Here is a 72,089-nt window from a genome sequence, read left to right on the forward strand (position 1 = left end):
ACCAGGACTAGATTTGCTATCCACACATAGGAGTAGGTGGCTAGAGTGAACAAAAATGGGACCAATCCAGATATGTTTCTTGGATGTTTGTTTCTCGGGGAAACAAACTATGAATCACCACTTTATGCCCCTGTTTACGTACATGGTGCTGGACTGCTGGTGCACCCACTGTTCTTAATCTAATGTCCCTGGTAAAAATGAAGCCATGCCACTGTTATAAGCCATGACAAGTTTAGCCAAATGTTTTTGCCTGTAATTGTTTGAGACTCTGATTGTTTCCTCTGTGCCTTTTTGTGTAAATAGGGATATCCAATTCACCTGGTTGTTGTTGTGACCTTTTGGTGCACTGCACAAAACTCTTCTTAAAAGAAGTGACTTTTGTGCTGTTTAACTGGAATGTCAGAATGGAACAGTTGGTTCATTTGGGTGGAACTGCACAAAGGGAGATCTGTGTTCCAATCCTCATCATCCATATTTGCACCATAACCATCCTTTAGGTAAGAATGATATTTAATGCATGTGTTCATCTCTATTTTCCGACTGCCATGAGAAAATAATGTTGTTTTTTACTAGTACACTTGTACTCCCTCACTGACAAAACTAATTCTGAATTAGAAGGCCAATCATGTACTTGGTTTCACCAACTGGTGAGGAGAAAGAGAAACAGAGCATGAAGAGGAAGAAGAAGAAGAATAAACAGTGCCAAGGCGATCTTGCTGAAGCCAGAGGCCTCAGTCGAGGCCATTCAAGGGCTCCGGTAACGACTACCTTACATGTGAGATGATCCTCCAGGGAGCCCTTCCACTTCTGCTGTCTCACTTAATTAATTAGGAGTACTTAAGTACCACTAATTTATTACTGCCTAATTTTCCTGTTGGAGTTAAACAAATCTTTAGTAGGACCCTATGCTAAATCATGTGCGTGTGTATGTTTGTCTATGGAGGTGAATCATGTGGTGGAGCAGGCAGGGAATATTATTAGTGTCATGACATAATAGTGTTATTGTTTTGCATGTCAATTTATTGCCATTGGTTCAATGAGGCAATGTTTTGCGTATTGTCCATCATGAATTTGATGCTACTGTTTGAGTAATATGCTAATTTCTTCCTATCCTTTCTCACTAAGCTAATGAAGGTTTTACCTTGTTCCTACTTGTTCAAACAGGGATCATGTTGTGCCAATCATACATTTTAGTGGAACTACACAAGACAATACAATGAACTGTATCCCAGCCAGTGCTTTAACTCTGCTGGAAGTTCTTGATAATCTTTCGATATAATCTCAGCACTGGTAAACAAGAGTGATTTCAACCATACATTTGAAGTGCACAAAAATATATACTATTGTGTGATTCCAGTGAGTGCTTTATCATCTCTTATGGGACTACATGAATAAGCTTTTTTTCTCAGGTTGGTACGCGCCTAAGGCCTTCATCCACATTAGTTGCTGTCATCTCTATTTGTATCGTGCTACTGCCATGAGAAACTCCTTTATCTTTGCACGTTAAAGTTTTGCAACCTATGATAAATGGCAATGCTTTGAGTGTTGAGTTGAGCTAATTGGCACTGATTAAATAAACTAATACCTCTCTTTAAGAAAGACTACTATGTTGCTAACTTTACCCATTAAGATAATGAGGGTGCTTCTATTTGTTAGTGTATGTTTCATCAACTAGTCCCACTATTACAGTAATCTCACTCTCTCAATATATGTGCCAACAGGGATGCTCAATTTTGGTGGAAATGCACAAAAACTTTGGGTGCTTCATTGCCTCGACAGCTTCCGTCCTTTCCTGTCAGTCGCTAATCTCCGCTTGCTTTCTTCCTTTGCTGTCAGTCGCTTGGCTTATCTCGGCTTCCAGTCAAAGGAAATAGTAATTTATATGCTACCTCACACAGGTTGGTACTGGTCTTTATCCTGATTATTGTGCCTGTCATATGTATTTGTAATTTGGTATTGTGCTACTATTTGCCGATTTCATAAAGGAGTAATTTGGAGCCTGAACTCACAGGCAAATCATTACATCAGGTGATTTCAGTAGAACTGCACAAAATGATCAGATGGGGTATAAAATGCAGGTCTCTTATAAAAGTAGTGTTGTGTCCAATTTATGTTTTCCCTTCTAACCACATTATATATACTAGCAAAAGGCCGGTGCGTTGCAACGGGAAAAAAATATGGCACACACTTACGTTCTATTCTTCTTTACCGGGTCTGTCATTACATGTGCTCCGGTGTAATAACATCATAAATTACCAAACTGCCTTAGGAGTTTTTGTCTCAGGCACCATAGTGAGAATGATTGACAATATGAGCATCACTAGCCTGAAGAAAGTTGTTGTTGTTATGACCGGCATGGCCAAGAGGATATATGATGCGCACTGACATCCAACAACAACATTTCTCATGGTTTTGGTTTTTTTTATGAACCAGTGCTATATCTGATTATTTGGCACAAAAAAGTTGTAATTCTTTCACTCCAACTACGGCCAACATGGCTCGTTATTCTTCCAAAAGATGTCCCTTATGATATTTTTTCAGAAAAAAGGAGTGCATTATCTCCTTGCTGTTGTCTAACTGAAGGAAACTGAATGTGAAAATTTAAGTGTATATAGACTGACCCACTCGGAGTGCATACAAAAATATTTTTATCCAAGTCGTCAGTGCCAACACTGTACCTCCAATGTCCATCTGCATCTACATGGCTAGGTCTAATCTTAAGCAATAATGAAACTACCAAGCAAACTGAGATAACAGCATGTAGCCGACCCCGGGCAGCAGGTGGTCAGGGATCATCAGCAGAGAAACACGAAGTCGGCTGACGACCGCCGAGCATGGCCAGGCCCATCTCGCTCTCGTGGCTGTCGTGGTGGCTCCCGGGCCTCTCCGTGGCTCCTCCACTCCGAGTCCACAGCCCGACCTCGGCATTCCACCTCCATCCTCCTCCGCTCTCTGTCCCGCGTGCTCCTCCACACCTCCCTCTCCAAGCCGACGGATCCGACCTTCCCCTCGCTGGATCCGGTCCACCACGAGCCTCAAGCCACCCTGCCACTGCGCTCGTGTCCATGTCGTGCATGGTGTAGAAGTGGCCAGTGTGTGGAACAGGCTGCGTCGCAGGCATCTGCGCACTGCGCCTCTGCTTCCTCACCCCAGCGAGCGCCGGACTGAATAGCTTCGCGCCGGACTGCCGTTTTGTTGTACAATTTCCCTTCGTTCTCATTCTGTGTTTGTTGATTCAAGAAGCTCGTTGTTGATATGCAATTTTCCTAGGTATATAAACTGGCAGACTTTCATGTAAGCAATCGAGGTGGGATTACTCCGAGTACATGTGTGAAAATCAGGTAAGGTACAGATACAGAAGCGTGCATGCAGGCCGAAACATGCGTGCAGGCCCAATAAGAGAATGTGGACGTGGACCAATTGGATGGACAAAGTTTTTAATACCTCCTCGCAGCAATTGGACGGACTGTCGATCAAAACTAACGGAAAAAAACTGAAAGCGTAAATTCACGGAAAGAAGCGTATTGTGACGGTGAACCCAAAGAGTCAATCTGTGCTTTATTATTAGGGAAAGATTTATATTATTACTATTATCATATATTTTATAGAGACTTATATATACATTATAAAAACATCCCACGTGTTATTAACTTATAAAAGTAAATTTTTAACGGAAGTTGGCAAGGAAAATCCTGGTTGTTTTTTACTCACGGGCAAGGAAAATTCTGGTGATTGCGTACAAAAGCTTGCGAAGATTTTAAGGACCAATTTAATAATAACGTGCTTATTTTTATTTTGAGCAATAACTCGCTAATTTCTTAATTATATATATATAATGTGCCTCTCCGGTTTATTCTTTGATATTAATTGCTCCTTCTAACATAACATTATATATATATAACGAGCCCACCTAATACGTGTATTTCAAGGAAGTGCAAATGGGCTGGGATTTCTTAAAAAATATAAATGGGCCTGATTGACGCGAAATTATTTGTTCACCCAGCCCAGCAAATGAACTTTACATTCTAGAAAACATGGATTAAATATATGCCACATTTTTGCAGGCTGACATGTGGGCCAATAGGTCGAAGCCTACGCAGGGCGTTGTCAACTTGGTCAACAAATGATTGTGTCATCCATAGCCATTGGATTTATATCCAACGGCCGGCATGCACCTTCAATCTCTCGTCTTCTTCCTCCAGCGTCGCCCGGACCGCCTGGTCCGGCCTCCGGCGGCTAGCGGCTCTGCTTAGCACGCATCGCTGCGAAGCGCTACCCCACCGTCGGCCAGGCTATCCCTCCACCCTTCGACACCTCCTGTTATTCTCCACAGACTACAGCCCCACGCCGCAACGGAACCAGTTATAACCCTTCTCCTCCTCTCAATCTGCGACTCCACTGCCGTGTTTTCCCATCTCCGAGTCATTCCCGTCCGGGGCCTCGCCGTCATCCACCGCCTCGCTGCGTTCAGTGCGGCGTGGTCAACAAACGACAGTAATCGGAAGAGGACTGTACGTGGAGAGCCTGACGGCTGGGACCCATGAGGTCCATGGTCGCATGCAAGGAAAGTTCCTCCTTATTAAGCTGAAAAAATGTTTCCTCCACCTGACAGCTGGGACCCACCGGCTGTATCTTTGCACGGAAGGAAGTGCCTCCTTGTTTTGCGAAAAACATTATTCATCCCGTTGACAGCTGGGACCCGTCAGATTTGGTCACTGACTTGTGGGCCTACTAAGCGGACGTGTACGCACGGCTTTGTCAACTTAATCAACAAATGATTCTAGCAGCTGGACCGTTGGATGTTAATCCAACAGCCGTGCTCCTTCTTCAACCTCTGTTATTGCTCCTATCTCCCGTGGGCGGCACCGCGGCTGTGCTGCCGTGCACCCGAACCAATGAAGTTTCCCACTCCTCTCCATCTGCGACTCCACTGCCCCGTCTTCCCCATCTCCGGGCCGTTCCAGTCTGGGTGCGCTCGGCACGGTGTGGTCAACATGGTCAACAACCGAGAGTCATCGGAAGATGACTGTACGTGAGAGGCTGACAGTGGGGACGCACCACGCCCATGGACGCATGCATGCAACGGAATGCGGCGAGGTCAACGTGGTCAAGGAACGACTTCCATTGGAAGTATACTGTACATGGAGAGTCTCAGCTGGGTCCACGGTCGCAGCAAGTAAGTGCCTCCTTATTACGCGGAAAATAATGATTCCTCCAACTGACAGCAGGGACCCACTGGACGGGCCACCGTATTTTGTGAAAAAAATGTTTGGCCCCTGACTGCTGGGACCCACCTGACGGGCCACCGTATTTCGTGAAAAAAGCGTTCCCCTTGCTGTCAGTTCGGACCCACCGGAAGTGCCTCCTTATTACGCACAAAAAAATGAATACCCCCCCCCCCCCGCTAGCTGGGACCCACCTTGGTGGGAGGTTGACTTGTGGGCCTACTAAGTTGACGGGGACGAAGGGCTTTGTCAACTTAGTCAATATGAACGATTCTACCTCCAGTGACCGTACGATGTCCATCCAACGACCGTAGTGCTTCTTCAACCTCTAGTCTTCTTGCTCTAGCCGCCCAAAGCAGCGCCGGTCGTGCCGCATGCTCCTGCCTCCCGTGGCCGGTTGTGCTGCCGCGGAGGCCTCACCGCCCCCTACTATTCCCACCGCTGGCCAGGCCCTGTGGCGACGGCAGCCTCACACCGCAGCCGAACCAGTGAACCCTCATACTCCTCTCCGCGCGGGCTTCCACTACCGCGTCTTCCCCGGCTTCGCGTCGTCCCCTTCCTAGGCCTCGTCGTCGTCCACCGCCGTGGTGCTCTCCGCGCGGCGTGGTCAACGTGGTCAAGGAACGACTTCCATCGGAAGAGTACTATACGTGGAGAGGCTGACAGCTGGGTCCACGGCCACAGCCCAGTTTTTTTGTGATTTGCCAAGTAAGTCGCTTTGTCAGGACTACTGGGCTGCAAATCTTTCAAGACGAGGAGAGCTTTCATTCGGCTGGCCGAGAAAATGGCCCATCAGTAATGAGAAATGGGTTGTACATTTTTAAAACACATCAACCGGCAATTAGTTTCAAATATCTTTTTTTCATTTCGAGATTTTAAATTACATTAATTTTTATGCGTGGAGAATTTGTTGGATTTTATATTGATATACATTTATTTTTAAAATCAGTTTGAATGTGAGTCGAAATTTTGGGATTAAAAGCAGTTCGGACCGCACCGAAATATGCAAAATTTCGTATAATTTTTTAACCGTGGCCACAATATGGGCTGTAATGCTAACAAAAAGAATATGGGCTCCAAAAAAACCTTAAGAATTAGCAAATGGGCTATAAATTATTAGAAATAATGGCAGATGGGTTGTATGCTGTTTTCCACAGATTTGAGGCTTTCCTAAAAAAGGTTGACGCACAAGCAGTGACTGTTGGATGTCCATCGAACGGCCCTCGTGCTTCTTCAATCTCTGCTCTTCCTGCTCCAGCCACTCAAACAAGCGCCGGTGGGACTGCCTGCTCCCTCCTCCCTGCGGCCGCCTGTGCTGCCGCGCAGGCCTCACCGCCCAACCGTACTCCCATCGCTGGCCTAGCCATCCCTCTACTCACCCACCTGCTGTTATTCTCCGGCGACGGCAGACGAACAAGTAAACCCTCGTACAATCGTACTCCCCTCCGCGTGGGAAACAACTGCCGAGTCTTCCCTACCTCCCTGTCGTTCCCTTCCTAGGCCTCACCGTCGTCCACCGCCCTGGTGCTCTCGGCGCGGCCTAGTCAACGTGGTCAACGACCGTCACCCCCTGTTATTCTGTGGCGACAGCAGCCTCACACCGCAGCAAACCAGTGAACCCTCGTACTCCTCTACGCATGGGCATCCACTACCGCGTCTTCCCCGACTCCGCGTCGTCCCCTTCCTAGGCCTCATCATCGTCCACCGCCCTGGTGCTCTCGACGCGGCGTGGTCAACGTGGTCAAGGAACGGCTTCCATCAGACGTGGACTGTATGTGGAGAGGCTGACAGCTGGGTCCACGACCGCAGCAAGGAAGTGCCTGATAACCCACAAGTATAGGGGATCGCAACAGCTTTCGAGGGTAGAGTATTCAACCCAAATTTATTGATTCGACACAAGGGGAGCCAAAGAATATTCTCAAGTATTAGCAGCTGAGTAGTCAATTCAACCACACCTGGAAACTTAGTATCTGCAGCAAAGTGTTTAGTAGCAAAGTAATATGATACTGGTGGTAGCAGAAACAAAAGTAAAGACAACAAAAGTAATGTTTTTGGTATTTGTAGTGATTGTAACAGTAGCAGCGGGAAAGTAAATAAGCGAGAACCAGTATATGGAAAACTCGTAGGCACCGGATCAGTGATGGATAATTATGCCGGATGCGGTTCATCATGTAACAGTCATAACATAGGGTGACACAGAACTAGCTCCAATTCATCAATGTAATGTAGGCATGTATTCCGTATATAGTCATACGTGCTTATGGAAAAGAACTTGCATGACATCTTTTGTCCTACCCTCCCATGGCAGCGGGGTCCTATTGGAAACTAAGGGATATTAAGGCCTCCGTTTAATAGAGAACCGGAACAAAGCATTAGCACATAGTGAATACATGAACTCCTCAAACTAAGGTCATCACCGGGAGTGGTCCCGATTATTGTCACTTCGGGGTTGCCGGATCATAACACATAGTAGGTGACTATAGACCTGCAAGATAGGATCAAGAACTCACATATATTCATGAAAACATAATAGGTTCAGATCTGAAATCATGGCACTCGGGCCCTAGTGACAAGCATTAAGCATAGCAAAGTCATAGCAACATCAATCTCAGAACATAATGGATACTAGGGATCAAACCCTAACAAAACTAACTCGATTACATGATAAATCTCATCCAACCCATCACCATCCAGCAAGCCTATGATAGAATTACTCACGCACGACAGTGAGCATCATGAAATTGGTGATGGAGGATGGTTGATGACGACGACGGCGACGAATCCCCCTCTCCGGAGCCCCGAACGGACTCCAGATCGGCCCTCTCGAGAGGTTTTAGGTCTTGGCGGAGGCTCCGTATCGTAAAATGCGGTGATTTCTTCTCTCTTATTTTTTTCTCTCCGAAAGCAAATATATAGAGTTGGAGTTGGCGTCGGAGGGCATCCAGGGGGCCCACGAGGTAGGGGGCGCGCCCTAGAGGGGGGGCCCCACCCTCGTGGACAGGGTGTGAGCCCCCTGGTCTTCATCTTTGGCGAGGATTTTTTATTATTTTTTCTAAGATGTTCCGTGGAGTTTCATGTCATTCCAAGAATATTTGTTTTCTGCACATAAAACAACACCATGGCAATTCTGCTGAAAACAGCGTCAGTCCGGGTTAGTTCCATTCAAATCATACAAGTTAGAGTCCAAAACAAGGGCAAAAGTGTTTGGAAAAGTAGATACGACGGAGACATATCAACTCCCCCAAGCTTAAACCCTTGCTTGTCCTCAAGCAATTCAGTTGACAAACTGAAAGAAAGAAAGAAAAACTTTTACAAACTCTGTTTGCTCTTGTTGTTGTAACTATGTCAAGCCAGCATTCAAGTTTTCAGCATAGATCATAACTAACCACATTTGCAATAATTCTCAGGTCTCGTAATTACTCATATCAATAGCATAATCAACTAGCAAGTCATAATAATAAATCTCGGATGACAACACTTTCTCAAAACAATCATAATATGATATAACAAGATGGTATCTCGCTAGCCCTTTCTGAGACCGCAAAACATAAATACAGAGCACCTTTAAAGATCAAGGACTGACTAGACATTGTAATTCATGGTAAAAGATATCCAATCATAGTCACACCCAATATAAATTAATAGTGATGAATGCAAATGACAGATGTGCTCTCCAGCTAGTGCTTTTTAATAAGAGGGTGATGACTCAACATAAAAGTAAATGGATAGGCCCTTCGTAGAGGGAAGCAGGGATTTGTAGAGGTGCCAGAGCTCGGTTTTGAAATAGAGATAAATTGTATTTTTGAGCGATATACTTTCATTGTCAACGTAACAACTAAGAGATGGCGATATCTTCCATGCTAAGCACATTATAGGCGGTTCCCAACCAGAATGGTAAAGTTTATACTCCCCCTCCACCAACAAGCATCAATCCATGGCTTGCTCGAAACAACGAGTGCCTCCAACATACATCAGGTCCCAGGGGGAGTTTTGTTTGCAATTAATTTTGATTTAGTTTTCATAAAGCATGGGACTGGGCATCCCGGTGACCAGCCATTTTCTCGTGAGTGAGGAGCGGAGTCCACTCCTCTTGAGAATAACCCGCCTAACACGAAAGATAAGGACAGCCTTGGTTGATACATGAGCTATTCGAGCATACACAACAGAATGTTTATTTGAAGGTTTAGAGTTTGGCACATACAAATTTACTTGGAACGGCAGGTAGATACCGCATATAGGAAGGTATGGTGGACTCATCTGGAATAACTTTGGGGTTTAAGGGATTGGATGCACAAGCAGTATTCCCGCTTAGTACAGGTGAAGGCTAGCAAAAGACTGGGAAGCGACCAACTAGAGAGCGACAACAGCCATGTACATGCATTAAAATTAATAAACATTGGATGCAAGCATGAGTAGGATATAATCCATCATGAACATAAATATCGTGAAGGCTATGTTGATTTTGTTTCAACTACATGCGTGAACATGTGCCAAGTCAAGTCACTTAAATCATTCAAAGGAGGATACCACCCCATCATACCACATCATAATCATCACAATAGCATGTTGGCACACAAGGCAAATCATTATAACTCATAGCTAATCAAGCATGGCACAAGCAACTATGATCTCTAATTGTCATTGCAAACATGTTTATTCATAATAAGCTGAATCAAGAACGAGGGACTCATCATATTTACAAAAACAAAAGAGGTCGAGTTCATACCAGCTTTTCTCATCTCAGTCAGTCCATCATATATCATCATAATTGCCTTTCACTTGCACGACCGAACAGTGTGAATAATAATAAGAGTGTACGTGCATTGGACTAAGCTGGAATCTGCCAGCATTCAATAAACAGGAGAAGACAAGGCAATATGGGCTCTTGGTTAAATCAACAATAATGCTTATGAGAGCCACTTCAACAATTTAATTATGGTCTTCTCCTACTGACCCCCAAAGAAAAGAAAAGAAATAAAACTATTTACACGGGAAAGCTCCCAACAAGCAAAAGAAGAATGGGAAATATTTTTGGGTTTTCTTTTTAATTATTACTACTACAGCAGAAAAATAAACTACTACTAATTTTTTGGTTTTTCTTAAGGTTAACAAACACACAAGAAGAAAGCAGGAAAAAGAAAATAAACTAGCATGGATATTACAGTGAAAGAGTATGAGCACCGACATCTAGCAACGAGTGTGTGTGAACATAAATGTAATGTCGGTGAGAAATACGTACTCCCCCAAGCTTAGGCTTTTGGCCTAAGTTGGTCTATTGCCAGGGATAGTCTGGCGGATACCCATAGGTGTAGCTGGGGTCGTACTGCGACGAAGAATAGTTGGGATCATACTATGATGAAGAAGAAGACTCTGACTGCCACTGGCTGACAGTCATCTCTGGATCCCAAGAATAAACAGATTGTCGTGGAGGCTCATCTTGTGGTTCCTATTCTGGGGCTGGTGCAGGATTCTTGTAAGCTTGGACGGCAGCCCACGTAACGAGGTAGGTTCCTACAAAATTAAACAAAGAAGGAGCAGGCAACGTAATAGTTTCAGGATAATGTTTATCAAAGTATGACTTATATTTGAGCTCTCCATTCCTGTCCTTAACAAGAAAATCATGGGCTATCATGCTCTTATAGTCTAGATAGGCATTAGACAGCAATTTTTCTTCTTTCTCATAATGCCTAATAGCTATGTTAAAGTGTGCAGCAAGGCGAGAAGCATAAATGCCTCCAAAGATGGGGCCTTTAGTACGGTTCAGACTCAACCGCCTAGCGATAATTCCACCCATACTGACAGTGTTGTCACGGTATATACCATGGAACAGAATAATAATATCAGGAACACTAAAGTTCCCACAGTTCCCACGACCAATCAAGCATCGACTAGCAAATAAAGCAAAATAGCGTAACACAAGAAAATGTATGCTAGTGATTCTTGCATCAGAAACCTTCCTAGTTTCTCCCATAGAGATAAGGTTAATAAATGGTTCCAACTCTTTACGAGGTGGTTCCTCTAAGATACCATCAGGAGGTATGTTGTAGACTGCGCAAAATTCAGACAATGGCATTTTCTTCACAACGTCATATAAATGAAACTCTACTGAAGGAGGTGACTCTTTAGGGAAAAAGTAGAAGTTTTGCACAAAAGTATTGGTGAGTAACAGATACTATGGACGTTGGTCGCGGACGAAGTCGATGAGGCCAGCATTCTTAATCAATGAATAGAAATCCTCATAAATCCCGGCCTCTCTCAAGAAATTATCAGAAGGCCACTCACACGGCCGGATCTCCGCAGTACGAGGCAAATTATATTTGGGCCTCTGAGCTTCTTCATTTTGTTTATCCTTTGAGCTTCGGCTCGATGAACCCCTCAAAAATCTCCTCATTATTTTTCTGAAATAATCTGAAATTTTTAGTAACTTCAAACAAAAGTGAACCAACTTTAATAAAACTGATAGCAACTACTCCTACAAGTGCCCAGAGCCTAAATCAAGCATTAGAACTACTTGGAACCATACAAATTTGACATGCAAGCTCAAGAACATGGTCACCTATGCAGCACAAATTTGCAAAGAATAAAGCACTAGAACAAAAACTAATTGGACCAATGGAGGAGTCACATACCAAGGAACAATCTCCTCAAGCAGTTTTGCGAGAGGTGCTTTGAGCAAGGAGATCGAAAATCACAGCAAAAGTGGCTGGAACTCGTGCTTGAGTTGGTTTTTCGGGTTTGTGTGAGACAGAGGAAGAAGATGGGTGCTGGGATAAGTGGAGGAGGGCTACAGTGGGCCCACGAGGCAGGGGGGCGCGCCCACCACCCTCGTGGCCAGGTGGCAGCTCCTCCCACGGTAATTTTGCACAGTAAATCCTCACATATTCCCGAAAAAATCATATTAGATTGGCATGGCATTTTGAGGACTTTTATTTTCGGGATATTTTTATATTGCACGAATAAGTCAGGAAACAGACAGAAAAATACTATTTTTACTTTATTTCTACTAATTAACAGAAAATAAAGAGAAGGTACAGAAGGTGGTTCTTCTAGTTTCATCCATCTCATGCTCATCAAAAAGAATCCACTAACAAGGTTGATCAAGTCTTGTTAACAAACTCATTCCGATAATCATGAAACCGGAGAAATTTCGAATAACACTAAGTTACCTCAATGGGGATATGCACATCCCCTATAATAAGTATATCATATTTCTTTTTGAAAGTAGGAAGAGGAAATTCAAAACCTCCAATTATAATCAATGGAATTTTTCCAATGGAGTTGATACTATGAACTTGAGGTTGTTTCCTCGGAAAGTGTACCGTATGCTCATTACCATTAACATGAAAAGTGACATTGCATTTGTTGCAATCAATAACAGCCCCTGCAGTATTAAGAAAAGGTCTTCCAAGAATAATAGACATACTATCATCCTCGAGAATATCAAGAATAAGAAAGTCCGTTAAAATAGTAATGTTTGCGACCACAACAGGCACATCCTCACAGATACCGACAGGTATAGCAGTTGATTTATCAGCCATTTGCAAAGATATTTCAGTAGGTGTTAACTTATTCAAGTCAAGTCTACGATATAAAGAGAGAGGCTTAATACTAACACCGGCTCCAAGATCACATAAAGCAGTTAAATATAATTTCTTTTAATGGAGCAAGGTGTAGTAGGTACTCCGGGGTCTCCAAGTTTCTTTGGTATTCCACTCTTAAAAGTATAATTAGCAAGCATGGTGGAAATCTCAGCTTCCGGTATCTTTCTTTTATTAGTAATGATATCCTTCATATATTTAGCATAAGTATTTGTTTTGAGCACATCAGTTAATCGCATACGCAAAAAGATAGGCCTAATCATTTCAGCAAAGCGCTCAAAATCCTCATCATCCTTTTTCTTGGATGGTTTTGGAGGAAAAGGCATGGGTTTCTGAACCCAAGGTTCCCTTTCTTTACCATGTTTCCTAGCAACAAAGTCTCTTTTATCATAATGTTGATTCTTTGATTGTGGGTTATCAAGATCAACAGCAAGTTCAATTTCTACATCATTGTCATTACTAGGTTGAGCATCATCATGAACATCGTCATTAATATTTTCACTAGGTTCATGTTCATTACCAGATTGTGTTTTAGCATCAGACATAGATATATCATTTGGATTATCAGGTGATTCAGCAATAGGTTCACTAGAAGTTTGCACAATTCTATCATTTTTCTTCTTCTTCTTTTTAGAAGAACTAGGAACATCAATATTATTTCTTTGAGAATCTTGCTCGATTCTCTTAGGGTGGCCTTCAGGATACAAAGGTTCCTGAGTCATTCTACCAGTTCTAGTAGCCACTCTAACATCATAATCATTTTTCTTACTATTCATTTCATCAAGCACTTCTTTTTGAGCCTTAAGTACTTTTTCTACTTGAGTGGTAACCATAGAAGCATGTTTGCTAACAAGTTTAAGTTCACCTTTAATATTAGCCATATAATCACCCAAGCGTCTAATCATATAAGCATTTTCTTTTAATTGTCTACCAAAATAAGCATTGAAGTCGCCTTTCTTAAACATAAAGTTATCAAACTCATCCAAGCACTGACTAGCAATTTTAGTAGGAGGGACTTTAGCTTTATCATATCTATAGAGAGAATTTACCTTTACTACCTGTGTTAGGATATCGGGATCTGGAGGTTCTTCAGTAAATAAAGAATTGAGATCATATGTTTCTTCAACAGGCGGTATATTAAGACCATGTATTTCTTCAATAGGAGGTAAATTCTTAACATCTTCAGCTTTAATACCTTTTTCTTTCATAGATTTCTTTGCCTCTTGCATATCTTCGGGACTGAGGAATAGAACACCTCTCTTCTTCGGAGTTGGTTTAAGAATACGCTCAGTAATTGGAGCAGGAGCCGGCTCAGGAGGTGGCTCAGGAGGTTCCCAATTATTTTCATTTGTCTACATATTATTCAATAGAATTTCAGCTTAATCCGGTGTTCTTTCCCTAAAAAGAGAACCAGCACAACTATCCAGGTAATCTCTGGAAGCATCGGCTAGTCCATTATAAAAGATATCAAGTATTTCGGGTTTCTTAAGAGGATGATCAGGCAAAGCATTAAGTAACTTGAGAAGCCTCCCCCAAGATTGTGGGAGACTCTCTTCTTTAATTTGCACGAAGTTGTATATTTCCCTCAAAGCAGCTTGTTTCTTATGAGCAGGGAAATATTTAGCAGAGAAGTAATAAATCATATCCTGGGGACTACGCACACAACCAGGATCAAGAGAGTTAAACCATATCTTAGCATCACCCTTTAAGGAGAACGGAAATATTTTGAGTATATAGAAGTAACGCGATCTCTCATCATTAGTGAACAGGGCAACTGTATCATTTAACTTAGTAAGATGTGCCACAATAGTTTCAGATTCATAGCCATAAAACGAATCAGATTCAACCAAAGTAATTATATCAGGATTAACAGAGAATTCATAATCCTTATCAGGAACACAGATAGGTGAAGTAGCAAAAGCAGGGTCGGGTTTCATTTTATCTCTAAGTGATTCTTTGTTCCATTTAACTAATAACCTCTTAAGCTCATATCTATCCCTGCAAGCTAAAATAGCGGCAGAAGATTCCATATCAAAAAGATAACCCTCAGGGATAACAGGCATATTTTCATCATCACTATGATCATCATATTCAGATTCAATAATTTTTTTTCTCTAGCCCTAGCAATTTGTTCATCAAGAAAGTCACCAAGGGGCATAGTAGTATCAGGCATAGAAGTAGTTTCATCATAAGTATCATGCATAGCAGAAGTGGCATCATCAATAACATGCGACGTATCAGAACGAATAGCAGAAGCAGGTTTAGGTGTCGCTAGCCTACTCATAACATAAGGTGAATCAAGTGCAGAGCTAGATGGCAGTTCCTTACCTCCCCTCGTAGTTGAGGGATAAATTGTTGTCTTAGCGTCTTTCAAGTTCTTCATAGTTTCCAGCAGATATAAATCCCAAGTGACTCAAAGAATAGAGCTATGCTCCCCGACAACGGCGCCAGAAATTGGTCTTGATAACCCACAAGTATAGGGGATCGCAAAAGCTTTCGAGGGTAGAGTATTCAACCCAAATTTATTGATTCGACACAAGGGGAGCCAAAGAATATTCTCAAGTATTAGCAGCTGAGTAGTCAATTCAACCACACCTGGAAACTTAGTATCTGCAGCAAAGTGTTTAGTAGCAAAGTAATATGATACTGGTGGTAGCAGAAACAAAAGTAAAGACAACAAAAGTAATGTTTTTGGTATTTGTAGTGATTGTAACAGTAGCAGCGGGAAAGTAAATAAGCGAGAACCAGTATATGGAAAACTCGTAGGCACCGGATCAGTGATGGATAATTATGCCGGATGCGGTTCATCATGTAACAGTCATAACATAGGGTGACACAGAACTAGCTCCAATTCATCAATGTAATGTAGGCATGTATTCCGTATATAGTCATACGTGCTTATGGAAAAGAACTTGCATGACATCTTTTGTCCTACCCTCCCATGGCAGCGGGGTCCTATTGGAAACTAAGGGATATTAAGGCCTCCGTTTAATAGAGAACCGGAACAAAGCATTAGCACATAGTGAATACATGAACTCCTCAAACTAAGGTCATCACCGGGAGTGGTCCCGATTATTGTCACTTCGGGGTTGCCGGATCATAACACATAGTAGGTGACTATAGACCTGCAAGATAGGATCAAGAACTCACATATATTCATGAAAACATAATAGGTTCAGATCTGAAATCATGGCACTCGGGCCCTAGTGACAAGCATTAAGCATAGCAAAGTCATAGCAACATCAATCTCAGAACATAATGGATACTAGGGATCAAACCCTAACAAAACTAACTCGATTACATGATAAATCTCATCCAACCCATCACCGTCCAGCAAGCCTATGATAGAATTACTCACGCACGGCGGTGAGCATTATGAAATTGGTGATGGAGGATGGTTGATGATGACGACGGCGATGAATCCCCCTCTCCGGAGCCCCGAACGGACTCCAGATCAGCCCTCCCGAGAGGTTTTAGGGCTTGGCGGCGGCTCCGTATCGTAAAACGCGATGATTTATTCTCTCTTATTTTTTTCTCTCCAAAAGCAAATATATAGAGTTGGAGTTGGCGTCGGAGGGCATCCAGGGGGGCCACGAGGTAGGGGCGCGCCCTAGAGGGGGGGCACCCTCGTGGACAGGGTGTGGGCCCCCTGGTCTTCATCTTTGGCGACGATTTTTTATTATTTTTTCTAAGATGTTCCGTGGAGTTTCAGGTCATTCTGAGAATATTTGTTTTCTGCACATAAAACAACACCATGGCAATTCTGCTGAAAACAGCGTCAGTCCGGGTTAGTTCCATTCAAATCATACAAGTTACAGTCCAAAACAAGGGCAAAAGTGTTTGGAAAAGTAGATACGACGGAGACATATCAGTGCCTCCTTATTACGTGCAAAATAATTATTCCTCCACCTGGCAGCGGGGACCCACCGGACGGGCCACCGTATTTCACGAAAAAACGTTTGCCCCTGACTGCTGGGACCCACCAGCTACATCTTCGCACGCAAGAAAGTGCGTCCGAGCAAAAAAAACAATTCGCCCCCCTGACTGATGGGACCCACCAGCTACATCTTCGCAGGCAAGGAAGTGCCTGACAGTCAGGACCCACCTGGTCGAAGCGTACGTAGCATTGTCATTCTAGTCGCGAACGTGTACGTACATATATACTGGTGGATGTAGAGGCGCGCACGTGTTGTAGTAGAGGCGCGTATGTGTCGTAGTAGAGGCGCGCACGTAGCATGTACACGTACGTACAGCGGCCAGGGTGCAAGAAAGAAAATACGGCCACGTATGTGTACATACGGGCGGGGTCTCGAACGCCTACTCGCGCATACGTACGGCTAGGGCTCTTGTACATGGCTGGGTCGGTACGGAGAAATGGCGTCGTCGTCATGTTCATGGGGAGGCAATGGAATGCATCGTGTTCATGGGGAGGCAACGGAATGCGTCGTGTTCATCGGGAGGCAACGGAACGTGTGGGAGCCAACCGGCTGGGTCAGAACAGAATGCGTGGTCGTGTTCATCGGGAGGGCTTGGACGGAACAGGCGATGGAAACGAGGCCTGGCGTACTGCACAACGGAGGAAACGGACCTCCTACGTTCGTAACGGGGTCCTGTTGATCGGGAGGGGTCTGGGGTACCGCAAAACGGAGGAAACGGACCTCCTACGGTCGAAACGGGGGTCCTGTTGATCGGGAGGGGTGTGGCGTACCGCAAAATGGACGAAACGGACCTCCTACAGTCGAAATGGGGGTCCTGTTGATCGGGAGGGGTGTGGCGTACCGCAAAACGGACGAAACGGACCTCCTACGGTCGAAACGGGGGTCCTGTTCATCGGGAGGGTTGTGACGTACCGCAAAACGAGACTCCACGGGATACTGTTCATCTCCACCGTCGACCTCCTCCAGCCTCCACGGGCTCTTGTTCATCCAGCCTCCACCGCGCGCTACTTCACAGGCTACTGTTCAACCACCCCTCCACCGTCTACTATTCATCCAGCCCTCCACACCACGGGGTCCTGTTCAACCACCCCTCCACGGGCACCCCTCCACCGTCTACTGTTCATCCAGCCCTCCACCACACCACGGGGTCCTGTTCATCCAGAGGCAATGCCACCGCTCACTGTTCATCCAACCCCCCCCCCCCCCCCCCCGCAACGCTCATTGTTCATCCCAGAGGCAGCATCGATCGGCTTCAGTTAGCAGCAGTAGCGAAGGAATCGCTCGATCGGGTTTAGTTAACAGCCATCGGTCGATCGCTCGGGTTCAGTAACGCGTAGCCTGCAGTGCAATCGCTCGGGTTCAGTTAGAGCCCAACGCCTCGCTCGGGTTCAGTTAGAGCCAACGCCTCGCACACACGCGCGTACGTGTATGAGAGAAACGCGCATCGCTCGGCCCCGACCTCCCACCGTAACCGGGAACTCCCCGAAATTTTCCTCCCCCTCGCTTCTACCATGGTTTTTTCCGTCATGGACGGCCCAAAGAATGTCATGCAGCTGCGTCTCCGGCCCGCCCAGGACGAAAAGCCCATTTTCGGTCATGATTTTTTGTCATAGAAGTAGGAGCCCACCACATCTATGATGATACCGGGTTTTGTCACAATTATCGTCATAGAAGTGTCATATGTATGACAGGAAAAAAATTCGTTCGGCCCAAAATGTCATGGATGTGTCTTTTTTTTGTAGTGTTAGGTTGCGATGTAGAAGTTCAAGTGGAGCATCATGAAGAAATCAAATGCTTGAAGCTTGCCGTCCATTATGGTAACAATGGATTTATGAAGATGTGTCGAAGAGTGTCTCGCCCATAGTGGAGTATGGGGAGCAATCAACTAGTCTTCATCGAGCCAACACAATCAAGAAAGGTGGTCCAACTTGAGGAAGTCAAGATCGTCATCATCTAGCACAAGTGGACCATGTGCAAGACAAAGGTTTTCCCTTGATAGGTTTTCTATTTTACCGGTCTCATAGTGGTAGTTGGGAGACCAGGTTATAGGATCGATTGTTGTACTATCAAGGGGGGCTCTCGATGAGTAGCTTGATCGTATCGTTCATAGAGAGCTCAAACCATTGCATCCTTACATCATATTTCTTGGTTATTGTTTGGTTCTCTTTGAGAGTTTTGGAGCTTATGGTCATTGATACGTCTCCAACGTATCTATAATTTTTGATTGCTCCATGCTATTATATTATCTATTTTGGATGTTAATGGGATTTATTTTACACTTTCATATCATTTTTGGGACTAACCTACTAATCGGAGGCCAAGCCCAAATTGCTGTTTTTTTGCCTATTTTAGGGTTTCGAAGAAAAGGAATATCAAACAGAGTCCAAACAGAATGAAACCTTCGGGGACGTGATTTTCTCAACAAACGTGATCCACGAGACTTGGAGTGGCCGTCAAGAAACAAGGGAGGAAGGCACGAGGCAGGGGGCGCGCCTACCCCCCTGGGCGCGCCCTCCACCCTCGTGGGCCCTCCGTTGCTCCACCGACGTACTTCTTCCTCCTATATATATCCACATACCCCCCAAACATCCAGGAGCACCACGAAAACCTAATTCGACTGCCGCAACCTTCTATACTCGAGAGATCCCATCTCGGGGCCTTTTCCGGACCTCCGCCGGAGGGAGCATTGATCACAGAGGGCCTCTACATCAACTCCATGGCCTCTCCGGTGATGTGTGAGTAGTTTACTTCAGACCTACGGGTCCATAGTTATTAGCTAGATGGCTTCTTCTCTCTCTTTGGATCTCAATACAAAGTTCTCCTCGATTCTCTTGGAGATCTATTAGATGTAATCTTCTTTTGCGGTGTGTTTGTCGAGATCCGATGAATTGTGGGTTTATGATCCAGATTATCTATGAACAATATTTGATTATCCTCTGAATTCTTTTATGTATGATTAGTTTATCTTTGCAAGTCTCTTCGAATTATTAGTTTGGTTTGGCCTACTAGATTGATCTTTCTTGCAATGGGAGAAGTGCTTAGCTTTGGGTTCAATCTTGCAGTGTTCGATCCCAGTGACAGAAAGGGAACCGATACGTATTGTATTGTTGCCATTGAGGATAAAAAGATGGGGTTTATATCATATTGCATGAGTTTATCCCTCTACATCATGTCATCTTCCTTAAAGCATTACTCTGTTCTTATGAACTTAATACTCTAGATGCATGCTGGATAGCGGTTGATGTGTGGAGTAATAGTAGTAGATGCAGAATCGTTTCGGTCTACTTGTCTCGGACGTGATGCCTATATACATGATCATACCTAGATATTCTCATAACTATGCTCAATTCTATCAATTGCTCGACAGTAATTCGTTTACCCACCGTAATACTTATGCTCTTGAGAGAAGCCACTAGTGAAACCTATGGCCCCGGGTCTATCTTTCATCATATTAATCTTCCAACACTTAGTTATTTCCTTTGCCATTTATTTTACTTTGCATCTTTATCATAAAAATACCAAAAATATTATCTTATCATATCTATCAGATCTCACTCTCGTAAGTGACCGAGAAGGGCTTGACAACCCCTTTATCCCGTTGGTTGCGAGGTTCTTATTTGTTTGTGTAGGTAGGTGGGACTTGAGCGTGATCTCCTACTGGATTGATACCTTGGTTTTAAAAAACTGAGGGAAATACTTACGCTACGTTGCTGCATCACCCTTTCCTCTTCAAGGGAAAACCAACGCAGTGCTCAAGAGGTAGCAGTCATCTTGATGACAAGCTCGAGTTCATCAAAAACGGAGTTCACTCGCATCTTCTATGATGTTTTCGACGTTGGAGGTTATGTCGGTTCTTCTCTGTTGGAGGTTTCACTCCTCTATCTGTTAGGCATACCTCCCCTGCCTCTTCTTACTATATCCAGTCACTGTTTTGATGCTACTCGCCGTCTTGTTTCCAACAAGCTTGAGCTTGCTCGATTCAGAGCTCATTTGCAGAAGTTATGGCAGTTCTGGTTTTCCTTGGAGTATACTTGTTTTCATGGAAGTGGCATATGTTTGGTGCCAGTGGTAGTACGCGGGGCCAGAGCGGCAGTACCGCGTATCGCCACAAGCAGTAGTACCGCTGTCTCACAACAGTAGTACCGCCCATGGCCATAAGCGGTAGTACGGCTCTGGTTCCGCGTTGGTACCGCCTCGACTCGAGACGTGGTTTTCTCATGTCGGGTTCAGCGGCAGTAGTAGCGGCAGTAGGAGCAGTTGTGCCGCTCATGTGTGGTAGTACCGCTGGGCCAAGCGGCAGTACCGCCGCTGCCAACGGTATAACTGCTCGCCCCAGCGGTAGTGCCGCTCATACGGCTCTGTCTCGCCCTCTACTTTGCTCCGCTCTTTGTGTTCTACCGCCCGGGCGGTAGTACCGCTCCCCTGAGCGGTAGTACCGCTCGTGCGTGGACTGAGCACATAACGGTTGGATTCGGGAGCTCCTATAAAAGGGGGTCTTCTTCCCCATTGAGCCTTATCTCTTGAGCTTGTGTTCTTCCCCCATTGTTGACCTTCTTCGAGCTTGCTAACTCTCAATCCCTCCATGGATTCTTGCTAGTTTTTGAGGGAAAAGAGAGAGATCTAGATCCACATTTCCACCAATCACTTTCTCCTCTATGTGAGGGGAACCCCTTGGATCTATATCTTGGAGTTCTTGGTGTTCTCCTTCTTATTCTTCCTCTCACTTTCCTCCCTAGCATTAGTTGCTTCAGTGGGATTTGAGAGAGAAGGACTTGGGCACTCCGTGTGCCCTTGCCGTTGCATTTGGTGCATCGGTTTGAGTTCTCCACGGTGATACGTGGTAGTTACAAGTTGAGAAGCTTATTACTCTTGGGTGCTAGGTGCCCTTGAGCTTGTTCCTCTTGGGTTCTTGGGCGCCCTAGACGGTTGGTGGTGTTCGGAGCTCAATCATTGTGGTGTAAAAGCTCCGGGCAAGCGTCGGGGTCTCCAATTAGGTTGTGGAGATCGCCCCGAGCAATTTGATGGGTACTGGTGACCGCCCCCAAGGGTTGCCAAAGTGTACGGGTTCGGTGACCGCCCCCAAGGGTTGCCATTCGTACGGGTTCGGTGACCGCCCTCAAGGGTCCCTTAGTGGAATCACGGCATCTTGCATTGTGCGAGGGCGTGAGGAGATTACGGTGGCCCTAGTGGCTTCTTGGGGGGCATTGTGCCTCCACATCGCTCCAAATAGAGATTAGCATCCGCAAGGGTGTGAACTTCGGGATACATCGTCGTCTCCGCGTGCCTCGGTTATCTCTTACCCGAGCCCTTTACTTATGCACTTTAATTTGTGATAGCCATATTGTTTCTTGTCATATATCTTGCTATCACTTTGTTGTTTATCTTGCTTAGCATAAGTTGTTGGTGCACATAGGTGAGCCTAGTTGTTGTAGGTTTTGTGCTTGACAAATTAACCGCTAGGTTTATTCCGCATTTGTTCAAGCCTAAACCGTAACTATTTTAAAGCGCCTATTCACCCCCCCCCCCCTCTAGGCGACATCCACATTCTTTCACCCTTCATACCGGATGATGCACTTTCGGTTCCTCAAACATCAACTGTAATAGGGTGATCATAACGGCAACTCACATGTACATCGGAATCGTATAACAGGGGATTAGATAGCTCAAGGCTGAGATTTGCCCCACTTGAGGCAAAGAGGGTGATGTGTTGTAGGATGATGGACGACCAAGAGGGTGATGTGTTGTAGAGTGGTGTGGTTCTTTTACCCCACATTCGCAAATGGTAAGCATCCTTTGTAAGCAAACATATAATCCACAAAGCGCTACAAAGCACATACATCTTGGTCCACCTACATATGTGTGAGCACTAAGAAAGCAAGTGTGATCACTAAGAAAGCAAATCAAAACAAATATCAATTGCATAATAGTGAAGGGATATTTACCATATAACACATGCTTGGTCAAATTTATATTAGAGGTGTGTTGTGCAAATACCTAACAAATTAAGGCAATCTTGATATGACAGCCTCATGAAAGAGCTGATGTCAATCCTTGCCTTAATTCTGGTTGTTCTTGTAACAAAATGGGACTAAAGTTCATAAGTAAGATTTCTTGGCTTAGAGTAGCATGCTGATGGGACAGTGAATATATCCATGTAACAACTTGACATGTCCGGGTATAATTAATACTCATAATGTGTTAGATCAAAGTGAATATTTGACACACAAATGGATGAATTTTAACTATAAATACATAAATATATAAAAGATTCAACACTACAAGTATCTCTTCAGATAACTTACGCAGCAAAAGTGATATGGGAGTATGGGACTGCAGGTGTATCTATAGTACACATGACATGCACAAAAAGTGGAAACCTAGGCCGCAGTTTAGTTCTATTTGTAGAAGGGGACAACAATGCAATGCTAGTAGTTCAAGCTGCTTGACCTCCCTTCTTGCACTCTCAGCTCTCACTCTGGCAAGGGTAGCTTCACCTTCTGCATGTTGCTTGCTTATCTTAGCACTTTCCAGCATAACCTCCAATTCTCTCAACCAAGATGTTAGTTCACCCAATTTATGCAAGTCTATCAATGCTTGCCTCTTAACAACTCAAAAGAGGTAGAAAAATCTTAATGCGAGTAGGAGTAAGAAATTATATTCCCTTGACAATAATATCATTCTTCCTCACAAGTTTCAAGCAAAAGTCATTTTGAATTTGGCAAAGGTACTAGTTGTATAGTTGTGTTTATGATCATAGGGAATATAGTACTCTAAATAATGGTTGGTACTTGGTAACGATGAGTTATAAAAGAAATTTTCTTTGGCAAACTGATGATGGACACATCCACAAATATGCAATGTTGCTACAAGAGGGCTTGTGCAGTTATGTTTATAATCTATAGCTAACGATAAGTTATAAAATAAGTTTTCTGTGGTAAACATGCGACACCCTTCTTTTAGTTGTTTCTGAACTGGTCAATTCGGGTTGCTATGACTAGTTCTTCCACGAGCAACCAACATCCCTCAATAACTTTAGTCCTACTTGCACACTGGTGGTGGTATGAGTTGCTAGCATGCTAGATTATATATTTTCGGTCATAGAAATTGTGTGATCCAAATAAGACGGGCAACGTATAACAAAGTTACGACTTAGGCATACATAGTCTGAGACTTTTTATCTATAATTCAAAAGAAAAATGATGATTTATCATTTGTTTCCACTCAATCAAAAAATTATTTATGGGGAGATAAGTGCACCCATATTAAGCAACTATCAATTAGTTATTGGCTGACATTGAGTGCAAAGCATAAATCAGACAAAAACAAAAAGAAAACCAAGCAGCCATGATGTTCCTTGTGTGTGTGTGCGGGCACACGCGCATAAGGATCGCTATTGAAAAGAACATATCCCATAAGTTGAAGAGGAACGAAAGAAGGATCATGTATGTGAGTTCCTATGTATAGAGTTGCCTCAAGTCACATGTTTATACTTTCCAGCGCACTAATTTTAAGTTTTTTCGGTTGCATTGCTGAACATCTCGGGTACAGAGGTGAGGTTGATTCAATGTTTCAGGAACCTGTTACATTCTCTTTGCTAAAACTTTCATTGTTTGTGCTTAGAAGTTTATGCACTTTATAAAGTGTATTAGTTAGGGGAGGTTAATGCTAAGCAGGGCAAGGTGCTCTTTTGTCGCCCTTCAATGAAGTATCCATTACTATTAGCAGATGGAAATGATCATGTTGGTGTGTTCTTACAAAGCATGAAGGTTCGAAGCAAAACATCTAATCATGAAGGCCAACAACAAGAAGAACAGGTCAAGAACTGGACACACAAAGGATTATGTGATGAAGAGAATGACGCCAAAGCATGATGGTTGGGAAGCAAACCATCCAAGCATGACGGCCAAGAGAAAACCATCTAGAGTGCTGACAAGCAACAAGCTACTCCACCAACGTTTTCTCCTTATCTACATTCATAAACCATGTAGCTAGATAGTGTACTATCTTAAACCAGTGCTCACCTATTATACTTTTTCATAGACAAATTAAGCTACAAATTTGAGAAATGATTGGCTCATACACGGGCGTAGCGTGCTGCCGCGCCTTTGCCTGCTAGTCTAACACAAGGGGTCAACTTCCTATATACCGCTATGCATCATAAGATAATATTTTGATATTTTGCTCATGGAATAGCACGGTACAACACACCGATAAGATGCATCATAACACGAACCCCTGAGATTCAATCTCATGATGCTTGTTGTCATGTGTTGCTCATGGAATAGCATGGTACAACACTAGAACGCATAACGCCTTAATTTGAAAACCAGAGATTTCCACCCTATAATATGCTCCACTTTGTCTATGTAAGACGGGAATGAAGGAAATATGCCCTAGAGGCAATAATAAAGTTATTATTTATTTCCTTATATCATGATAAATGTTTATTATTCATGCTAGAATTGTATTAACCGGAAACATAATACATGTGTGAATACATAGACAAACAGAATGTCACTAGTATGCCTCTACTTGACTAGCTTGTTGATCAAAGATGGTTAAGTTTCCTAACCATTGACATGGGTTGTCATTTGATTAACGGGATCACACCATTAGGAGAATGATGTGATTGACTTGACCCATTCCGTTAGCTTAGCACCCGATCGTTTAGTATGTTGCTATTGCTTTCTTCATGACTTATACATGTTCCTATGACTATGAGATTATGCAACTCCCATTTACCGGAGGAACACTTTGTGTGCTACCAAACGTCACAACGTAACTGGGTGATTATAAAGGTGCTCTACAGGTGTCTCTGAAGGTACTTGTTGGGTTGGCGTATTTCGAGATTAGGATTTGTCACTCCGATTGTCAGAGAGGTATCTCTGGGCCCTCTCGGTAATGCACATCACTTAAGCCTTGAAATCATTGCAACTAATGAGTTAGTTGCAGGATGATGTATTACAGAACGAGTAAAGAGACTTGCCGGTACCGAGATTGAACTAGGTATTGAGATACCGACGATCGAATCTCGGGCAAGTAACATACCGATGATAAAGGGAACAACGTATGTTGTTATTCGGTTTGACCGATAAAGATCTTCGTAGAATATGTGGGAGCCAATATGAGCATCCAGGTTCCGCTATTTGTTATTGACCAGAGACGTGTCTCGGTCATGTCTACATAGTTCTCGAACCCGTAGGGTCCGCACGCTTAACGTTTTGATGACAGTTATATTATGAGTTTATATGTTTTGATGTACCGAAGGTTGTTTGGAGTCTCGGATGTGATCACGGACATGACGAGGAGTCTCGAAATGGTCGAGACATGAAGATTGATATATTGGAAGCCTATGTTTGGATATCGGAAGTGATCCGGGTGAAATCGGGATTTTACCGGAGTACCGGGAGGTTACCGGAACCCCCCGGGACTTAATGGGCCTTAGTGGGCCTTGGTGGAAAGAGAGGAGAGGCGGCCAGGGAATGGGCCGCGCCCCCTCCCCCTAGTCCGAATAGGACAAGGAGAGGGGGGCGGCGCCCCCTTCCTTCTTCTCTTCCACCTCTTTCCCCTCTCTCTTCTAGTCCAACAAGGAAAAGGGGGGAGTCCTACTCCCGGTAGGAGTAGGACTCCTCCTGGCGCGCCCCTCTCTAGGCCGGCCGCACCCCCCTTGCTCCTTTATATACGGGGGGTAGGGGGCACCCCAGAGACACAACAATTGATCGTTTGATCTTTTAGCCGTGTGCGGTGCCCCCTCCACCATAGTCCACCTCGATAATACTGTAGCGGTGCTTAAGCGAAGCCCTGCGTCGGTAGAACATCATCATCGTCACCACGCCGTCGTGCTGACGAAACTCTCCCTCAACACTCGGCTGGATCAGAGTTCGAGGGACGTCATCGGGTTGAACGTGTGCTGAACTCGGAGGTGCTGTACGTTCGGTACTTGATCGGTCGGATCGTGAAGACGTACGACTACATCAACCGCGTTGTGCCAACGCTTCCGCTTTCGGTCTACGAGGGTACATGGACAACACTCTCCCCTCTCGTTGCTATGCATCACCATGATCTTGCATGTGTGTAGGATTTTTTTTTGAAATTACTACGTTCCCCAATAGTGGCATTCGAGCCTGGTTTTATGCGTAGATGTCATATGCACGAGTAGAACACAAGTGAGTTGTGGGCGATATAAGTCATACTGCTTACCAGCATGTCATACTTTGGTTCGGCGGTATTGTTGGATGAAGCGGCCCAGACCGACATTACGCGTACGCTTACGCGAGACTGGTTCTACCGACGTGCTTTGCACACAGGTGGCTGGCGGGTGTCAGTTTCTCCAACTTTAGTTGAACTGAGTGTGGCTACGCCCGGTCCTTGAGAAGGTTAAAACAGCACCAACTTGATAAACTATCGTTGTGGTTTTGATGCGTAGGTAAGAACAGTTCTTGCTAAGCTCGTAGCAGCCACGTAAATTTTGCAACAACAAAGTAGAGGACGTCTAACTTGTTTTTGCAGGGCATGTTGTGATGTGATATGGTCAAGACATGATGCTAAATTTTATTGTATGAGATGATCATGTTTTGTAGCCGAGTTATCGGCAACTGGCAGGAGCCATATGGTTGTCGCTTTATTGTATGCAATGCAATCGCCCATTAATGCTTTACTTTATCACTAAGCGGTAGCGATAGTCGTGGAAGCATAAGATTGGCGAGACGAAACGATGCTACGATGGAGATCAAGGTGTCGCGCCGGTGACGAATCATGACGGTGCTTCGGAGATGGAGATCACAAGCACAAGATGATGATGGCCATATCATATCACTTATATTGATTGCATGTGATGTTTATCTTTTATGCATCTTATCTTGCTTTGATTGACGGTAGCATTATAAGATGATCCCTCACTAAATTATCAAAGTATAAGTGTTCTCCCTGAGTATGCACCGTTGCGAAAGTTCTTCGTGCTGAGACACCACGTGATGATCGGGTGTGATAGGCTCTACGTTCAAATACAACGGGTGCAAAACAGTTGCACACGCGGAATACTCAGGTTAAACTTGACGAGCCTAGCATATAACAGATATGGCCTCGGAACACGGAGACCGAAAGGTCGAGCGTGAATCATATAGTAGATATGATCAACGTAGTGATGTTCACCGTTGAAACTACTCCATCTCACGTGATGATCAGACATGTTTTAGTTGATATGGATCACGTGATCACTTAGAGGATTAGAGGGATGTCTATCTAAGTGGGAGTTCTTAAATAATATGATTAATTGAACTTAAATTTATCATGAACTTAGTACCTGATAGTATCTTGCTTGTCTATGTTGATTGTAGATAGATGGCCCGTGTTGTTGTTCCGTTGAATTTTAATGCGTTCCTTGAGAAAGCAAAGTTGAAAGATGATGGTAGCAATTACACGGACTGGGTCCGTAACTTGAGGATTATCCTCATTGCTGCTCAGAAGAATTACGTCCTGGAAGCACCGCTAGGTGTACCACCTGCACCAGCAACTGCAGACATTGTGAATGCCTGGCAGACACGTGTTGATGACTACTCGATAGTTCAGTGTGCCATGCTTTACGGCTTAGAACCAGGACTTCAACGACGTTTGAACGTCATGGAGCATATGGGATGTTCCAGGAGTTGAAGTTAATATTTCAAAAGAATGCCCGGATTGAGAGATATGAAGTCTCCAATAAGTTCTACAGTTGCGAGATGGAAGAGAATAGTTTTGTCAGTGAGCATATACTCAAGATGTCTGGGTACTGCAATCACTTGATTCAACTGGGAGTTAATCTTCCGGATGATAGCGTCATTGACAGAATTCTCCAATCACTGCCACCAAGCTACAAGAGCTTCGTGATGAACTATAATATGCAAGGGATGGATAAGACAATTCCCGAGCTCTTCGCAGTGCTAAAGGCAGCGGAGGTAGAAATCAAGAAGGAGCATCAAGTGTTGATGGTCAATAAGACCACCAGTTTCAAGAAAAAGGGCAAAGGAAAGAAGAAGGGGAACTTCAAGAAGAACATCAAGCAAGTTGCTGCTCAGGAGAAGAAACCCAAGTCTAGACCTAAGCCTGAGACTGAGTGCTTCTACTGCAAGCAGACTGGTCACTGGAAGCGGAACTGCCCCAAGTATTTGGCGGATAAGAAGGATGGCAAAGTGAACAAAGGTATATGTGATATACATGTTATTGATGTGTACCTTACTAATGCTCGCAGTAGCACCTGGGTATTTGATACTGGTTCTGTTGCTAATATTTGCAACTCGAAACATGGGCTACGGATTAAGCGAAGATTGGCTAAGGACGAGGTGACGATGCGCGTGGGAAATGGTTCCAAAGTCGATGTGATCGCAGTCGGCACGCTACCTCTACATCTACCTTCGGGATTAGTATTAGACCTAAATAATTGTTATTTGGTGCCAGCGTTGAGCATGAACATTATATTTGGATCTTGTTTGATGCGAGACGGTTATTCATTTAAATCAGAGAATAATGGTTGTTCTATTTATATGAGTAATATCTTTTATGGTCATGCACCCTTGAAGAGTGGTCTATTTTTGCTAAATCTTGATAGTGGTGATACACATATTCATAATATTGAAGGCAAAAGATGCAGAGTTGATAATGATAGTGCAACTTATTTGTGGCACTGCTGTTTAGGTCATATCGGAGTAAAGCGCATGAAGAAACTCCATACTGATGGACTTTTGGAACCACTTGATTATGAATCACTTGGTACTTGCGAACCGTGCCTCATGGGCAAGATGACTAAAACGTCGTTCTCCGGAACTATGGAGAGAGCAACAGATTTGTTGGAGATCATACATACAGATGTATGTGGTCCGATGAATGTTGAGGCTCGTGGCGGATATCGTAATTTTCTCACCTTCACAGATGATTTAAGCAGATATGGGTATATCTACTTAATGAAACATAAGTCTAAAACATCTGAAAAGTTCAAAGAATTTCAGAGTGAAGTTGAAAATCATCGTAACAAGAAAATAAAGTTTATACGATCTGATCGTGGAGGAGAATATTTGAGTTATGAGCTTGGTCTTCATTTGAAACAATGTGGAATAGTTTCGCAACTCACGCCACCTGAAACACCACAGCGTAAGGGTGTGTCCGAACGTCGTAATCGTACTTTACTAGATAAGGTGCGATCTATGATGTCTCTTACTGATTTACCGCTATCGTTTTGGGGTTATGCTTTAGAGACGGCCGCATTCACCTTAAATAGGGCACCATCAAAATCTGTTGAGACGACGCCTTATGAACTGTGGTTTGGTAAGAAACCAAAGTTGTCGTTTCTGTAAGTTTGGGGCTGCGATGCTTATGTGAAAAAGCTTCAACCTGATAAGCTCGAACCCAAATCGGAGAAATGTGTCTTCATAGGATACCCAAAGGAGACTGTTGGGTACACCTTCTATCACAGATCCGAAGGCAAGACTTTTGTTGCTAAATTCGGAGTTTTTCTAGAGAAGGAGTTTCTCTCAAAAGAAGTGAGTGGGAGGAAAGTAGAACTTGATGAGGTAACTGTACCTGCTCCCTTATTGGAAAGTAGTTCATCACAGAAACCGGTTTCTGCGACACCTACACCAATTAGTAAGGAAGTTAATGATGATGATCATGAAACTTTAGATCAAGTTGTTACTGAACCTCGTAGGTCAACCAGAGTAAGATCCACACTAGAGTGGTACGGTAATCCTGTTCTGGAAGTTATGTTACTAGACCATGACGAACCTACGAACTATGAAGAAGCGATGGTGAGCCCAGATTCCGCAAAATGGCTTGAAGCCATGAAATCTGAGATGGGATCCATGTATGAGAACAAAGTGTGGACTTTGGTTGACTTGCCCGTTGATCGGCAAGCAATTGAGAATAAATGGATCTTCAAGAAGAAGACTGACACTGACGGTAATGTTACTGTCTATAAAGCTCGACTTGTTGCAAAAGGTTTTCGACAAGTTCAAGGGATTTACTACGATGAGACCTTCTCACCCGTAGCGATGCTTAAGTCTGTCCAAATCATGTTAGCAATTGCCGCATTTTATGATTATGAAATTTGGCAAATGGATGTCAAAACTGCATTCCTGAATGGATTTCTGGAAGAAGAGTTGTATATGATGCAACCAGAAGGTTTTGTCGATCCAAAGGGAGCTAACAAAGTGTGCAAGCTCCAGCGATCCATTTATGGACTGGTGCAAGCCTCTCTGAGTTGGAATAAACGCTTTGATAGTGTGATCAAAGCATTTGGTTTTATATAGACTTTTGGAGAAGCCTGTATTTGCAAGAAAGTGAGTGGGAGCTCTGTAGCATTTCTAATATTATATGTGGATGACATATTGTTGATTGGAAATGATATAGAATTTCTGGATAGCATAAAAGGATACTTGAATAAGAGTTTTTCAATGAAAGACCTCGGTGAAGCTACTTATGTATTGGGCATCAAGATCTATAGAGATAGATCAAGACGCTTAATTGGACTTTCACAAAGCACATACCTTGACAAAGTTTTGAAGAAGTTCAAAATGGATCAAGCAAAGAAAGGGTTCTTGCCTGTGTTACAAGGTGTGAAGTTGAGTAAGACTCAATGCTCGACCACTGCATAAGATAGAGAGAAAATGAAAGACGTTCCATATGCTTCAGCCATAGGCTCTATCATGTATGCAATGCTGTGTACCAGACCTAATGTGTGCCATGCTATAAGTCTAGCAAGGAGGTACCAGAGTAATCCAGGAGTGGATCACTGGACAACGGTCAAGAACATCCTAAAATACCTGAAAAGGACTAAGGATATGTTTCTCGTTTATGGAGGTGACAAAGAGCTCATCGTAAACGGTTACGTTGATGCAAGCTTTGACACTGATCTGGACGATTCTAAATCGCAAACCGGATACGTCTTTACATTGAACGGTGGAGCTGTCAGTTGGTGCAGTTCTAAACAAAGCGTTGTGGCGGGATCTACGTGTGAAGCGGAGTACATAGCTGCTTCGGAAGCAGCAAATGAAGGAGTCTGGATGAAGGAGTTCATATCCTATCTAGGTGTAATACCTAGTGCATCGGGCCCAATGAAGATCTTTTGTGACAATACTGGTGCAATTGCCTTGGCGAAGGAATCCAGATTTTACAAGAGAACCAAGCACATCAAGAGACGCTTCAATTCCATCCGGGATTTAGTCCAGGTGGGAGACATAGAAATTTGCAAGATACATACGGATATGAATGTTGCAGACCCGTTGACTAAGCCTCTTCCACGAGTAAAACATGATCAGCACCAAGACTCCATGGGTGTTAGAATCATTACTGTGTAATCTAGATTATTGACTCTAGTGCAAGTGGGAGACTGAAGGAAATATGCCCTAGAGGCAATAATAAGGTTATTATTTATTTCCTTATATCATGATAAATGTTTATTATTCATGCTAGAATTGTATTAACCGGAAACATAATACATGTGTGAATACATAGACAAACAGAATGTCACTAGTATGCCTCTACTTGACTAGCTCGTTGATCAAAGATGGTTAAGTTTCCTAACCATTGACATGGGTTGTCATTTGATTAATGGGATCACACCATTAGGATAATGATGTGATTGACTTGACCCATTCCGTTAGCTTAGCACCCGATCGTTTAGTATGTTGCTATTGCTTTCTTCATGACTTATACATGCTCCTATGACTATGAGATTATGCAACTCCCGTTTACCGAAGGAACACTTTATGTGCTACCAAACGTCACAACGTAACTGGGTGATTATAAAGGTGCTCTACAGGTGTCTCCGAAGGTACTTGTTGGGTTGGCGTATTTCGAGATTAGGATTTGTCACTCCGATTGTCGAAGAGGTATCTCTGGGCCCTCTTGGTAATTCACATCACTTAAGCCTTGCAAGCATTGCAACTAATGAGTTAGTTGCAAGATGATGTATTACAGAACGAGTAAAGAGACTTGCCGGTAACGAGATTGAACTAGGTATTGAGATACCGACGATCGAATCTCGGGCAAGTAACATATCGATGATAAAGGGAACAACGTATGTTGTTATGCGGTTTGACCAATAAAGATCTTCATAGAATATGTGGGAGCCAATATGAGCATCTAGGTTCCGCTATTGGTTATTGACCGGGGACGTGTCTCGGTCATGTCTACATAGTTCTTGAACCCGTAGGGTCCGCACGCTTAACGTTTCGATGACAGTTATATTATGAGTTTATATGTTTTGATGTACCGAAGGTTGTTCGGAGTCCCGGATGTGATCACGGACATGACGAGGAGTCTCGAAATGGTCGAGACATGAAGATTGATATATTGGAATCCTATGTTTGGATATCAGAAGTGTTCCAGGTGAAATCGGGATTTTACCGGAGTACCGGAAGGTTACCGGACCCCCCCCCCCCCCGGGGACTTAATGGGCCTTAGTGGGCCTTGGTGGAAATAGAGGAGAGGCGGCCAGGGCATGGGCCGCGCCCCCTCCCCCCTAGTCCGAATAGGACAAGGAGAGGGGGGCGGCGCCCCCTTCCTTCTTCTCCTCCACCTCTTTCCCCTCTCTCTCCTAGTCCAACAAGGAAAAGGGGGAGTCCTACTCCCGGTAGGAGTAGGACTCCTCCTAGCGCGCCCCTCTCTAGGCCGGCCGCACCCCCCTTGCTCCTTTATATACGGGGGCAGGGGGCACCCCGGAGACACAACAATTGATCGTTTGATCTTTTAGCCGTGTGCGGTGCCCCCCTCCACCATAGTCCACCTCGATAATACTGTAGCGGTGCTTAGGCGAAGCCCTACGTCGGTAGAACATCATCATGGTCACCATGTCGTCGTGCTGACGAAACTCTCCCTCAACACTTGGCTGGATCAGAGTTCGAGGGACGTCATCAGGCTGAACGTGTGCTGAACTCGGAGGTGTCGTACGTTCGGCACTTGATCGGTCGGATCGTGAATACGTACGACTACATCAACCGCGTTGTGCTAACGCTTCCGCTTTCGGTCTACGAGGGTACGTGGACAACACTCTCCCCTCTCGTTGCTATGCATCACCATGATCTTGCGTGTGCGTAGGAATTTTTTTGAAATTACTACGTTCCCCCACAGGGAATGAGTTTTGGTTGCAACATTTCATGTATGTTATCCAATGGTATCAAGCATCAATGAGGACATACAAACAAAGAGTCTAAATAAAAGATATGAATACAAGACCTACAACACACAGAACACACCGATAAAAACAACAGAACACCATACAATACCAAAGAACCCTACATCGAAAACACATGTAATGATGCACCAATTTTCTCTATTCTTGCATGGAACGGACGATGTTGTTCTAGAGCGGTTTATTTAAAGTAAGAGTCATAATCCAAAATAGAAACAAAGCCACAAGGCTTGTGTGAAAATGTATGGAGAAATATTCAAATATAAATACAACAACTCTGTGAATCAATACCACTTGATGTTAATTGTTGTATGTTCACTCACTAGATGGCATTGTACAAGACTTTGACTATCGAAATCGCACCATTTAAAATTGACAAACAATTATATATTCCTTCACTGCTCAATGCTCATAGTGGGTAGTGTGGGAACCAATTCCGGCTAAACTTTTAGCATCCATTAGTAGTAAGCATTGACTTTAATAAGAACCAACACCATAGATTGACTAGTGAGTGAAGGTGGATACGCCTTTAGCCCATCGGGGTCCAACATCAACATTGATGTCATATGTGTCTTTGAGTGAAGGTGGATGTGCCTCTAGCCGGGGTCCAACATCAACATCGATGTCATGTGTGTCTCATCAAGCTGTATCTATCTACTATATCACTAAGCTCCCAAGAATTAGAGACCTATCATTTAATTGAGGATATTGGTTTCGGATTGAGTTCCTAATTTTGACTTGGTCAACAATTTTCAATGATCTCTCTCACTCATGTGAAGTGTTTAATTTTTAATTTGGTTCATGATTTTGACTGGTCAATGATTTCTCAAATGAATCAGTAACAACCAACTTGTCAAATTATACCAGTCTTGCGCATGCTCTCATCACCTAACAAAAAAATGCCAACATGCAACACTATAGCACCAATATGATTTTGGATCGAGCTCCCAATTTTTCACGTGGTCATCAATTTCACAAGGAGCTCTCTCATTCAAGTGAGGTGCTCAATTTTGAATTTGGTTCATGATTTTGACTGGTCAATGATTTCTCAAATCAATCAACAACAACCAACTTATAAAAATACATCAGTCTCGCACCCTCTCATCACCTGACAAAAAATGAATGCCAACAAGCAACATTGTAGCACAAATATAGTACGTGTGATCACTACCGCAAGAAACATCACTCCATACATGTGGGTTAATTTACTAATAATACATAATAACTAGTGATTTCCCCGCGCGTTGCATCAGAAATTCAAATATTTATTTCAAAAGAATTGTGTATGAAGAAAATGACTAAATCAAATGGTACTATTTTTAAATATAGAAATGTTCGTGACTTGCATTGTGTGTAAATAAAGGGTATACATGTACACTAGACCATATCAGTTGCAACAATTAAATCGGGGTAAGTCGTAGCCTTTAGAAAGGAAATAGATTAAATAATGTCTGATTTCTAAAACTTGAACATGAGAATGAAGACTAAAAATAGATATGATTTATTATATTTGATTATTATATAGGTTTAAAATATTTGTAGAATATAAGTGGTATTTCTCATACATGTTGAGAGAAATAAAAGTAATCGGTTTAGTGAAGTAAAATTTGTGCATGTTGAGAGAAATATACACATGTCTAGTAACAAATATCCCTCCGTTCTTAAATATTTGTCTTTTTAGAGATTTCAAATTGACTACCACATACGGATGTATGTAGACATATTTTAGAATGTAGATTCACTCATTTTACTCTGTATGTAGTCACTTGTTGAAATCTCTAGAAAGACAAATATTTAGGAACGGAGGGAGTAATAGACATGCTGATGTAACAAATAATTTGTGCATGTATATGGCTAGAAAAATATTGCTAGTGAAATGCTCGCATGGCACATTTTACGAGGTGAAAGGCTTGCATGTTGAGAAAATTAGAGGCAGTGGGATAAAAAAACATGATGATGTGGTGCATGGCTCAAAAATATTGTTAGTAGATGCTGACATGGCACACTTGGTGAGATGAAAAGGTTTGCATGCTAAGAGAATTATAGGTAACGGGATCAACTATTTAAGTATATAGGATACCCCTAGAAAGAAACTATCAAAACATCACAATATATAAAAGAGAAAAAAAACACTTCACCATCTTCCCCACACACCAAACCAAAATAGTTTATTTTTATAAAATTTCAACAACACCAACCGCTCAGTAAAGCGTGCCCAATCCTTCTAGCTATTCTTGAAATCTCAATTACGTTCAAGCTACGCAAATCGTTTGTGGTTGACCTTTCCGTTTTTCAAAGCCTTATGGTTACAGACTTATTTCATGTTTTCTATAGGCAAACATGAGCGCGATGATGTGCATCGCAGAAGTTGTACCCAATGTCACGAATGTAAATCCCCAAAACAATTGTTGCGTCATTTTTTTTGAAGAAATGCCCATGTGACAATATTCTGGCCAAATAGGCAAGAATTAAGTCCTCTTAAAGAGCCTCATTTTTTTTTGAGACAATTAAAGAGCCTCATTTAAAACAGAGCCAGCAGCGCCAAAACTTTCACACAGCCCACACCAGACCAAATCAAAACGCATTTCTTTTCCTCCTAAAAAAAGATCGCATTTTTCGAATACAAATAGGAGCACAAAAAAAAATCCCTCGCCCTCGCCCACTCCTCCCCTCCTCTCCGCCGTCTCCGTCACTCCCTCCCTCCGCGACAGACATCTTCCGCCCCGGTCCCCGAGCTCCGCCGTTATCCCGCGCCCGCCCCTCCCTCCGTCCCCTCCACCGCCCGCCTCCCCGCCGCCCGCGCGAATTCCCAAATCCCCAGGGGCTCTCGCGCGCTCGCATCCCTCCCTCCCTCCCTCCCACACCTCCCCGCGATCCCATCTCCTCGCGCGGCCGCCGGCGGAGCCTAGGGTTCAGGCGATGGAGGCCGCCGGGGACCGGTGAGCTCCCCTAAAGGCGGCGGCTTGTGTGGCTTCCGTGACCGCGCGGGGGATCTCGAGCTCGCGGGAACCCTAGCTAGGTGCGACGACGGCGGCCATGGACGTGGACGCGCGGATGGCCACGGAGTCGGACTCCGACTCCGACGCCGCCGCCGCGGCGCAGCAGGCCGGCGGCACCGTGAGCGTCCCCGTTAGCGGGACCGAGACCCCCTCCGTGTCGCCGCCGCCCGAGGCTGCGGCGGGCGCAGTAGCTCCTCCGGCGGCGGTGGCGGGGCCGAGGCCGGCCCCCGGGTACACGGTGGTGGACGCGCTGATGGACAAGAAGGAGGACGGGCCGGGGTGCCGCTGCGGGCACACGCTCACGGCCGTGCCTGCCGTCGGGGAGGAGGGCTCGCCGGGCTACATAGGCCAGCGGCTGATCCTCTTCGGCGGCGCCACCGCGCTCGAGGGCAACAACGCCACGCCACCCTCGTCGGCTGGGAGCGCCGGGATCCGTACGGCCCTTTCTACCTGAGCTTTTTCCTTGTTTCAAATGGGTTTGTCGGGTGCTGTAGGGCGGCAGTACTTTCTAGCTTGTGCTGTCTGAGAGCCATAGGTTGAAGGGAATTGGAACACTAGGGACGTAGTTGGTGATCTTGCTTTGGAGTGGGAGGGAGGGAGAAACACGATTTTGAGGGTATGTTCTACTGGGGATAGACGGACTGCAAACTTAGTCTTCCAGTTTCTCATTAAAAGGTAGAATTCAGAGTATTGCTTGCGGCTCTCGCGGGTTTAGGCGGGATTGGGTTGATTAATGATGCTGTGAGAATTTGAGGTGCTACCTTGTTTGGATACTATAATGAGTTGGACATCGATGCGTCATTCGCCGTCTAACTCTGCTCACCTTAATTGGAAGGCTAAATATAGGGATCTTGTATTGTTTGTGGTGTAACATAGCCTGAAGGGAATTGTAACAGTAGCCAATGGTTTAGTTTTTCTTAAAACCTGAACCGTAGAACTTCTACGATTTAGTTGGTAATCTTGCTTTGAGTGGGAGAGAGGGAAAAATAAATCAATTTTGGGAGGGAATGTTCTGTTGGGGATAGAAACTACGTAGGACAGATTGTGAATTTAGTGGTCCAGTGTCTCATTAAGAGGTGGAATTCAGAGTGTTGGCTGCTTGGTGCTCTTCGGGGTTTAGGCGGGATTCGGTTAATTAATGATGCTGTGAGAATTTGAGGTGCTACCTTGTTTGGGAAGTAATAACGAGTTGAAAATTAAGGCGTTATATTGCCGTGTGATTCTCTGCTCACGCTTTTAATTGGATGGCTAAATATAGTGCTCTTATATCGGTTGAGGCGCCAAACTTAGTACTCCGAATGTGAGTACAATTAAATTCCACTCACGAGATCTTGGTCTCTGTGATGCCTGCCCTACTTGTGTTGTCACGTTAGAATTGTTTTAACGTGTTAGAAATAGTACACTATGGTCTCAAACTGGAAATGTTGATTTGAACTTTTATGTGTCCGTACTCTTTATGGAGGTCAAACAAAGGATGAAATAAATTGCTCAAAACCCATACTTAGAGGTGTTGGAGGATCTTAGCTGGTTGGAAGGAAACTTGGTTTATTTAACTCCTTTACTTGAACATGTCTGACTGGTTGTACATACAATTGATTTGCTTAACGATCTCCTTGATGGCAGGTCTTGCTGGTGCCACCGCAGATGTTCACTGTTACGATGTGCTATCAAATAAATGGACCAGGTACTGTTTTGTATTTTTCAGTTTGGTGCTTCAGTGCTGTGTATTACTCCTTCTCCTAAGTTTTTTTATAGATCCCACAGCCTTTTCTGGCTTAGTATAGTTATTAGTTCTGATATACCACAACACAATGTTGTTAGGCTTACTCCACTTGGTGAACCTCCTTCACCAAGAGCTGCACATGTAGCAACTGCTGTTGGAACCATGGTGGTCATTCAGGTACTTTACACCTCTGTTTTCTTTTTGCTTTACATTAGTAGGTGCATCATTTTTTATCAGGTCAGTGCCAATATAAAACTAATTATAATTTCCCTTTCTCATTGTTTTCTGCGATGCAGGGTGGTATAGGCCCTGCTGGTTTATCTGCAGAGGACCTTCATGTTTTGGATCTTACACAACAACGTCCGCGATGGCACAGGTGTTTTTCACTTCACTATAATTTCATTTCAGAAAAATACTTTTGCTACCATCTGTGCTGAGGGTTCTAAGCCTTCTATGCAGAGTCGTGGTTCAAGGGCCTGGTCCTGGTCCACGATACGGACATGTCATGGCCTTGGTTGGGCAGCGATTCTTGTTGACCATTGGCGGAAATGATGGTAGACAATTTTCTTATGTGCTTATATGGCCTAGAATCGTAGCTTCTTGCAGATTGTTCCATCCTAATTGGTTTCAATACTAACAATACATACTTATTTCAGGAAAGCGTCCCCTGGCAGACGTTTGGGCCCTTGATACTGCAGCAAAGCCATATGAATGGAGGAAACTTGAACCAGAAGGCGAAGGGCCGCCTCCATGCATGTAAGTGAAAGCCTTCTCCTTTTGACTGTAGTTAGATTAATGAGAGAGAAATTTTTCTATGGTGGCATTGTCTTGGAATCTTGCAGTAATTATTAGCAAGCTGCTGTTAGTGGTGATGATGAGTTAGCTTTTGTGCATGCTACCTTGCCTTTATTAATTATAACTACAAGGCTCTCAGCAGTCCCATTACACTTAGGTTTGCAGTGCAGTGCTTTATTTTGCTCTGGTAAATATGGAAAATCTTCGTCATATATTACTCATTGCAATTGTTATTTTCCAAAGCACTCGCCAGCCAAAAGTGTTTTCAGGTTTGTTAAGTTGTCTTGTATGAGAAACATCACAAATCTAAATAGAACCTTTTGCTATCTACTGTACTTCAGAGTTTGTTATTTGCTGCAATGAAACCTCACATTTAAGTAGCTGCAAGATATTTTTGTATGTTGCTGAAAGCAGAGTTGACTCTAGTTTTTTTATCCTTGTGCTGACTGTAGTCTTGTATAATGTTGTTGCTCAGGTATGCAACTGCAAGTGCCCGCTCTGATGGTCTTCTTTTGCTCTGTGGTGGGAGGGACACTAATAGTGTGGTAAGTGACATACTACTTGGCAGTAAGTTCTTCAAGAGTATGGAGTGCAATTTATGTATTACTGATTGCGTATATTTAGTTATTTGACCATTTTGTTAATTTTCTTGTAATAGGAATATATGGTATCTATTTCACTGCTCGTAGTTTTTAGGTTCAAAACTGCCATAAGTCACAACAAGGGCTCATGCACTTTTCTCGTATAAGTGATAGTCAGAAGCACCGCATGCTTGTACAGAGTCACCGGCGGTCATTCTTTTACATGCATGTACTCCTTTGCAGCATAGGATTAGTGAGTCCATCATGATTTTTTACTGTGCACACTTTAGTCAGTTCACTTGTTAAATCATGCCCTTTAAACAATTTTGGATCAGAATCTGAAACAACCTTTTCAGGGTCCTTTTGGGATTACAGTATTTTACTGTTAGTTTTTAGAGGCAGTGATTTCTGTTATTAATGTCTTCTAAATTTGTGCTCCAGCGTACTCTTCACAGCTAACAATATGCTTTTTTTTTGGCTAAAATCATCAGCCTCTGTCAAGTGCGTACGGTCTTGCAAAGCATAGGGATGGGCGCTGGGAGTGGGCAATTGCCCCTGGTGTGTCTCCATCACCCAGATATCAACATGCAGCTGTAAGTTGCCATTTTTTCCTGCTGGTTTGATTTGTTTGTTTAATTTTGATATTGATCTCACTTTATTGTTGGTGCAATGCAATATTGCTATTTCATTTTCATGCTTTAGGTTTTTGTCAATGCACGACTTCATGTCTCAGGAGGGGCTCTTGGAGGCGGTCGCATGGTAGAAGACTCCTCTAGTGTGGCAGGTTCTATTTTTAGAACTTTGAAGTTATTACCATTTTATTTATTACTCCCTCCGGTCCATTTTAATTGTCTTGATTTAGTACAGCTTTGTACTAAATCTTTCTTCCGTTGGTAACTAAAAGAAATGGATCTTAGTTTATTTGGCTGTAATGTGCAGGAAGATAATTTTGAATGAATTAGTTTCTTAGATTATATATTTGACTATGCTGAACTTCATCTCGCCTCCCTGTTGATACATAAAAAGGGCAGCCCCAGTGCATGTAGCTCCCGCTTGCGCAGGGTCTGGGGAAGGGTCCGACCACTTTGGGTCTATTGTACGCAGCCTTTCCCTACATTTCTGCAAGAGGCTGTTTCCAGGACTTGAACCCGTGACCTCATGGTCACAAGGCAGCAGCTTTACCACTGCGCCAAGGCTCCCTGTTGATACATACGGCCTTTTTTTTCCTCAATGTTTTTTTTTTGAGTGAACTCAATGGTTTTCACTATTTACCAAACATGGAAAGATGCATGCTGTTACTGGTTATATGTGCAGCACATATATCCCTTTTATGGAAGTAGATAGATGTTATGTTCAAATACTTGATATTTTCAGCATTGACCACTTGGTTGATGTTCAAATGCATTACTATTTCCAATCCTTATTTGTTGTGCCATTCTGTCATTCTTAGTGTTGGACACTGCTGCTGGAGTTTGGTGTGACACAAAATCAGTAGTTACAACTCCAAGGACAGGAAGATATAGTGCAGATGCAGCGGGCGGTGAGGCTTCTGGAGAGCTTACACGAAGGTGCAGGCATGCAGCTGCTGCGGTTGGTGATATGATATTCATTTATGGAGGTTTACGGGGAGGTAAACACCTCAGTTTCTAAGCCTCTTCTTACTCCCGACATACATGAATTTTCCTATGTTGTCCTGCAAGTTCTGTTCCTACGGTGGAATGTGGAATTGTCCTATTGAAGCAAAATGTTCGCTAAACCAGTGGTTGCAAATTTACGAAGGGCAGCATGCTAAAATTACCATTCGGGCTTTAGATGTCTGAACTTACTTCACAGGGGTGGCCATTTCTTACGAATTTGTAGTTTAGTTAGTTATATGCAATTTACCTGTTCTGCTTCCTGTTTGCTGAGTGTAAATTCTGTTTATGGGGAGCTATATTGCTAGTTTATCCAGATTAACTGAAGTAACTGATCACTGATATATATGAGATGCTGATCAGTTAAAATGACACATTCATTTGAAATGGTTTTGCTTGTTTACAAATTCTTACTCAGATTTAGTACAGAATGGTCGATAACCTTCGAGAACATGTGATTTTTTATTTCTCAGTGACTTACTGTGTTTTGTTAAATCATGTTAGTACTTGGTAGTTCTCTTGTGCATGAAGCTTAGATATTGGGATCTTCCTGTGGGATAGCAAAGTCGCATGGTTGGTTGATGTTGTAAACAATTCAGCCATGTGATTGCGTTATTCACAAAATGTTGTCATTCCAGTGTTCGTCCATTGAGGCATCTTTACTTGTATGCTGGTGATGATATTCCTTCTAAGCCTTTTCTTTGTTAGGAAAACAGTAGGAACATCCAGTATTAGGCAATCAGCACATAGTTAGATTTTACATTAATATGATTCAAGCCTCCTGTTCTCAATGTAAATTACCGCAGCGAAGTGTTAACTTTGGCACCCACATTTCTTCTTGAAATTTGGCATCTGAGTTAGCAGAGTCAGAAGACCCCCAATTCGAACCCGTACACCTTATTATGGCCAAATCTCACCAATTTTGGCAACATCGGGAAGCATTATTTCAACAAGCATGTTTTTCTCATTTATAGAAATCTAGAAAAGCCAACTCCATAAATCTGTGTTGGTTACCTGTTTAGAGGTCAGTAGAAGTGCTGCTTCTGAATGATTGGAATTTGGAAGCTGGTACAAGCAAGTCTTTAAAACTGTGTCCAGGATTGGTTTCAAATCCTGCTCAGAAGTGACCACACACATAATTGCTATTCCTTGCACAGTGCATTTCAATAAAGTGCAGCGTAGCTATCTTATAATTTATCTTTGTTGTTTGTTTACTTTGTTGATTTTGTTTGTGGAGTAGCTGGGAAGAATCGTTTTTTTTTTCATTTCTTTAACATTTCCTTCAGTTTCGAAGTACATAGGTGCTCATTAGTTTTCTTTCTATTGATGCAATAATTCATATGTAATTGCTACCACAGGTGTGTTGCTAGACGACCTTCTTGCTGCAGAAGATCTTGCTGCTGCTGAAACAACAAGTGCAGCTAACCATGCAGCTGCAGCTGCCGCTAACATGCAAGCTGGAGGAACACCTGGCAGATTTGCTTACAATGATGAACAAACAGGGCAAACAACTACAGAAACAACTGCTGATGGAGCTGTGGTTCTTGGAACCCCAGTTGCACCTCCTGTTAATGGGGATGTGTATACTGATATCAGCCCTGAGAATGCAGTGATCCAGGGACAGAGGTTTGCATTATTTCTGTTCTAGACTCATGCTGTCCATCTTTCTTTGCATGGGTCTTCTGTTCATATTAAATGTGAGCTATATTGAGACGTGTGTTTCAAATCTTTTTATTGTGTGTGTAGGAGATCGAGCAAAGGTGTTGATTATTTGGTTGAAGCATCTGCTGCAGAGGCTGAGGCAATCAGTGCGACTTTGGCTGCTGTAAAGGCCAGGCAAGTTAATGGTGAGATGGAGCATTCACCTGACTCTCCAGACGCCACACAAAGCGGGAAGCTAAATTCAAGCCTTATCAAACCAGATTTTGCTCTTGCAAACAATTCAACACCACCTCCCGGGGTTCGGTTACACCATAGAGCAGTGAGTAGAAAATACAATTAGTCTGAGCTTTGTATCCTTATTAATTCTATGTCCTTCTGTTTATTTATTTTTCTTGGTGGATTATCCTCCGACTGACAGCAATATATTATATCTTAGAGGTTGTCCTCTGAACAGTTTAGCTCAAGTTGCTTGATGGCATGCTTGATGACATTTTTCTTTTTGCAGGTTGTGGTAGCAGCAGAAACAGGAGGTGCCTTAGGTGGCATGGTTAGGCAGCTGTCAATTGATCAGTTTGAAAATGAAGGAAGAAGGGTTATCTATGGCACTCCTGAGAATGCAACTGCAGCTAGAAAATTACTGGATCGACAAATGTCTATTAATAGCGTGCCCAAAAAGGTATTCTACTCTGCAGAAACCAAGTTATCTGTCAAAAACAAGACATGCTAGAAGTACTTTATTGTAGATTTGAAGAATCTGTATGATAAAAGGTTATATAGTACACCCTCCATTTTTGTGTGAGAGATGCGGGTATATAGATGAAACTTATTTAGAGAGAGATTTCTAATTTGCCTTAAAATTCTACTCTTGGGTCATTCAACCAGGTAATTGCCTCTCTCTTGAAACCCCGTGGTTGGAAGCCCCCTGTACGAAGGCAATTCTTCTTGGACTGTAATGAGATTGCAGATCTATGTGATAGTGCCGAAAGGATATTTTCAAGTGAACCAAGTGTCATAAAGCTTAAAGCTCCTATTAAGATATTTGGTGATTTGCATGGTCAATTTGGTGACCTAATGCGCTTATTCGATGAGTATGGTGCTCCCTCAACAGCAGGAGATATTGCGTGAGTATTTTTTTTTCACCCTTTCCTATTTTGAGGATTTGTTACTATCTTGTCAGAGACTTTGTTGATGATCTCACATGTATCTTTTTTGAAATTTCAGTTACATTGATTATCTCTTCTTGGGAGACTATGTTGATCGTGGTCAACATAGTTTGGAGACTATTACTCTTCTCCTTGCACTGAAGGTAGTAACTATCATGCTGTGAGCGTACCATTAGTTTTTTTTTTGAATTGTGATGCCAAGCTCACTGTGCAATTCAGGTTGAATATCCTCACAATGTACATTTGATTCGAGGGAATCATGAGGCAGCAGATATCAATGCGCTGTTTGGGTTCCGGATAGAGTGCATAGAGCGAATGGTAATGGTTCATCTTTTCATATTACATGTCTGATGTCGCTACGCTTTTATTGCGTGCCTAAATCACTGTTCTCTGGTTTAAAAATTAGGGTGAGCGGGATGGAATCTGGACCTGGCATCGCGTTAATAGGTTATTTAATTGGCTTCCTTTGGCTGCCCTAATAGAGAAGAAAATAATCTGCATGCATGGTGGTATTGGGCGTTCCATTAACCACATAGAGCAAATTGAAAATCTTCAAAGACCGATTACCATGGAAGCAGGCTCAGTTGTTCTAATGGATCTTTTATGGTTAGCAATTTAACTGCTCTTCTTTTATCACACTATTATTGCAAGATCCTCATTCAATATTTTTTTAATTGTTATAAAGGTCGGATCCAACTGAGAATGACAGTGTTGAAGGACTCAGACCAAATGCTCGGGGCCCAGGTCTTGTCACCTTCGGGGTAAGCACCATCTGTGTTTTGATTAGATCTTTTCTCCATGTTGGTTCCTGTGGCCTATGAAAACTAAGATGCACTGTTACCACAGCCTGACCGTGTTATGGAGTTCTGCAACAACAATGACCTACAGTTAATTGTGCGAGCACACGAGTGTGTGATGGATGGCTTTGAGCGTTTCGCCCAAGGTCACTTGATCACCCTCTTCTCGGCAACAAACTACTGTGGTATGGATATGTTATTCTTGCATAGTTTATTCTTGTCATCCCTTGCAGTTGGACTGGCCCCATTTGCTCATACGTTATATGCACAGGTACGGCAAACAACGCAGGTGCAATCTTAGTTCTGGGAAGGGATCTTGTGGTTGTCCCAAAACTCATTCATCCTTTGCCACCTGCCATTACATCTCCTGAGACATCCCCGGAGCATCATATTGAGGACACATGGATGCAGGTAGGCTGCTTTATTGAAAGACATTGATGTATTTGCACGAGGTCATAACGTTGTTTGCCCACTTCTAACTACCATCTTGTGTTAAAACCAGGAACTAAACGCCAACAGGCCACCAACTCCAACCAGGGGCCGCCCTCAAGCAGCTAACAATGACCGAGCAGGCCCTCTTTCATGGATATAGCAGCTTCGTGCCATGCTGAAGCAATCTGTTCCAAGTCTCCGTCAGTGGGTTCTGGCTATATTTATCAATTTTGCCCATAGGCGGATGATCTTATACCCAGGTGACATGCTATCCCAAAACAATGGCAACAGGAAATCTTTTGCGGGGATCATCTAAGCTTAGCGATCTGAGGGCAAAGGCAGAGAAGTTTTGCCGATCACCGCGGACAGAGCTCTCCAAGTTTTTCCCTAAACATGACAAGTAGAGGAGCCGACCATCGGCTTACCGATAGATCCTGCCTGCTAGGCTTCACCTGTACATATGCTCAGATGCCAGCCGGCAGATAGGTGGGGTGTATGTTGTTTTGTCGACAGATTGGAGGGGGCAGAAGGGGATGATAGTGTTATTGTACTAGGTATTCTTTCCCTGTGTCTAGTTTCTTTTTCCCAACATGTTGCAAAGTAATGGAGTGGCCAAAGGAGGAGTAAACTTTATTTGATGGGGGCCTGTCTGTCAGCCCTTGTAAAATAGTGGTATTCACCTGTTTGTGTTATCACAGTGCCCCCTCACTGTAATTTCTGACTCTGCTGCTTGTGTACAATACCATTCTTTTTTCTGTTTAAAGGTTTTTGGTGGTGGTGAGCACAATTGGTGATTTAATTTAATTTATTGTAGGAGCTGTCCAGTTTTTACATCTTTGTTGTGTTTATATTGGTGGATGGGGTTTTACCGGTTCTTTTTAGCCTTGGACAATTCTGATAGGAAACAACTTTGGCACTGCAGAAGTATTTATATTTGTAATGATGTTAGTAGATATCAAAACCAAACCTTGTCATGGAAATTCTGTTTATGTCGAGTGCTGTATATTCTGGCAAAATATCATTGGGAAAATCTGAATCTATGCAGATTTACATTTTTACTGAATTAGCAAACATGTGAGAACTCTAAAAGTTGACTCTTTTTTTCTTCTCAAAATAATGTAGGTATGTTATAAAGATCCGTGTTTGTCTATGGCACATCATAGTTATTGCACATGTAAGTGAAACGATTAAGCATGAAAAGGAAATGAAAAAGCAAAAAGAACTACCCGCACAAATCTCCATGTAATATTAATGACATAGAACTCAGATATGCAATACTTATAGCACATTTAGATATGCTTTAGCAAAATTGTAAAGATTCACTAGACATACAAAGCACACTAAATATAATGAAAGTTACATTAAGGTTTCTAGATCGACCACCGAACTAGCCTCCAACGTATGTGCCCCTAAGGACTAGCGCTCAGAACTGTAATGGTCGTAGTTAAACCCTTGAATCAATCTAATGAACTTGACACCAAATCTTGCATTGCGTACGTACGGCGAGAAACTCTAACCTCGCCGTCTCAAGGACTTGACAGGAATTTATATCGGAACTTGGTCTAATCTGTCCCAACAGACGAATTTTTGGTGTATTAGAGCCTGGAAGACCGACTCGAAGATGAAGCGTCGCCCTTGCAAGGGCTAAACTCCTAGCCTATCTACTAGTCAGAGCTGAGGCACCAGGCCCTCCCTGCCATTGGTCGTCGGAGTGGCAGGCGCGGGGAGGGAGGAAGACTTTGCCCTAGTCGCGTTGCAAAGTTAACTCTCTTTAACTAATAAAGGTTGTTTTTTTCACTGAAAAAACGAGAGTGATGCTTTAGGTTTTGCAAGGGCACGAGTGAGCAATTTTCACAAACAATCTCTATACATACTTGAGTACTTAGTTTAAAAAAAATCATATTGTAAAATTATTTGTAATGAGTATCTAACAAATCCAAATAATTGTTTACAATTAGCGAAGAAAAAATATATAAATTGATTGTGGCGTTTTTTTATGTAAAAGACAAACTATTTCCTTGATCCAGATTATATGTACTTTAGGACATTGACATAGTTTCCTACAAGGTTTTTGACCATTAGTTTAATTGTGTACAACGATGTCGTCTCACATATATGAATAAACATACACACAAAAGAACATTTTATGATAAATTCAATAATACTGATTTGATGCTTGTGGATGCTACTTTCTTGTCCCGACATTGAACTTCAGTAGTAGCAACATCCAGTGGCGGAGGACGGAAAAAAATTAAGATGGGGCGGACCTTGCATAGACAACCATCGCACCAACACGCCACCCAACAACAGCCACTAGCAATGCCATGGTTGTTTGTCTTAGCGACGACCGCCCATAGTGGTCACTATTGTTAGGGTTGGTTGCTTGCTCACTTGGTGAGAGTGACGGAGTTCGATTGAAGCAATCCGGGGGCAAAAAACTAAATTTGGCACCATGAAATAACTTTGTCATTTATAACTACACAAAAATATCTTATAAAATTCACAAAAAGTTACCACGTACAAAAAAGTACGAAAAAAGCTCAATTTCTTGGAAAAAAAACTATAATTTAAACTCAATGCTTAACAATCAAACATGAAATGAATCGCATATAGAAATGCTTCAATTTAGTTCAACAATACATATATGAATACATACATCGGGACTGCACACACAACCATTTTCTTCAATTAAATTTAAGTTCAATGCACGGGGAGTTCTGGCAAAATTACCTAGGATGAAAAGTTCAATTCATTGTCACATAAGCAGATAAGCTCCTGCACAAGCTAGCTATACGTCACCCAAAACCTGGAGCCAAGCAGCGGTTCTAATGTCCCCTCATGGTCGTATCTAATAAAATTTCCAACCGGTGATGCATTGTAAGAAAATTGCCAAGCACCAATAGACGAGGCAGCTAGACAGAGAACGGCACAACCGCACGGCTGTGAATGGCGGCAGGCGGCTGCAGCTCGGCGACCGGGACTCGCGAAGAATGGCAGTAGGGCCAAGATCAGGGGAGTGGGGAGACCGGGACGGTGGCAGGTGAGCAGCTGATTAGGCAGGCGGCAGGCGGCGCTCGCGTTGGAGCTCCATACAACATGCCCTTCTTTTATCTATTTTTTTTTTAGAACGAAGACTTAAGGAGAGCCCGACTTTGAATTAATAAAGTCATTAACCGGCCAGGATTATAACCTTTATCTATTCTGAAAAGGAGAACCACACGTGCATGTACGTGGATGCCGGATTGCCAGTGTACGCAGCGATGTAGCGTACAAGTACTCCCTTCGATTTTTATTTAGTCCGCGTATTAGCTTTGGTCAAAGTCAAGCTTTGCAAACTTTGACAGAGTTTAGAAACAAAAATATTAACCTATACCATAACAAATCAACACCATTAGATTTATTATTGTATGTACTTTCACATTATATAGATTTGTTATAGTAAATATTTATATCGTTTTCTATAAACTTGGTCAAAGTTTACGAAGTTTGACTTCAGTCAACTCTAATATGCAGAGTAAATAAAAACGGAGGGAGTATATCGAGTCTTGCGCGGAATCAAGATAGGGCGGGCGCCCAACCTCGCCCTACCGGGTCCTCCGCCTGTAGCAACATCTAGTGTGCCATTGACTCCTCGTGGACTGGATTGTATTTTCATTTTTCTTCCTCTGATCTTTGTTATAATTTTAGTGTTCGATTAATATGCAGTTTCGGCTAAAAATACAATAGACTGGGCTTTTTGAGAAGCGTTCGCAGCACCACTTGTTGGTTGCAGCGAGGCTCCTCTTTTATTCTTGATCTTGTATTAGCGGATTGTAATCATCCAGTTGTGGAACAAAGCTCCCTTTTACCCTGAAAAAGAAGATGTGGTAATCCACTCAAATTACCAAGCCATGCAAGCAGTCACTATGAGTCACCTCATGGTAAGATTTGAGTGGCTAGTGAAGTGGGAGAAGGAAGTCATTCTACCAGCGAGAGGGAGAGAGCGTGGCCGCGGAAGGTGCGGTAGTGAGAGGTGAAGGAGACCCCATGAGCGGCGGAGGGGACCCTACGCGGCGCTCCGCTCTGCCTCAAACATCTCTCCTCCCTTGCTCCTTATCTTCCTCCCAACAGATAGCTCCCGACTCTCAAGTTCCCGCACACAGCCAATGGACGACACACACCTCTCCTCCTTCCTTCTGGCACTACAACCAACTGTTGTAGCACCATTGCGACAGTGGTGGCATGCTGCTTCCCAACGGCTGCTTGGAAATGTAAGATTTGGCTATTTTGGTGGCAATCAGGCGTGGATAGAAATGTACCAACATGAGTTCCACCATAAATTCAAGGAGAGACCCCTCTTGATAATGCGGCTTTCCTAAGTCTCAAATGAAACCGAAAAACCTTTGAGTCTTCGAAGAACCGACACCTTTTCCCTTTTGAATTACGAGGCCATCCATCTCCCTCAATAACCACTGAGCAACCAATGTCCTCAGCTAACTTGATAACCGACATTAGTGCTCACTAACTCCATTATCATCAAAAGCGATATGAGGACACAAATTCCCAAAGGCCCTTCCCCTGCGCCAGACCGAACATCGTCGAGGTAAATAGAGACCTCATTCCAACACGCCATCGCCACCACCACTTCATTGATGTTGCTGGCGAAACAAAACCTAAGGAGAAAAAACCTGGAATTGACGAACGGGTCCCCACTCCTCTTTCCGCCGATGAGGACACTAGACGGGAGGGGGGCGATGCGGTAGCCAGGGGGGGCTTGCTAGTGGCAACTAGGCTTGAGAGGGGCTGAGTTGGGTTTTTTTTTTGTTGTCAATTGATTATTATTATTCCACGTATGATAATTTTTGATGTAAAGAAGAGATAATAGGGGTGAGGGGAGAGAATAAAATTGACCCTTGGTCAAGTGCATCCATAAGGTAGAATCCTTCACCCCCTCCACTTGACCACATCATTTTAAACTGCCTTTATATAATGTGCTATTATCCAGCGAGACAACATACAGACACAAAAAGTATACATTTCATACCGCACGACTCCTAGCCCTCTCTCGTGACTTTTCCTCGATCTAGGGTTCCCACACCACCATCCATCCTCTGTTGGTAGATTGCCGGCCTTTTCCTCCTCGAGTGGCTCTATCGGCTCCATTGGTGGGGTGTGCACTGAGGTCACGATCTACTAATGAGAGTTGTAGTTTATTCCATCTTAAGGCATTAGGTAGGTTTCACTTATCCGTTGCCCCGACTCTTCTAGTGTTGGTGTTCAAAATTGATTCCCCCGCCTGCTACTTAGGGCCCGTTCGGATGTCTGCTGGCTTCCAACTTCCCGAGAAGCCCACGAGAAGCCAGCCGAACGGAATCGCTCCGAGAATCTGGCTCCTGGAGAACGAGCAGCAGGCAGTGCAATTTTTGGGAGCAGCCTCAGCCCAGCTTCGAAAAAACGAGAAGTAGGAGTTGTAGGAAATTACACTCGATTGCCCTCCCGAAGTGGACGCTGGAACCGTTTTCTCTCATGACCGACCCTCGAACCGTTTTCTCCCGCGAGAAGCCAGCTCGCCCAGCCGAACGCGAGAAGCCAGCAGGCCCAGCTCCCGCGAGAATCTGGCTCGTTTCGGAAGCTGGAGAGCTTCCGAACGGGCTCTTAGTCCTAGGCGGTGCATGCGTTGTTGACTTAGATCGGGTGGACATGTAGGTCTTCACTGTCCGCCACTTTGGTCCTTTCGACGACGATGCTTAATAAGGCCTCTTTCGGCTTTCTTCTCTAGCTTTGATCGTGTGTGCACCATCAGATCTAACAACTATTTTTGAAGGGACATGTTTTGCCTTTTGCTCCAGGGAAGCGGCGGTAATTGCTGTGTCTTTGCTTATGTAGCAATGACATTGATTTGGTTATCTCGTTGACTCGTGTGGACATCTAGGTTTGATCGACACAACATGTACCCTTTCTTTTTTTTCAAGCCGTGGATCCTTCAGCATCGACATCGCCACCACTTCTCGCCCCCCGCATGGATTCACTTTCTTGTTCCGGCGACGACACGGAACTCCGGCAACAGAAGGCATCCACGCACCATCGGTACGTGTGCGATGGTGAGGGGTGGAGGGCTCCCCATGGACCGGATTGCATTTTCCTCTTCTTTTGATGATCTTCTTTGGGTTTGTCCGGGTGCATGAGGTATTGCACGTCTAAATGACTCAATCAAGCATAAAAAGGTAAAAAAGAAAAACACACACGAATCGATTCGCGTACGATGAATCAATGACATAGGACTTTAGCAAAACTGATTTTCTTATGATGAAAGTGTTGGATTGATATGCTTGTAGGGTGGTAATCCACTCATCATCAAATTACCAATCCAAGCAGTGCTTGTGGTAAGATGTTTGTGGCTGGCGAGGCGGGAGGAGGAAGCCAGCCAGTCCACCGGCGAGAGCGTGGCCGCGGGAAGGCGCGACAGCGAGAGGCGGAGGAGACCCCGCGCGGCGCTCCGCTCCGCCTCAAATGCCTCCTTATCTTGTTCCCAACGGATAGCTCCCGGCTCCCGAGTTCCCGCGCGCGCACACCCACCGGACGGCACGCGCCTCGCCTCCCACTGCATCCAAGCCAACTGCTCTGGCGCCATGGCGGCGGCGGCGGTGGCGGGGTGCTTCCCCGCTTGCTGCCGCTGCGCGTCCTCCTCCCGGTCCCGGGTGACGCCCGCGTCCACGTCGGTCGCCGCCTGCGTGCTCCAGCCGCCGCGCCGGAGGAGCAGGTCGCAGTCCCTGCCGCGCCTGGGGCTCGGGGAGGCGGCGGCGAGGATGGCGATGGTCAGGACGACGGCGAGGAGGGGGCGGCGGGCGTTCCGGGTGCGCGCGGGGGTGGGCGTGGAGATCGCCAGCGCCGTGGAGGTGATCAACGACCTGGGCTTCGACACCCTCACCTTCCTCGGCGTCACCGTCCTCGTCGTCCCCGCCTTCCGCGTCGTCAAGGCTAGCCCGGTGATGTCTCGCTCCGCGCCTCCGCTACCTCCCCGTCGCCTCCGCTAGCTCCGCGCGCCTCCTGACATTATATACCTCCCGTGTTGATTCCTTGCGCAGATCCTCGGCTTCTTCTGCGCCGGCGTCGTCCTCAACCAGTTCGGCCTCATCAGGAACCTCACCGACGTCAAGCTCCTCTCCGAGTGGGGGATCCTCTTCCTGGTACTTCTTCTACCTGCTGCTGCTGCTGCTACTGGAATTCAGATGATTTGTTATTGATTGATTAACTGATTGATTGAGTGATTGAATTGATTGAGTGATTGATTTGACGCTCTGCCTCTGCACTGCAGCTGTTCGAGATGGGGCTGGAGCTCTCCCTCTCTCGCCTCAAAGCCCTTGCCAAGTTCGCCTTCGGGATCGGTTTGCCTCAGGTGTGCATCGCATTGCTTACTCACTGATCTATTATAATCATCATCCTAACTGTACTATATCTACCACCTATCATCTGTCATCGGTTTCTCATGTTAGTTCAGAGTAGTTTTACTGACTCAAATACTAAGCATTGACAAATGGAAGTATCTGTATTGATTGGCGTGAACCAAAATTACTACATTCTAATCTCATCAATCATTGTCCAAGACATGCCCTGTTGTTTTTCTTTTAAAGGAGGATAACCCCAGACATGCCCTGTTGTTAGGCATCAAAAAAAAGGTTCTCTTGGCACTTGTGAAACTGAACTTTTCTTGGCACCAGGGCATTCCCTGGCTTTTGTTCATTGACTTGCATACATAATTTCGGAATGCTCCATGGGAACTGATCTTGTGCCTTTTGATATATTCTCAAGGTTCTTCTTTCAACGCTGGCCTTCGCGGCATTTGAGCTTCCCCCTAATGGTGCTATTGGAACAAGAATCCTGCAGTTCCTCTTTAATTCAAGACCTGACCTGGTAAGGAGTACTCTTAAACCACAAAAAAGTTATGTTACCTGTATTTCCACACATGCATAGCTTGTTTTCCTTTACAGCTTGGGTCAAAGAATCTTTCGTGTGATCTCATTTCCCTTTTACATTTCAACAATGGTTTCTCACTTTCTTATTCTGATTGCTTGTACTCTCGGGGGCGTGAAGTATGCATTGTTGAAATATTTACCAATAACACAAACTATTCTTCAATTTGTGATATTTTTTTCTCTTGATACGTGTATTGCTAAAATTGTCCGGCTTATCAATGCTAACTCAGCTGTTTATTCTATTTAATAATCACATTTAATTTGGATCTACAATTCTACATATGCAGGTGAATATCAGGAGTGTCGACGAAGCAATAGTGATTGGAGCTGCCCTCTCCTTATCTTCATCTGCTTTTGTTCTTCAGGTATACACTAATTGTACTCACTGGCTAGCAATGTATCAGCTGTTTTCTGGTAATTTTTTTATATCGTTAGACACTTTGTTCAAGTATGAACCTTTCAATGAGAGCTTATCCATATTGGGCACATTGCAATTGCCTCTGCTACAATAGGTCACCTAAATTTCTTAGTACACAAAATATGTCCCCCCCCCCCCCCCCCCCTCTTTTTTTGGATCTGCACAAGATAACAACGTGCAATGCTTGTGGATTTTGTATGCAGCTTCTTGCTGAGAAAGGTGAGCTTGCAACAAGATTTGGTTCGGCCACACTGGGAATCCTCCTCCTCCAGGTGATTAACCGAAGCCCTCTTTCCCATTCCTTTTCTCCAAATGGTCCATTTTAAAGCTTTTTTCCAAAGAGTATATGGTGTATTAATTCCAGTATGTATTCTGCTGATACACAGGATATTGCCGTTGTTCCTCTCTTGGTCATACTCCCTGTTCTAGAGAGTCAGGTATGCAAAAGGTTAGCACTTGAGATATTAGCCTGCATGAAAGTTGTTCGAAAAATATCAACCTGATAGACTTTCTCATCACATCATAATCTAACTAAAAGGACTTAAGGATTCTGTGTAATAACTTGGAAGATGTTCACTGCATGAGATTTGCCTCAGTGAGCGAGTAGCCAGGTAATATTGGCAAATGGTTTGCAAATATTTATTCTTGTTATGTTCCCCTACCTAGTGAACTACTGTATTGGTCTCTAAGCATGAAAATGCAGCTCTGACTTCGCAACATATGAGTTTCCGCTTTATATATTAGGCTATCATCAGTATTTATTATGCATTTTATCGCAGAATGTTGTGGAGCAAAGTGTGTGGCCTATGCTACTAGCTGAAAGCTTAAAAGCACTGGGTGGACTTGGCATACTTTCACTTGGAGGGAAATATCTCATCAGGCGCATCTTTGAGGTCTTTTATTTTATAAATTTTCTGAATACAAGCTTGTATGTTATTTTCAATCAGCTCTTGATGTTCGATAAAATGATTATTGGTTAAGCCTTCCTGCAGTTTGTTGCAGAGTCGAGGAGCTCAGAAGCATTTGTTGCCCTCTGCCTTCTCACCGTTTCAGGAACCTCACTTCTCACCCAGTGGTTGGGCTTTAGTGACACTGTAAGTTTTTAATTCTGAAGTCAAATATAGATTATGCTCTTCCAGTTTTTATTATTTGCTGATTGTTGAACTTCTGTCCTATGTAGCTAGGTGCTTTTCTGGCTGGGGCCCTCCTTGCAGAAACAAATTTCCGTACGCAAATAGAAGCTGACATAAGACCATTCAGAGGCTTGCTCCTTGGATTGTTCTTTGTGACAACAGGAACTTCTATCGACATGCAGGTTAAACAACATTGCCATGATCTATATCGGTGAACATTAGTTAATGTCTCATGTGTCTAACTTAGCAGTACATCAAAGAGAAACCACTTTGAAAGTAATGTTGCCCCATTATTTATCTTCTTCAGTGGAACATATTGCAGGTTCTTATTAACACACCTGGTATTTTCTCCTTGTATTGCAGCTTCTCATCCGTGAGTGGCCTAATGTTCTATCGCTGTTGGCTGGCCTTATTGCAATCAAGACATTGATAACTACTGCATTAGCAACAAGAGTCGGACTAACTTTTCAAGAGAGTGTAAGGATAGGATTGCTGCTTTCTCAAGGAGGGGAGTTTGGGTTCGTGGTATTTTCTTTGGCAAACAGGTCAGTTTTTATTACAAGTCTTCCATTATATTGTTCTTGTCTTCTCAGACATCTTGTTTTCAGCCCTTGGTACCTTGATTGAAACAGGCTTGGCGTCCTACCGCTTGAGCTGAATAAGCTGCTCATTATCGTCGTTGTGCTGTCAATGGCATTAACTCCGTTACTGAATGACCTTGGAAGAAAAGCAGCAGGAATCATTGATGAGAGATCTGAAACAAAAGAAGTAGTACGTGACTGCCATGTCTTATACACTCACAACGGTCATGGTTGTTGCCTATTTTCGTGAATTCTTAAGGCAATCTTTTACAGAAACCAGCTGAGGAGGCAAATTATGGTGCGACTGAACCTATTGTCATTCTTGGCTTTGGAGAGATGGGACAGGTATATTACATCATATTTTCCTTTGTTGTTAAAGCTGGCCAGCTGAACTGTTATATCACATGCCTCGTAATATTCTTACAGGTCCTTGCAAAGTTTTTGGCTGCACCATTATCTTTCGGGCTCGAGCGAGATACAGAAGGATGGCCGTATGTCGCGTTTGATCTAAATCCTGCTGTTGTAAAGGTTGACATTAAGAGAATATTTGGTATTAATAGTTGACGCGTCTTCATACATATGTTAAACTAAAGCATCTGCCTTCATTCCTTACCAGTCAGCCAGAAAATCAGGATTTCCAGTGTTATATGGAGATGGTTCACGCCCCGCCGTTATGCAATCTGCTGGCATATCTTCTCCTAAAGCTGTCATGATCATGTATACCGGGAAGGAAGAAACAGTCGAGTCTGTCGACAGATTGCGACAAGCTTTTCCTGCGGTAAAATATATGATCCATTTCTCATGATTTATTTATCAAGTTAGCACATAGTACTTGTTATAAATGCATTGTGAACAAACGAACGCTTTCATAATACCTTTCGCTTTCCCAGGTTCCCGTGTATGTTAGGGCTCAAGACATGTCTCATTTGTTGGATCTAAGGAAAGCAGGTGCGACCGATGTTGTTCTGGAAAATGCTGAGGTAATATAGGAACACGTTTGCATCGACTGAGAAGCTCCTCATGTATGGATATATGTAACAGAAATTTGCATCAACTCTTTTGTTTTGTTGATCCCTTCCTGCAGACTAGCTTGCAACTTGGCTCGATGCTTATGAAAGGGCTGGGTGTCATGTCTGATGATGTATCTTTCCTGAGTAAGCTTGTGAGGGACTCGATGGAGTTACAAGCTCAGGAGGCACTCAACAACGTCGAGTCTCGTGAAACTACTACCATGGAGTCACTTCAGGTTCATAAAATCATTAGTGCTCAAAACCGACTCTAATATTACACTCCCTACAGATTAGTAGTTCTTATTTTCATGGTGCTGTTTCACTTCCCCATATGACCTGAATAAAATACCTGTTGCAGGTTAGGGTATCGGACTTGGTTGAGTCCAATGGGAACGGTTCCGGAATGATTCCCCGGGAGCAATCGCTAGGTCTAAGCAGTCGTCCGGAGGTACGGGTGATGAAAACGACTCCGGATAATCCCATGCCTAATTTGAACAACAAAAACGAATCTGAAGACGGTGTGAAATATTGTCTCCTGGAAACCGCTGACGGCGAGGAAACGGTGGAGCCTCCAGCGGAAGCAAGGAGATGACGGACCAGACCAGTTTCTGTAAAACCAAGGCGCAGTCTGAAGCGAAGGCACTGAACTTGTGGTTTCCTCATAGGTAATAGCTCTCATTGTACAGCACATCTGGAGACTGAAGCACCGAAACTTGGAGGCACACAATCTGTGGACACGACGTTTGCACTGCGTCGTGCGAGCTGAGATTTGCAGCTCGCAAATTGAAAACGGAAATGTCAATTCGGGCATATTGAGATTTACAGCCGTGATTGGAATTTGCGGCGGGCATTTAGAAATTGAAGCATCAACATTTCAGAATCCCTGAAAAGCATTATTGGCAGGGTGATTTGTGCAAGCAGAAGTAACCTGTATGGCTAGATAATTATTTGTATCACATTTCTCTGATTTGTGTCTGTTGTGTACAACTAGGACCGTAGGCCAAATAATTCCTGTAAAAAAAAATCATGTACATGCGCACATGCAGAAACTAGTGAGTGTATAATAATACTGGACCAAACGGTTTGTCCTCGCCGCGACAAGTTGAACTTTCTGAATGAACCTGAAGCATTGCCTGCTCGGCTCTTTGTATTGATAGCAGCAGGAGTAAAAGATCAGGAACTAAGGAGTTCAGATCTTGCTACTCGCTAGTAGATTTGAAGAAGTGCGATGCATTATTAATAATGAAAATAAAAATAATGGATTTTTTATATTAGAAAACATAGTTAACCTCTGCAGGCATGGAAGGCCGGAGGGTCTGACAAACTAACAAAAGGTTAGACCTGCCCGCAGCAGACCGCAGACGACTAAAAAGGAAGTGTCGATATGTGGCAAGGTTGTCTATGTTTTATCGCGTACACACATGTGGTATGCTGCAATAATTCTAGGTGTCTGCTGCTAATGTCATTTCATGTTTCAAAGCTGTTTTCATGTTGTTGCGTACTTCTGTTTCCATGTTGCATATGTTCTAATCAATTTTCTCAATGATTCATTGCATAGAAACACAAACAATGTTACATGATAGGTTTGAAATGTTGTCATATTTTCGCATGTCTTTGGACATGCCGTGAAAACAAACGTTGCATTTGTGGTGCGCACATACAATTTTGTTTTGCTGCCGGTGTTTGATGTTCGAATGCCAGCTGACATAATATGGTGATTAGGTCTATCAGATGGTCAAGATGAGGGCACTATTTTAGGACAGGATAACTTAAAAACATATATTATCGAGTATTATAAGCAGTTATTTGGACCTCCGGAGGATAATTGTGTGTCCCTCGACGAGTCCAGGACTGAGGATGTGCCTCAGTTATCAGCTGCCGAAAATGATATTCTGGTTGCCCCGTTCTCAGAGAAAGAGGTGTTTGATGCTATTGCACAGATGAAAAACAATAAGGCTCCCGGTCCGGATGGATTCCCGACCGAGTTCTATAAAAAGTGCTGGCACATTATTAAGGGGGATTTGCTACCTATGTTCAATGATCTGTTCGCTGGACAGCTTCAATTATTTCACTTGAATTTTGGAACTATCACATTGCTTCCTAAGAAAACGGAGGCTGTGAGAATTGAGCAATTCAGGCCGATCTGTCTCCTCAATGTTAGTTTCAAAATTTTCACCAAGGTCGGGACTAATAGGCTCACACAGATTGCGCATTCTGTGATACAACAGTCCCAAACTGCTTTCATGCCGGACAGAAATATCCTTGAAGGGGTAGTCGTCTTGCATGAAATGCTCCATGAAATCCACTCCAAAAAGTTAGATGGAGTAATTTTTAACGTGGATTTCGAGAAAGCGGACGATAAGGTCAAATAGCCATTCCTCCAACAGTCATTGCGTATGAAAGGATTTGATGAAGCTTGGCGCCGCCAGGTTGAATCATTTACGCAAAAAGGTAGTGTGGGAATTAAAGTTAATGATGACATAGGTCATTACTTTCAGACACATAAAGGCCTAAGACAAGGAGATCCAATGTCCCTATCTTGTTTAACATTATGGTGGATATGTTAGCAATTTTGATAGGAAGGGCTAAGGAACATGGTCAAGTAGGTGGTTTGATACCTCATCTTGTTGATGGAGGTGTATCCATCCTTCAGTACGCTGATGATACAATTATCTTTATGGAGCATGACTTGGCCAAGGCGAGAAATATGAAGCTTGTGTTATGCCTATTTGAACAATTGACCGGGTTAAAAATCAACTTTCATAAGAGCGAGCTGTTTTGTTTTGGTAGAGCCAAAGACGAACAGGAGGCTTATAGGCAATTGTTTGGGTGCGAATTGGGAGAGTTACCCTTCTCTTACCTAGGTATTCCCATCCACCATCATAGGCTGACAAACAGAGAGTGGAAGTGCATCGAGGACCGATTTGAGAAGAAACCGAGTTGCTAGAAGGGTAAGCTCATGTCCTACGGAGGCCGATTAATCCTAATAAATTCGGTGCTCACGAGCATGCCTATGTTTTGAAGGAAATATGCCCTAAAGGCAATAATAAAGTTATTATTTATTTCCTTATATCATGATAAATGTTTATTATTCATGCTAGAATTGTATTAACCGGAAACATAATACATGTGTGAATACATAGACAAACAGAATGTCACCAGTATGCCTCTACTTGACTAGCTCGTTAATCAAAGATGGTTATGTTTCCTAACCATGAACAAAGAGTTGTTATTTGATTAACGAGGTCACATCATTAGTTGAATGATCTGATTGACATGACCCATTCCATTAGCTTAGCACCCGATCGTTTAGTATGTTGCTATTGCTTTCTTCATGACTTATACATGTTCCTATGACTATGAGATTATGCAACTCCCGTTTGCCGGAGGAACACTTTGGGTGCTACCAAACGTCACAACGTAACTGGGTGATTATAAAGGAGCATTACAGGTGTCTCCAAAGGTACATGTTGGGTTGGCGTATTTCGAGATTAGGATTTGTCACTCCGATTGTCGGAGAGGTATCTCTGGGCCCTCTCAGTAATGCACATCACATAAGCCTTGCAAGCATTACAACATTACTTGTGAGATGATGTATTACGGAACGAGTAAAGAGACTTGCCGGTAACGAGATTGAACTAGGTATTGGATACCGACGATCGAATCTCGGGCAAGTAACATACCGATGACAAAAGGAACAACGTATGTTGTTATGCGGTCTGACCGATAAAGATCTTCGTAGAATATGTAGGAGCCAATATGGGCATCCAGGTCCCGCTATTGGTTATTGACCGGAGACGTGTCTCGGTCATGTCTACATTGTTCTCGAACCGTAGGGTCCGCACGCTTAAAGTTACGATGACAGTTATTATGAGTTTATGCATTTTGATGTACCGAAGTTAGTTCGGAGTCCCGGATGTGATCACGGACATGACGAGGAGTCTCGGAATGGTCGAGACATAAAGATTGATATATTGGATGACTATATTCGGACACCGGAAGGGTTCCGGAGAAGTTTCGGATAAAACCGGAGTACCGGAGGGGTTACCGGAACCCCCGGGGGTTAATGGGCCTTATGGGCCTAATGTGGAGAAGAGGAAGGGGCTGCCAGGGCAGGCCGCGCGCGCCCTCTCCCCCTAGTCCGAATTGGACAAGGAGGGAGGGGCGGCGCCCCCCCTTTCCTATTCTCCCTCCACCTCACCTAGTTGGACACGGAACGGGGAGGGGAGTCCTACTCCCGGTAGGAGTAGGACTCCTCCTGCGCCCTCCTCTAGGCCGGCGCACCCCCCTTGGATCCTTTATATACGGAGGCAGGGGGCACCCTAGAACACACAAGTTGATCCTCGTGATCGTTCCTTAGCCGTGTGCGGTGCCCCTTGCCACCATATTCCACCTCGGTCATATTGTTGTAGTGCTTAGGCGAAGCCCTGCGTCGGTGGAACATCATCATCGTCACCACGCCGTTGTGCTGACGAAACTCATCCCCGAAGCTTTGCTGGATCGGAGCCCAGGGAGCGTCATCGAGATGTACGTGTGCTAAGAACTCGGAGGTGCCGGAGTAACGGTGCTTGGATCGGTCGGATCGGGAAGAAGACGTACGACTACTTCCTCTACGTTGTGTCAACGCTTCCGTTGCGATCTACAAGGGTACGTAGATCATACTCTCCCCTCTCGTTGCTATGCATCACCATGATCTTGCGTGTGCGTAGGAATTTTTTTGAAATTACTGCGTTTCCCAACAGTGGCATCCGAGCCAGGTTTTTATGGTTTGATGTTATATGCACGAGTAGAACACAAGTGAGTTGTGGGCGATATAAGTCATACTGCCTACCAGCATGTCATACTTTGGTTCGGCGGTATTGTTGGACGAGACGACCCGGACCGACATTACGCGTACGCTTACGCGAGACCAGTTCTCCCGACGTGCTTTGCACATAGGTGGCTTGTTGGAAATATGCCCTAGAGGCAATAATAAAAGCATTATTATTATATTTCCTTGTTCATGATAATTGTCTTTATTCATGCTATAATTGTGTTATCCGGAAATCGTAATACATGTGTGAATAATAGACACCAACATGTCCCTAGTAAGCCTCTAGTTGACTAGCTCGTTGATCAACAGATATTCATGGTTTCCTGACTATGGACATTGGATGTCATTGATAACGGGATCACATCATTAGGAGAATGATGTGATGGACAAGACCCAATCCTAAACATAGCACAAGATCGTATAGTTCGTTTGCTAGAGTTTTCCAATGTCAAGTATCTTTTCCTTAGACCATGAGATCGTGTAACTCCCGGATACCGTAGGAGTGCTTTGGGTGTACCAAACGTCACAACGTAACTGGGTGACTATAAAGGTATACTACGGGTATCTCCGAAAGTGTCTGTTGGGTTGACATGGATCAAGACTGGGATTTGTCACTCCGTATGGCGGAGAGGTATCACTGGGCCCACTCGGTAATGCATCATCATAATGAGCTCAAAGTGACCAAGTGTCTGGTCACGGGATCATGCATTACGGTACGAGTAAAGTGACTTGCCGGTAACGAGATTGAACAAGGTATTGGGATACCGACGATCAGATCTCGGGCAAGTAACATACCGATTGACAAAGGGAATTGTATACGGGGTTGCTTGAATCCTCGATATCGTGGTTCATCCGATGAGATCATCAAGGAGCATGTGGGAGCCAACATGGGTATCCAGATCCCGCTGTTGATTATTGACCGGAGAGCATCTCGGTCATGTCTACATGTCTCCCGAACCCGTAGGGTCTACACACTTAAGGTTCGGTGATGCTAGGGTTGTAGGGATATGTATATGCAGTAACCCGAATGTTGTTCGGAGTCCCGGATGAGATCCTGGACGTCACGAGGAGTTTCGGAATGGTCCGGAGGTAAAGAATTATATATAGGAAGTGCTATTTCGGCCATCGGGACAAGTTTCGGGGTCACCGGTATTGTACCGGGACCACCGGAAGGGTCCCGGGGGTCCACCGGGTGGGGCCACCTATCCCGGAGGGCCCCATGGGCTGAAGTGGGAAGGGATCCAGCCCAAAATGGGCTGGGGCGCCACTTCCCCCTAGGGCCCATGCGCCTAGGGTGGGGGAAACCCTAAAGGAAGAGTCCTAGGAGGGGAAGGCACCTCCTAGGTGCCTTGGGGAGGAGGGATTCCTCCCCTTGGCCGCACCCCCCTAGGAGATTGGATCTCCTAGGGCCGGCGCCCCCCCCCCCTTGGCCCTCCTATATATAGTGGGGAGATGGAGGACTTCTTACCCCATGCCTTTGGTGCCTCCCTCTCCCTCTCCAACACCTCCTCCTCCTCCATAGTGCTTGGCGAAGCCCTGCCGGAGTACTGCAGCTCCATCACCACCACGCCGTCATGCTGCTGCTGGAGCCATCTCCCTCAACCTCTCCTTCCCCCTTGCTGGATCAAGAAGAAGGAGACGTTACGCTGACCGTACGTGTGTTGAACGCGGAGGTGCCGTCCGTTCGGCGCTAGGATCTCCGGTGATTTGGATCACCTCGAGTACGCCTTCCTCATCCCCGTTCTTTGAACGCTTCCGCGCGTGATCTACAAAGGTATGTAGATGCAACCCAATCACTCGTTGCTAGATGAACTCATAGATGGATCTTGGTGAAACCGTAGGAAAATTTTTGTTTTCTGCAACGTTCCCCAACATGGCTTGCGGGCGACAGTCTCTCCAACTTTAGTTGAACCAAGTATGGCTACGCCCGGTCCTTGCGAAGGTTAAAACGGAGTCAAATTTACAAACTATCGTTGTGGTTTTGATGCGTAGGTGAGATTGGTTCTTACTTAAGCCCGTAGCAGTCACGTAAAACTTGCAACAACAAAGTAGAGGACGTCTAACTTGTTTTTGCAGGGCATGTTGTGATGTGATATGGTCAGGGCATGATACTGAATTTTATTGTATGAGATGATCATGTTTTGTAACCGAGTTATCGGCAACCGGCAGGAGTCATATGGTTGTCGCTTTATTGTATGCAATGCAATCGCGATGTAATGCTTTACTTTATCACTAAACGGTAGCGATAGTCGTGGAACCATAAGCTTGGCGAGACGACAACGATGCTACGATGGAGATCAAGGTGTCGCGTCGGTGACGATGGTGATCATGACGGTGCTTCGGAGATGGAGATCACAGGCACAAGATGATGATGGCCATATCATATCACTTATATTGATTGCATGTGATGTTTATCTTTTATGCATCTTATCTTGCTTTGATTGACGGTAGCATTATAAGATGATCTCTCACTAAATTATCAAGAAGTGTTCTCCCTGAGTATGCACCGTTGCGAAAGTTCTTCGTGCTGAGACACCACGTGATGATCGGGTGTGATAGGCTCTACGTTCAAATACAACGGGTGCAAAACAGTTGCACACGCGGAATACTCAGGTTATACTTGACGAGCCAAGCATATACAGATATGGCCTCAGAACACGGAGACCGAAAGGTCGAGCGTGAATCATATAGTAGATATGATCAACATAAAGATGTTCACCAATGAAACTACTCCATCTCACGTGATGATCGGACATGGTTTAGTTGATTTGGATCACGTGATCACTTAGAGGATTAGAGGGATGTCTATCTAAGTGGGAGTTCTTAAGTAATATGATTAATTGAACTTAAATTTATCATGAACTTAGTCCCTGATAGTATCTTGCTTGTTTATGTTGATTGTAGATAGATGGCTCGTGCTGTTGTTCTGTTGAATTTTAATGCGTTCCTTGAGAAAGCAAAGTTGAAAGATGATGGTAGTAATTACACGGACTGGGTCCGTAACTTGAGGATTATCCTCATTGCTGCACAGAAGAATTACGTCCTGGAAGCACCGCTGGGTGCCAGGCCTGCTGCTGGAGCAACACCAGATGTTATGAACGTCTGGCAGAGCAAAGCTGATGACTACTCGATAGTTCAGTGTGCCATGCTTTACGGCTTAGAATCGGGACTTCAACGACGTTTTGAACGTCATGGAGCATATGAGATGTTCCAAGAGTTAAGTTAATATTTCAAGCAAATGCCCGGATTGAGAGATATGAAGTCTCCAATAAGTTCTATAGCTGCAAGATGGAGGAGAACAGTTCTGTCAGTGAGCATATACTCAAAATGTCTGGGTATAATAATCACTTGATTCAATTGGGAGTTAATCTTCCAGATGATTGCGTCATTGACAGAATTCTCCAATCACTGCCACCAAGCTACAAGAGCTTCGTGATGAACTATAATATGCAAGGGATGAACAAGACTATTCCCAAGCTCTTCGCGATGCTAAAAGCTGCGGAGGTAGAAATCAAGAAGGAGCATCAAGTGTTGATGGTCAACAAGACCACTAGTTTCAAGAAAAAGGGCAAAGGGAAGAAGAAGGGGAACTTCAAAAAGAATGGCAAGCAAGTTGCTACTCAAGAGAAGAAACCCAAACCTGGACCCAAGCCTGAAACTGAGTGTTTCTATTGCAAACAGACTGGTCACTGGAAGCGGAACTGCCCCAAGTATTTGGCGGATAAGAAGGATGGCAAGGTGAACAAAGGTATATGTGATATACATGTTATTGATGTGTACCTTACCAATGCTCGCAGTAGCACCTGGGTATTTGATACTGGTTCTGTTGCTAATATTTGCAACTCGAAACAGGAACTACGGATTAAGCGAAGATTGGCTAAGGACGAGGTGACGATGCGCGTGGGAAACGGTTCCAACGTCGATGTGATCGCGGTCGGCACGCTACCTCTACATCTACCTTCGGGATTAGTATTAGACCTAAATAATTGTTATTTGGTGCCAGCGTTAAGCATGAACATTATATCTGGATCTTGTTTAATGCGAGACGGTTATTCATTTAAATCAGAGAATAATGGTTGTTCTATTTATATGAGTAATATCTTTTATGGTCATGCACCCTTGAAGAGTGGTCTATTCTTATTGAATCTTGAGAGTAGTGATACACATATTCATAATGTTGAAGCCAAAAGATGCAGAGTTGATAATGATAGTGCAACTTATTTGTGGCACTGCCGTTTAGGTCATATTGGTGTAAAACGCATGAAGAAACTCCATACTGATGGGCTTTTGGAACCACTTGATTATGAATCGCTTGGTACTTGCGAACCGTGCCTCATGGGCAAGATGACTAAAACACCGTTCTCCGGTACTATGGAGAGAGCAACAGATTTGTTGGAAATCATACATACAGATGTATGTGGTCCGATGAATATTGAAGCTCGTGGCGGATATCGTTATTTTCTCACCTTCACAGATGATTTAAGCACATACGGGTATATCTACTTAATGAAACATAAGTCTGAAACATTTGAAAAGTTCAAAGAATTTCAGAGTGAAGTGGAAAATCATCGTAACAAGAAAATAAAGTTTCTACGATCTGATCGTGGAGGAGAATATTTGAGTTACGAGTTTGGTGTACATTTGAAACAATGCGGAATAGTTTCGCAGCTCACGCCACCCGGAACACCACAGCGTAATGGTGTGTCCAAACGTCGTAATCGTACTTTACTAGATATGGTGCGATCTATGATGTCTCTTACTGATTTACCGCTATCGTTTTGAGGATACGCTCTAGAGACGGCCGCATTCACGTTAAATAGGGTACCATCAAAATCCGTTGAGACGACGCCTTATGAACTGTGGTTTGGCAAGAAACCAAAGTTGTCGTTTCTAAAAGTTTGGGGCTGCGATGCTTATGTGAAAAAGCTTCAACCTGATAAGCTCGAACCCAAATCGGAGAAATGTGTCTTCATAGGATATCCAAAGGAAACTATTGGATACACCTTCTATCACAGATCCGAAGGCAAGACTTTTGTTGCTAAATTCGGAAACTTTCTGGAGAAGGAGTTTCTCTCGAAAGAAGTGAGTGGGAGGAAAGTAGAACTTGACGAGGTAACTGTAGCTACTCCCTTATTGGAAAGTAGTACATCACAGAAAACTGTTTCTGCAACACCTACACCAGTTATCGAGGAAGCTAATGATGATGATCATGAAACTTCAGAACAAGATACTACTGAACCTCGTAGATCAACCAGAGTAAGATCCGCGCCAGAGTGGTACGGTAATCCTGTTCTGGAAGTCATGCTACTAGATCATGATGAACCTACGAACTATGAAGAAGCGATGGTGAGCCCAGATTCCGCAAAGTGGCTTGAAGCCATGAAATCTGAGATGGGATCCATGTATGAGAACAAAGTATGGACTTTGGTTGACTTGCCCGATGATCGGCAAGCAATTGAGAATAAATGGATCTTCAAGAAGAAGACTGACGCTGACGGTAATATTATTGTCTACAAAGCTCGACTTGTCGCAAAAGGTTTTCGGCAAGTTCAAGGGATTGACTACGATGAGACCTTCTCACCCGTAGCGATGCTTAAGTCTGTCCGAATCATGTTAGCAATTGCCGCATTTTATGATTATGAAATTTGGCAGATGGATGTCAAAACTGCATTCCTGAATGGATTTCTGGAAGAAGAGTTGTATATGATGCAACCAGAAAGTTTTGTCGATCCAAAGGGAGCTAACAAAGTGTGCAAGCTCCAGCGATCCATTTATGGACTGGTGCAAGCCTCTCGGAGTTGGAATAAACGTTTTGATAGTGTGATCAAAGCATTTGGTTTTATACAGACTTTTGGAGAAGCCTGTATTTACAAGAAAGTGAGTGGGAGCTCTGTAGCATTTCTGATATTATATGTGGATGACATATTACTAATTGGAAATGATGTAGAATTTCTGGATAGCATAAAGGGATACTTGAATAAAAGTTTTTCAATGAAAGACCTCGGTGAAGCTGCTTACATATTAGGCATTAAGATCTATAGAGATAGATCAAGACGCTTAATTGGACTTTCACAAACCACATACCTTGACAAAATTATGAAGAAGTTCAAAATGGATCAAGCAAAGAAAGGGTTCTTGCCTGTGTTACAAGGTGTGAAGTTGAGTAAGACTCAATGCCCGACCACTGCAGAAGATAGAGAGAATATGAAAGATGTTCCCTATGCATCAGCCATAGGATCTATCATGTATGCAATGCTGTGTACCAGACCTGATGTGTGCCTTGCTATAAGTCTAGCAGGGAGGTACCAAAGTAATCCAGGAGTGGATCACTGGACAGCGGTCAAGAACATCCTGAAATACCTGAAAAGGACTAAGGATATGCTTCTCGTATATGGAGGTGACAAAGAGCTCATCGTAAAAGGTTACGTTGATGCAAGCTTTGACACTGATCCGGACGATTCTAAATCACAAACCGGATACGTGTTTACATTAAACGGTGGGGCTGTAAGTTGGTGCAGTTCTAAACAAAGCGTCGTAGCGGGATCTACATGTGAAGCGGAGTACATAGCTGCTTCGGAAGCAGCAAATGAAGGAGTCTGGATGAAGGAGTTCATATCCGATCTAGGTGTCATACCTAGTGCATCGGGTCCAATGAAAATCTTTTGTGACAATACTGGTGCAATTGCCTTGGCAAAGGAATCCAGATTTCACAAGAGAACCAAGCACATCAAGAGACGCTTCAATTCCATCCGGGATCTAGTCCAGGTGGGAGACATAGAGATTTGCAAGATACATACGGATCTGAATGTAGCAGACCCGTTGACTAAGCCTCTTCCACGAGCAAAACATGATCAGCACCAAGACTCCATGGGTGTTAGAATCATTACTGCGTAATCTAGATTATTGACTCTAGTGCAAGTGGGAGACTGAAGGAAATATGCCCTAGAGGCAATAATAAAGTTATTATTTATTTCCTTATATCATGATAAATGTTTATTATTCATGCTAGAATTGTATTAACAGGAAACATAATACATGTGTGAATACATAGACAAACAGAATGTCACCAGTATGCCTCTACTTGACTAGCTCGTTAATCAAAGATGGTTATGTTTCCTAACCATGAACAAAGAGTTGTTATTTGATTAACGAGGTCACATCATTAGTTGAATGATCTGATTGACATGACCCATTCCATTAGCTTAGCACCCGATCGTTTAGTATGTTGCTATTGCTTTCTTCATGACTTATACATGTTCCTATGACTATGAGATTATGCAACTCCCGTTTGCCGGAGGAACACTTTGGGTGCTACCAAACGTCACAACGTAACTGGGTGATTATAAAGGAGCATTACAGGTGTCTCCAAAGGTACATGTTGGGTTGGCGTATTTCGAGATTAGGATTTGTCACTCCGATTGTCGGAGAGGTATCTCTGGGCCCTCTCAGTAATGCACATCACATAAGCCTTGCAAGCATTACAACTAATATGTTAGTTGTGAGATGATGTATTATGGAACGAGTAAAGAGACTTGCCGGTAACGAGATTGAACTAGGTATTGGATACCGACGATCGAATCTCGGGCAAGTAACATACCGATGACAAAAGGAACAACGTATGTTGTTATGCGGTCTGACCGATAAAGATCTTCGTAGAATATGTAGGAGCCAATATGGGCATCCAGGTCCCGCTATTGGTTATTGACCGGAGACGTGTCTCGGTCATGTCTACATTGTTCTCGAACCGTAGGGTCCGCACGCTTAAAGTTACGATGACAGTTATTATGAGTTTATGCATTTTGATGTACCGAAGTTAGTTCGGAGTCCCGGATGTGATCACGGACATGACGAGGAGTCTCGGAATGGTCGAGACATAAAGATTGATATATTGGATGACTATATTCGGACACCGGAAGGGTTCCGGAGAAGTTTCGGATAAAACCGGAGTACCGGAGGGGTTACCGGAACCCCCGGGGGTTAATGGGCCTTATGGGCCTAATGTGGAGAAGAGGAAGGGGCTGCCAGGGCAGGCCGCGCGCCCCCTCTCCCCCTAGTCCGAATTGGACAAGGAGGGAGGGGCGGCGCCCCCCCTTTCCTATTCTCCCTCCACCTCACCTAGTTGGACAAGGAACGGGGAGGGGAGTCCTACTCCCGGTAGGAGTAGGACTCCTCCTGCGCCCTCCTCTAGGCCGGCGCACCACCCCCCCTTGGATCCTTTATATACGGAGGCAGGGGGCACCCTAGAACACACAAGTTGATCCTCGTGATCGTTCCTTAGCCGTGTGCGGTGCCCCCTGCCACCATATTCCACCTCGGTCATATCGTTGTAGTGCTTAGGCGAAGCCCTGCGTCGGTGGAACATCATCATCGTCACCATGCCGTTGTGCTGACGGAACTCATCCCCGAAGCTTTGCTGGATCGGAGCCCGGGGAGCATCATCGAGCTGTACGTGTGCTAAGAACTCGGAGGTGCCGGAGTAACGGTGCTTGGATCGGTCGGATCGGGAAGAAGACGTACGACTACTTCCTCTACATTGTGTCAACGCTTCCGTTGTGATCTACAAGGGTACGTAGATCATACTCTCCCCTCTCGTTGCTATGCATCACCATGATCTTGCGTGTGCGTAGGAAATTTTTTGAAATTACTGCGTTCCCCAACATGTTTCTCCTATCGTTCTTTGAGGTACCAGTTGGTGTTAGGAAGAGACTGGACTTCTATCGATCGCGTTTCTTTTGGCAGGGTGATGAGCTTAAAAGAAAATATCGGCTCGCTAAATGGGATATCATTTGTAGACCGAAAGACCAAGGGGGCCTCGGTATTGAGAACCTAGAAGTTAAGAACAGATGCCTTCTTAGCAAGTGACTGTGGAAGCTCTCTACGGAGAATGATGCCATGTGGGCTCAAATCCTTCGTAGCAAGTACCTCCAGACAAAAACTTTGTCCCAAGTTACAGTCAGGCCGACAGATTCACCTTTTTGGAAAGGTCTGATGAAAGTCAAACAATCTCTGTTTAATAGGATGAAGTTTGTTATTGGAAACGGCACTAATACACGTTTCTGGGAGGATACTTGGCTCGGCGAGACACCCTTGGCCATTCAATATCCGTCTTTGTACCGCATCGTTCAACGACGAGAGGTGTTCGTCGCATCGGTATTTCAATCTACCCTCCTTAATATTCGGTTCCGGCGGACGCTAGCGGGCAATCGTTGGGAAGAATGGCTCCGTCTAGTTAGGAGACTGATGGAGGTCCAGATTTCTCAACAACCCGATGAATTACACTGGAAATTGACTAAGTCTGGAGTATTCACTGTTAAATCAATGTATATTGATGTTATTAATTCGAACTCCATTCCTACCTCCAAGCATGTTTGGGATGTCAAAGTTCCTTTGAAAATAAAAGTGTTTATGTGGTTTGTGCATAAACAAGTTATTTTAACCAAGGACAACTTGATAAAGCGTAATTGGACATGACCTACTAGGTGTAGTTTCTGTGATCGGGATGAGACAATCAAGCACCTTTTTTTGATTGCCCGTTGGCCAAAGTGCTTTGGCAGACGGTCCACATTGCTTTTAATATCAATCAACCGAATTCTGTTAACGCGTTATTTGGGACATGGCTTAATGGGATTGAGCCTGACTTAGCGAGACACAATCGGGTTGGAGTTTGCGCTTTGTTGTGGACTATCTGGACTTGCAGAAATGATTTGGTTTTTAACAGAATATCATGTATCCAATTTTTGCAGGTTATATTCCGAACTACGGCATTGATCCGTTCGTGGTCGCTACTCACCCCGACGGAGGCCAGAGAGGATTTGGTTACTGGATATTTCCGCTGGGAGATGGTAGCTCGGGATATCTTCAACCGGTTTGGATGGCGGTCATGTAATAGGATAGGCATTTAGTTTACCTACCTAGCTTTAGCCAGCCGGTTGTGGCGTCTGTTCATGACTAGTTGGTGTTTCTAGCCTCTTTTTAGCTCTATGTGAGCTTTCTTTGCTATTCATTACTTTTGAAGACTTTGGAACCTTGTTGGCACTTCTTTATTTGGTTAATAAGATGACCGTATGCATCATTCTGATGCAGAGGCCGGGGAGTCCCCTTTTTCGAAAAAAAGGTCTATCAGATGGTCTGTGAGGTGGGCAACCCCACCCCATCGGACGCCTAGCATGCACCTATAGTAATAATAAGGTCACATAACCATTGAATTTTGATCCAACCGTTCCAACTTGCCCTTTTCTTTCCATCAAGATTATATTCCCTGCACGCCTATCTTTTCCTTTGCCTCTAGAACCACACCCGCACTCTTCCATCATGCTTGCCTCCTCTGATGATGCAGCTTCTGTTAGCATCGTCTCAGCCTCAGGCTCAACCATCTCACCCCCGCTTTTATGTTAACCTTTTTTCACACACACATTGACTCCTAGGTTCCCCCAATGCTGCAACCTTGCACTTAGCCCCTTTGGCAATTCCCGCCAAT

At 43.9% G+C, this 72,089-nt stretch overlaps 2 protein-coding genes across 2 annotated transcripts; both read left to right on the forward strand.

The window, feature by feature from the left end:
• Positions 1-36,614: 36,614 nt before the first annotated feature.
• On the forward strand, positions 36,615-46,492 carry LOC125507601 (serine/threonine-protein phosphatase BSL2 homolog). The gene is made up of 21 exons (XM_048672135.2): positions 36,615-37,352; positions 38,542-38,602; positions 38,740-38,818; positions 38,938-39,017; positions 39,101-39,195; positions 39,298-39,397; positions 39,912-39,981; positions 40,509-40,610; positions 40,720-40,801; positions 41,468-41,647; positions 43,010-43,277; positions 43,398-43,632; positions 43,819-43,989; positions 44,196-44,434; positions 44,535-44,619; positions 44,696-44,794; positions 44,883-45,082; positions 45,162-45,237; positions 45,323-45,458; positions 45,545-45,684; positions 45,776-46,492. Exons 1-21 carry the CDS (start codon positions 36,956-36,958, stop codon positions 45,863-45,865), a joined length of 2,985 nt encoding a protein of 994 aa, XP_048528092.2. The 5' UTR covers positions 36,615-36,955; the 3' UTR covers positions 45,866-46,492.
• Positions 46,493-52,096: 5,604 nt separating this feature from the next.
• Positions 52,097-57,937, forward strand: KEA3 (K+ efflux antiporter 3). Its single transcript, XM_048672136.2, has 18 exons — positions 52,097-52,670; positions 52,770-52,871; positions 53,000-53,080; positions 53,494-53,595; positions 53,945-54,022; positions 54,279-54,347; positions 54,462-54,512; positions 54,855-54,968; positions 55,068-55,169; positions 55,256-55,390; positions 55,572-55,753; positions 55,841-55,979; positions 56,063-56,134; positions 56,216-56,317; positions 56,406-56,567; positions 56,680-56,769; positions 56,874-57,035; positions 57,158-57,937. The coding sequence occupies exons 1-18, from the start codon at positions 52,314-52,316 to the stop codon at positions 57,389-57,391; spliced, it is 2,334 nt and encodes a 777-aa protein (XP_048528093.2). The 5' UTR covers positions 52,097-52,313; the 3' UTR covers positions 57,392-57,937.
• The last annotated feature ends 14,152 nt before the right edge of the window (positions 57,938-72,089 follow it).

The sequence above is a fragment of the Triticum urartu genome, chromosome 5A (genome assembly GCF_056163025.1).
Source record: "Triticum urartu cultivar PI428250 chromosome 5A, HENAU_Tu73, whole genome shotgun sequence".
Classification (NCBI taxonomy): Eukaryota; Viridiplantae; Streptophyta; class Magnoliopsida; order Poales; family Poaceae; genus Triticum; species Triticum urartu.

Coding starts and splice junctions, on each gene's coding strand:
- KEA3 (XM_048672136.2), top strand. CDS start 52,314: ATGGCGGCGGCGGCGGTGGCGGGGTGCTTCCCCGCTTGCTGCCGCTGC. Junction 56,770..56,873: donor TTGTTCTGGAAAATGCTGAG/GTAATATAGGAA, acceptor CCCTTCCTGCAG/ACTAGCTTGCAACTTGGCTC. Junction 57,036..57,157: donor CTACCATGGAGTCACTTCAG/GTTCATAAAATC, acceptor TACCTGTTGCAG/GTTAGGGTATCGGACTTGGT.
- LOC125507601 (XM_048672135.2), top strand. CDS start 36,956: ATGGACGTGGACGCGCGGATGGCCACGGAGTCGGACTCCGACTCCGAC. Junction 39,398..39,911: donor GAAGGGCCGCCTCCATGCAT/GTAAGTGAAAGC, acceptor GTTGTTGCTCAG/GTATGCAACTGCAAGTGCCC. Junction 44,435..44,534: donor TCAACAGCAGGAGATATTGC/GTGAGTATTTTT, acceptor TTGAAATTTCAG/TTACATTGATTATCTCTTCT.